Source organism: Monodelphis domestica, chromosome 1, assembly GCF_027887165.1.
Source record: "Monodelphis domestica isolate mMonDom1 chromosome 1, mMonDom1.pri, whole genome shotgun sequence".
Taxonomy (NCBI): Eukaryota; Metazoa; Chordata; class Mammalia; order Didelphimorphia; family Didelphidae; genus Monodelphis; species Monodelphis domestica.
In genome coordinates, this window is record NC_077227.1 from 432,797,005 (window position 1) to 432,869,093 (window position 72,089).

Here is a 72,089-nt window from a genome sequence, read left to right on the forward strand (position 1 = left end):
AGCAGGTGGCTATTTCTTTAGTGTAACTTTCTGTTTCTTCTATCAAAAACAAAGCATGTTCTCCTTTGAGAAGCCTATGTTTGCAGGGAGGCTATTTTTTCTAAACATTTTTTAAGTTATCAGAATGATTTGATAAAGCCCTTTGACCAAGGAGGGAAAAATATATTAGTAGTAGGATAATAATAAACAACTGGTAAATGTTCCGGACATTGTATTAAGTACTTTAAAATTAGTAGCTTATTTAATCCTCACGATAGACTCAGGAGGTAGGGGCTATTACTAGCCCCATATTACAGAAGGGAAAACTGAAGCAAACAGGCTAAGTGACTTGACCAAGGTCATACAGCTAGTAGATTTAAGACTGGAAAGGACATTAGCGATCATCTAATGTCAATGGCATCAAACTCAGATAGAAATCAGGCCATTAAGTCTTACCTAAGGATATTTGTTAGAAAACCACATATTAACATTATCTAGGTTCAATTGTATTTTAAGTTTTTAGTTAAATATTTCCCAATTACATTAAAAAACTCGACATCAGTACTCTAACAATACTAAATGTTGTATCCTCTGACAGAAGAGTGGTAAGGGTTAGACAACTGAGGTTAAGTGACTTGGCCAGGGTCATATAGCTAGTAAGTATCTGAGGTAAGATTTAAGCCCAGGACCTCCAGTCTCCAGGCCTAGCTCTCTATTCACTGAGACACCTAGCTGTGTTCCCCCCGCCCCCAATTACATTATAATCTGGTTCCTTCAGCGTGACAAGTAGCCCTCAGATGGGATATTTGAGAATTCTGATGCAGTCCAATTTCCCAACTGTGATCTGTGTGACTATGGGCAAGTCACTTAACTTCTGTTTGCCTTAATTTACTCAACTTTAAAATGGTCACAATGATGGCACTTACCTCATAAGGTTGTTGTGAGGATCGAATGAGATATTTGTGGGAATTAGTACAATGCTTGACATGTAGTAGGTGCCAAATAAATGCTATTGCTATTGTTATAATTAATCTCTACCTTTTTACTCCCTTCAACTCTGAGATGGAGTAACTGAAGCCCAGAAAAGTAAATTGAGGCCAGGGCCATATAAACAGTGAGTGAAAGATCTGGCATTTGAACCCACGTCCTCTGACTCCCAATTCAAGCCTCTTACTCTGACTGGGTGTTGTTACTGAATAATCTGAGATAGTAGAGAATAATGATGCCTTACATCACTTGTAAAGCATGAGATTGATGAAATATTTTATAAATATTTTTAAAATGTTTAAAAATACCTTTTAAGCTTTTACTTTATGAAACAAAAAGCACCAAGATTTATAAAATTTCCAAAATATTTTCCTCATAACAACCCTGTGAGATTGATGGTGAAAGTATTGCTTTTTTCATTTTGCTGATAAGGACAAGACACCTTATATGACAAGAGGTTAAGTGACAGAGTGATCAGTTTTCAGCCAGAATTTGAACCTAGGTCTTTTGATAACAAATCTGATACATTTTTCCCATTCCACCAAGCAGTCGTCCTGGCCATAGTTATACTATTTCCATTCCCCCAACTCCAATCTCCATTAGTGACAATTTTTTGCTTTATTTCTTTGGTCTGCTGTGATGAACTTAATCGCTTTGACAGTCTGTTGTTTGAGGCATACATTTCAAAAATCCCAGTCTTAATTATGACATTAATATAGCCACGAAATCTCTGAATTACATGAAGCTCATTTAAAATAAGCCCCAGTTCCATCAGAGTTCTGTTACATTTATTTATTTTTATTTCACAATAGGGCCCTGTTGCATGATGGTTAACAAATTAAAATTAAATAATTGCAAATTATAAGCAGAGGCCTTTTTGGTCCTGGAAGCACATGGAAGGTATTAAACATTTGCTTGAATTTCCAGAAAGGATGTGCAACTGGTTTCAATGATTTTGGTTTTTGAAGTTTTTTTTTTTCAAAAGCTGCAATATTTTTTCCCTCCCTGATGTTTTCATATATGTATTTCCTTATTTTCCCTTTAGAAGAGTCTACCAGCACTGAAACAGTTTCTCTTGAACAGCCAGCATTCTGTTCTACAAAGATAGCAGCCACTTGGGCTACTGAAAATCACACCCCATTCTGCCTCTGGGAATGTTCCTTCTGCTGTCATGAGCCAGATTGTGGGTGTAAGGCAGCCCAACAGCTTGTGCCCCCCCATCAGACCAAGTGTAACCCAGCCTCCTTGGACAAAGATGGCACTCCCAACTGGTAAGTACTAGAATACAGAGGAGAAGAAAGAACAGGGCATGTCCAAAATTCTTTCTTTTTTTTCCCCTAACTTTTTCATCATAACTTGGGAAGACAGCTGTCATTCAGAATGCTGTATCTTGTTTTTTCTAGGCTAACAACATGTGTTCGCATATAGGATGTTCTGGCTGGTTATCCTGGGATTAGGAAGTGTCACAGTCATTTAGGATAGCACAAGCTCCTTAATGAGCATAATAGAAGCGACTTTTGAAAACTGGCTGAAAAAAAAGGAAAAATTTGAACTTGATTAAATAGTTTGAGAATAAGAACATTAAATCAAATTACTTGGTTTTAAATTTGACATAGAAAGATCATAGTCTTACTTGAGTTTTACACCCTGTAAAATTTTAATTTGAAAGTCTAAAGTTTCTTATATAATGCAGCAGAACATTTTTGTCAGATGAAAATATAGGACAGTTAAAACCACTTTCATATTTTTGTGATTCCTTCAAAGGTCAAATATAATTTTTATTACTTCAGGATACAGTGAAAAACTTTTGTTTGTATTTAGTTTGCATGCTGTACAAGTAGATCTATTTACTTTAAAGAATGAAACTGTGAGATGGCTAATTGGGAAACCAGGATTCCAAATCTGCTTGTGTGTCACTGATATGTAGGCCTAAACTTGTCAATCACCTTTCTTCAAAAGAGGTTGACTAGGAACAGGGAAGCATAGGTGGGGGGAAATGTACTATTTAAGAAAAAAATATATTTATTTCATTAAATATGTTTTTATTAAATGTAAAAACACATTCAGCACTTAATAGTTTTTTGTCATCCTTTATAAGGTTCATGTTCTCTTTCTACATGCTGCTTTTTGTGGTTACATGTCTATTTATGTAAGAAGAGGGCTAATTGTCTCTTCTGGGTGCTAAGAATTATTTTCAGATTTCACTGTTGTTTGCCACTCTTGACCCAGAGCATCAGATGCCCAGATCTTTGACCTATCTATTAATTTGCTGATGTGTCAGTCAGTCAGCAAGTTTGCTGTGTGCCAGTCATTGTGCTAAGTACTGGGAATATAAAAAACTCTGAAACAATATCTACTCTTAAGGAGCTCACAGTCTCAAGAGGAGAATCAATCTGCAAATAATATGTACAAATTCAGAAGGGGAAAGCATTAACGGGGACCAGGAAAGGTATCTTGCAAAAGTAGATTTTAGCTAGGACTTGAAGGAACTGAGAAGCAAGGAGATGGAGATAAAGGAGGGAATTCCAGGTCATAGAGCAGGTAGAGTGGAGTAATATGTAAGAAGACTAGAAAACTAGGAAGGAGCCAGGTTTCGAAAGGCTTTAAAAGCCAAACAAGATTGTGCACTTGGTCCTGATATGTTGTCTAATTGCTTCTACTGCTATCCTTCTTTAGTGCCCTTTTGTAAATTTGGTGTCACTGAATGGCAGATGTTAGTAAAAGGTAAAAGTGATTACATATATTTTTAAAACTTCACTCATGTAGGCTTATTTCACTCTAGAGCAAAAACTACAGGGAGAACAATGGAATTTTATATATTTTATTATTGGAGAATAGGAATAAACTTTTAAAAAAATAATATTTTATTTTTCCCAATTACATATAAAAACAAATTTTAACAGTTTAAAAAATGTGGGGTTCCAAATTCCCTCCCTTTTTTTTCTCTCTTCCTCCCTGAGATGGTAAGCAATTTGATATAGGTTAGACATGTGCAATCATGCAAAACAAAAGGAATAAACTTTATTGCAATTAAAAAGAGTATGAAAGTTCTGCTTACTCATATCCATCCTTCATTTCTATTCTGTGCATTCTTGGTAGAGTGAAAATCTACTCCCATACATTTTTGCCATGTTTTAAATAAGTTCTTTAATAAAGATTAAGATCTTAGTTTCATTTTTATTGTTTAAAGTAGTTGTAAATTAGACTCTTTCCCTATTTATTTTTGTTTAGAAATAGTTCATCTGGCCTTTATATGTGCAATTTCACATATTTATAACATGGAACACCTTTTTTGAGTGTCATCCTTTGTGAGGTACATGTTCAAATCTAGCCTCAGATTCTTAGTTGCTATTTTACCCTAGGCAAGTCACCTAATTTCTTTCTGCCTCAGGTTCCTCAAGCAAAAAATGAGGATATTGATAGCAACTACCTCCCAGAGTTGTTATGAATATCAAATGAGATACTATTTGTAAAATGTTCAGCAGGGCCCTAGCATATAGTAGGTACTTAATAAATGCCTATTTTTCTTCCTTCCTCTAGGGGACATATTTTGGAAATTAATTTTAGACATAGAAATCTTAGCTTAAATTGGTTCAGTGATGCTGAACATTTTAGGAAATGATTTCTTCATACAACAGGATTCAGTTTAGGCTTTATTTAAATAACATTCTCCACTCCCTTAGTGAATTTAAAATATGATCAGATTTACATAAATTCATTTTACATACATTCAGGAACATATCTAGTTTGTATAATAAGATTCACTTAAATCTCATGATATGCTCAGAGACATAAATTATATAAGATGCTCAATATGAAATATAATTAATGTTGAAATATATGAAGCTTAAATGTCTATTTCCTTTAAATTAACTCATGTTTAAATAGTTGAAATATTGTTTTGTGGGAGGAAAAAATGGAATGAATCTTTATTATGAACATAAACTTTCAACTGTTTAGCTTTTTAGCTTGAAGCTTTTTATATAGTACTATAGGCTATTTTAAGAACATAGTCAAAGTGCCTGTTTGTCACCTTGTTCCATACATAAGACCTTTACTTAACACAGACATAATATGCATCTTTATTAAGCATCATATAGAATGCTTGGAGCTCTATCACTGAGCATAATGCATGAGATTTTTCACAAATAACCTTCCATGTGTGAAACCGAATGTTGCAACCATGACTGTTTTCCCTTCTTCCTTTTTGCTTCTATTCTTTTTTCTTTTCTTTCTTACTTTCTCCATCATTACCATGCTTTCTAGAAGCCAGTGTTCTGTGATATAAATATTTATCCTTCATAGAGCCACTGATTGGCTGTTACTGAATGCCACATGCAAGCCCATGAAATGGATAATTATGACTGAAGTAGAGGCTGCTAATGAGTCCTGATTTCCAAAATAGCAAACTGTATTTTGGGGAAAGTAGCAGACAATAGATTAGGTTATAATGCTTATTTTGAGCCAACTCTCTAAGATCTCTTCCAACTCCCATTCTTGTCCAATTCAGATTCTAGGAAATAATGAACATAGTGGCATATTGTGGGGGAAAAAAACCCCTCTAATTTGTGTCAAAAGGCCTAAATCTGCATCCTGGCTGTTACTACCTGTGTGACCTTGGGTTCTCCTTTCTGGACTCCAGTTTTCTTATCTGTAAAAGCAGAGGCACTACGTCTCTTTTAGTTTAAAATCCTATAAAACTATGGGTATTTTAAAAATTGATTTTTATTTGTTTATGAAACGGAATGGCATAGAAGACAGACCTCCAATGTTGACTTTATGATATCTGACTATAAACTTCAGGCTTTTATTTTGGATCTGGTCTCTGAAACATTAGTTTTTACCTATCAGGAGGACAAAATCAAGGTTCAATTTTTAAATATTGTTTTCAAGGGCCATTATTAGCCTCAGTACTTTTCAACTTATTAACTTAATACTTTTCAAAGGGAACATGATATTGTTGTGGAGGTGATAGTATTGAGTAGCTATACATTCTAGGCCCAGTGCTGATTTATTATCACCAGGGACACTTAGAGGTGAATATTCTTAAGGAATATCATTTTATTACCTGTATGATAGTGCTGCTAAGAACAGGTTGAATGTTAAAGTTAGCAGTTATATTTTTCTCCAAAAATAAGCCTGCTTTGCTTAGGAGTTACATTAGATTAGTTTCCTTTTTATAAACTTCTTATAGCCCAACATATTCCAAAGACTGTATGATAGATACAAATGAATAAGTTTCCAAAATCACTTGTTCCATAAATTATTTTTGGTAAAAACCCTTACCTTCTATATTAGAATTAATACTATGCATTGCATCCAAGACAGAGCAATGGTAAGGGCTAGGCAATTGTGGTTAAACATCTTGCCCAGAGTCACACACGTTGTTAGTGTCTGAGGCCAGATTTGTACCCAGGATTTTCAATCTCCAAACCTAGCAATATATCTATGGAGCTACCTAATTGCCCCTCCATAAGTTATGAATAAAAATCAGCAAGTCATTCAACAAACATTTATTAATTGCTTATTATGTTCTCAGTATAGGGGATGCAAGGAAAAGCAAAAAATAGTTCCTGCTTCAGGAAACTTATAGTCTAATGAGGGAAAAAGTATGTAAACAATGATGAGCATACAAGATATCACATTAATCTCAAAGAAGGTCCTGGGAAGTGTGTGTGTGTGCCTGTGTGTGTGTGGTGGTGATAATGATGTTGGTGGTGAGGTCCCCATATTTACTTCCACCACACATCTTTGGTATTTGTTAAACTATATGAGGCTTATAAAAATAAGACTAATGGAGGTGATGAGGAGGTAGTGAGCAATTTGGGGAAAGGCTTCTTACAGAAAGGGAGATTTAAATTGAGTCTTAGAGGAAGACAGTGAAACCAAGAGAGTTGGGGAGAGAGAGCATTCCAGGATGGGGGACAGCCAGTGACAAGACAGGGAGCTGGAAGGAGTGTTGTGTGAGATTAAAATGCTAATAAATGGAAGCAAAACAAGTCCTTATCGTTAAGGGGAGACTATAAAGAGGGAAAAAAATACAGGATAAGAACCTATGATAAAAAGTACATGGATTGCAGAGAGAAAGAATTGCAAGAGAATAGGATTTAGGGAAATATATGACTAGTGGTCATAACTGTGAATATGAATGAGATGAAGTCACCCATAAAATAGAAGAGGATATTATAATGAATTGGAAAGCAGTATTCATAGTTGTTTATAAGAAGCATACTTGAAATATAAAGACTTGCACAGAATTAAAATAAGAGATTATTGTAAAGTCGATTATGCTTTATCTGAACTCAAAAAAGCTGGGGTAGTCATCATTTTTGACTAGGTGACAGCAAAAATAGACTTAGTTAAGTGAGATAAATAGGGAAAACTTCATTTTGCTGAAAATTATAGTAAGTTAATTAATTGTAATAATGAATATACATATAGTAAATGGTGAAAGTAGCAAAATATTTCAAGGAGAAGCTACAGGAAGAAACAGATAGAAAAACTTTAATTTTTGTAGACATTCCCTTTCATAGGTACAAATCTAAGAAGAACAAAACAAAAGCAAACCATCAAAAAATACAAACAAGAAAGAGATCAAGATCTGAATAAAATTTTAGAAAAGTTAGATGTGATGTTTCTCTGGAGATTACTGGATGGGAATAGAAGAGAATAAACATATATCCCAGTTATACATGCCACGTTTAGTGTTCCAAAACCAGCATAAATACCTCATAAACAAAGGAAGTAAAGCAGTAATATTAAACATATCCTTTACTGACCACAGTGCAATAAATATTATGTTCAATAAAGGGCTATTGAAGAAAGGATTAAAAACCAATTAAGAGATAAAATAATTTGATGATAAAGAATTTATGGGTAAAAGAATAAATCACAAAAATAATTTCATTAAAAATAATAACAAAATGAGACAAGGATGTAAATAAACAAGCATTTATTAAGTACCTATTTTGTGCCAGGTACTATTCTAAATGCTTTACAAATATTATCTCACTTGATCTTCAAATAACCCTGACAGATAGATGCTATTATTATATTATATTATATATTATATATATGTAAAAAGAAGTTAAAATAACTTTCCCAGGGTCACATAGTTGGTAATTGTCTGAGACTGGATCTGAATTCAGTACTCTATCTACTGTATCACTTATCTGCCCAAAATTTTTTGGGATACAGCCAAAGCAATCCTTAAGGGAGAATTTCTATCTCTAAACACTTTCAACAAACAAAAGAAAGAAAAATAGATTAATGTATTGAGAAAGTAACTAAAAGGAACCCAGAAAACCAACAAATTAAAAATTGTCCACTAAATACCAAACTAGAAATTCTCAGTATAAAAGAAGAGAATAACACTTTGAAAGCAAAACATTCATTTAATTAGTAAATAAAACAATGAGAATTTTAACAAAATAATTAAAAGATTAGGTAATTTGATTAAGAGGAAAACCAAATGATTAGTATCAAAAATAAAAAACAATGACCAAAAAAATAAAGAAATAAGGGAGATCATTAGAATTTTTTTTTGCCTAACTATATGCCATTAAAATGGATAACTTTAGTGACATATATGAATATTCACAAAAGTATGTAATTGGGTTAGTAGAACAAGAAATGAATTCTAATAACTCAGGCTCAGTAAAGTAAATTGAAGAAAATTCTTGGGAATTACATACTAACATGCAGAAAGAAACTACAAAAATACACTCACAAAATGCTGTTTCCTGAAATAAAGACAGATCCAAATACTTGAAGAAATACCAATTACTCATAAGAAGCCCAAGTCATATAATAAAATAACAATACTATTTAATCTGCATATTCAGTGCTAAACCACCAAAAGATTACTTTGTAGAACTAGAAAAAATAGAGAAAGAAATTCTAGTCAAGAATCTCAAGGCAAGGGGCAACTAGGTGGCTTAGTGGATTGAGAAGCCAGGCCTAGAGACAGGAAATCCTAGGTTCAGGTCTAGCCTCAGACACTTCCTAGCTATGTGACCTTGGGCAAGTCACTTAATCCCCCATTGCCTAGCCCTTACTATTCTTTTACCTTGGAACAAATTCACAGTATTGATTCTAAGGTAGAAGGTAAGGATTTAAAAAAAAAGAATCTCAAGGGAAATAATGAAAAAAAACGTGGGAAGGAAAGGAGTCTAGCAGTACCAGATCTCAAACTAAACTAAAAAGAAATAATCAAAACAAGTTAAAAAAAATAGAGACATCAGTCAGTGGATTTTCCTTTTCTTGCCTTCTCAAAAGATGAGGGAGAGGGAGACTAAGGAAAAGAGTTCATAACTGTAATTAAAATTGAATAAAAAAGAGAAGAATAGGAAAAAAAAAGGAGTTGCTATAAATATTTTTTGAGCATAAGATATTTCCTTTTTCTTTTATCTCTTTGAAGTATAAGCCTAAGAGTGTTCCATAAATTGAAAGACTCCAGATACAGGAATGAGGATTTACTGTATAGCAAAAACTACTGGAAAAACTGGATAGGAGTTTGACAAAAATTTTAAATTAGGCTTTGACTAACACCTCATACCATATACCAAAATAAACCCTAGATGAATATGTAACATAAATATAAAATAATAACATAATAAACAAAATGAAAGAATAAATAATGTTCAGATCTGTTTACAGGTGGGGGTTCATGATAAAACAAGGGATAGAAAAGATTACAGAAGATAAAATGAAAAATTTTGATTATTTAGAATTAAAAAGTTTCTGTATAAATGTATTCAATACAGCTAAGATTAGAAGAGAAAAACTTTAATTGGGGGGAAAAAAGAAATCTCTGATTAATGCAATGATCAACCCAGATTCCAGAGAACCTATAAACCCATTTCTTGAGACAATGGGGTGATAGATTCCAAATATAGAACGAGACATATATTTTATATGCACATTTGTTAGTTTTTTTTTTTTAATATGGGGGAAGGGGATAAGGAAGGAGAGAAACTAGATTTTTGTTCATTGAAAAAAAAATAAAGAAGGGAAATTTGCAAAATAAAAACCCCTACAATTTCAGAACCTTTTAATGCTGATTTATCTAATTCTGAATGTTTTGATAAATTAATGAGGGATTGAATTTTGTGACTACATAAGCTTAATGACAACTTAATGACAATTTTTTACATCTCTCAGTAGTTCCTTTGAAAGCACTGAATTTAGAGTGTTTTAAGAAATGTGATCTTTCATTAGGCACATTTACTTGTCAAAGCATTATAATTGATGTACTAGAGTAGCATAATTTATACTGCCATCTAGGAGAAGCAACAAGGATAAAACTAGAGAATATTTTATATCTTAAAGATAGGAGGGAGGAACTAATTTTTTGTAAAGATATTTTATTTTACCAATTACATGTTATAACAAATTTCCACATAAGTTTTCTGAAGTTATATGACCCAAATTCTCTTCCTCTCGCCTTTCCCTATCTCCTCCCAGAGCTGGTAAGCAATGTGATCTGGGTTATACATGTATTATCATGCAAAGTATATTTCCATATTGTTCATTTTTGTAAGGGAATACTCATATAAAAACAAAACCCCCAAATAAAATAAAAATCCAAATAAATTAAAGTGAAAAATCATCTGCTTTGATCTGTATTCTGACTCCAGCAGTTCTTTCTCTGGAGGTGAAGAGCATTCTTTGTTATAAGTCCCTCAGAATTGTCCTGGATCATTTTGTTGCTAAGAATGGTAAGTTTATCACAGTTGATTGCTCTACAATATTGCTGTTATTGTGTACAATGCCCTCTGGGTTCTGCTTATTTCACTCTGCATCTGTTCATATAGGTCTTTCCAGTTCTTTCTGAAATCATCCAATTCATCATTTCTTACTGCTCAATAGTATTCCATTACCATCATGTACCACAATTTGTTTCATAGCCCTTTGGGCATAGTTCCAAATTGCCTTCCACAATGGTTAGATCTCTCTCTCTCTCTCTCTCTCTCTCTCTCTCTCTCTCTCTCTCTCTCTCTCTCTCTCTCTCTCTCTCTCTCTCTGTCTCTCTCTGTCTCTCTGTCTCTCTTTCTGGTTCTCTGTCTCTGTCTCTCTCTGTCTCTGTCTCTCTGTCTCTGTCTCTCTGTTTCTCTGTCTCTGTCTCTGTCTCTGTCTCTGTCTCTGTCTCTCTCTCTGTCTCTCTGTCTCTCTCTCTCTCTCTCTCTCTCTCTCTCCCCCTCTTCGATTTCAATGACCAAGTGACATTTAAAAGAGAAATTTATATCCTGATGAGATAATCAGATTTCTAATTAATGTGGGGTATTTTGGTATTATTTATTTTTCCTTCAGTAATGCTTCATTTTTTCCCAATTGCCTGTAAAAACAACTTTTGGCATTTATTTCCTAACATTTTGATTTCCAGTTTCTATACCTCTCTTCCTCTCTTCCCCTCTGCCTGAGATGGTAAACAATTTGATATTAGTTATACATGTGCTTTAATGCAAAATATTTTTAGTTTTATTTTTAGAAAAATGTATTTAAAGAGGTTTTTATATGTTGCCTTATTTGTAGAAGTGATCTTAAAAACACATATTTTGAAGAGTGCAATAGGAGAAAAAAAGGCATTTTGAATAAAGGATCACAGTGATGCTTTGTGGGAGAAGTTTGGTTTGAATTTCCTACCATACATATCAGGATATGTTGTGAGGACTATTGTAAAAGCAAGGTGGAAGCACACAGATTGGGAAGCGTGATATAGAAAGAAAGTTAGTTAACAGCTCACAGTCAGTGAAATGAGGAAAAGTAGAGAATAGGTTTGCCTCTGACTTCCAGTCTTAGACTTCTGGGCTAAACAAGTTTTAAATCTTAAGTCGATCAACAAGTGAATAAAATAGGCATTGATATACTAGAAGAGTTAATCTAAAAAAGATCCTACTTTCTCTCATTCTCATAGTAGTCAGTAACATATCCAAACTATAGCTGAAAATGTTGAGATGACCTGGGTAAATGGATGGATGGGATGATAACTAAAGCACCATAAAAAACTGAGTACCAGGATAGTCAACAAAACAATATATTTTAAGCCCCATTTATATTTAATTATAAGGAACTTTTCAAGTTTTTAAAAAATATTTTTCCCATTGACTATTGTTATCACATATGGAATCAGAGACTTGAAATCTTTTTGTTGCTATTACATACAAATTTTATGGGAACAATATTGGTTTTAAAAGGATTTGACTTAAACTATAGACACATGGTATGCAAGAAGCTCATTTTACATTGGAATCTGAGATACAGAATAATATCCTTTTCAATAGAGAGGTAATGCAGCCAGTAATATGCTAGTTGTTGCCATGACTGTCGATTGCTTTTGCTTCACAATTTTTCTTTGTTATGAGAGGATTCTACAAGAAAGGTTATTGGGAAGTAATGGCTACAGAAGAAGCATTGATAAATATAAAAAGCTTTAAAATTAGAATAGTAGTTAAGATATCCAATTATAAATGGTTCATTTGGCATTTAGAGATTTGGAATTTGAACCTGGGAAGAGATGGCTTAGAGATGTAGATCACTGAATGTGAGAATTAAAAGAGACTGTAAAGACTATATCTAGTCCAACATTACTTTTTCAGATAAAGAAATAGGTTTTTGAGAGTGACCAAAGTCACTGATCACCTAGCTATACAGTGAGAGTCACTTTGTGGTTGTTCAGTTGTTTTTGACTCTTTATGATCCAATTTGGGGTTTTCTTGGCAAAGATAGTGGTTTTTCATTTTCTTTTGCTGCTCACTTTGTAGGTGAGGAAACTGAGGCAAACAGGGTTAAGTAACTTGCCTGGGGTCAGAATTAGTATGTACTTGAGGCCAGATCTGAACTCACACAGAGGAGTCTTCCTGATTCCAAGCCTAGTGCTCTATCCATTGTACCACCTAGCTGCTCCAACAGAGCCAGTATGAGGATATGTCTCCTAGCTCCCAATTCAGCACTCCTTGCACAGTTCTTGCTGTTGGCATAGAAGTAAGTGGTTATTGAAGCCTTAAGAAAGGTTGATTAATTTGAAGGAGTATATATAGAGTGAAGAACAGTGTATATATATGAAGAAGTATATATAGAGTGGGTTTAGGGCAGAGTCTCTGTAGACATCCACGCAGAGGGTGAGAAGATGAAAAAGAGCAATGGAATGAAAAACAAATTAAGAGAGAATGGTGGGAAAATGCAGTGATACAGTGTCATGGAGACACTAAGGGAAATAATTATAGGAAATGATGAGTGACTTACTGTCGTAAACCCTGCAGAATTATCAAAGAAAATAATGATTGAGGAAAAACCTTTGCTGGTCATGAGGAAGCTCATTCATCATGAAGAAAGAAGATGTGAAATAGAAGTTTTACTGAATTTTCAGAACCAAACAGTTAACTCAGTTTTGCAAGGAAAGGTTTTATTTAAAGGCCAGGATTATGTACTATTTTAGGTGGTTGGGAAAATAGTGTACCTTTAGGTCCTTGCTATGACATTGTGTTGCAAAAAAGAAAGGAATGAACTTTCTTCCTCATTCAGACCTCCTCTAGTATGTACTGGCTCTGCTGCACCTAAGGCACTTAAAAAAAGATTTTTGTGGTAGTTATGCTTATGTCCATCCCTCATAACTCCAATTAGACTGTGACCTCCAGAAAGGTAGGGACTTGCCCTATTTGTCTCCTTCCAAGTGCCCTGCATATCATTGACACTACTTGTGCATTAGTAGTCTTCACAGTGCTCCAGACATCATACCCAATACATATTTGCTGAATAAATAAAACCATTACTTCATGACTACTCCTTTCTGCCTGTTTTTGCTTGCTTCTATCCTTAAATATGTACTTCTCAATCTGGGCTCGGAGGAAGCCAGAAAAGCAACAAGTGAATAACTTAACTTTATTTATAAGACTGGCTAAGTGAAATAATCTACTAAAGATGAAACCTTAACCTAGAGAATAAAGATAATGTGAATTTAGGTTTCCATGTTGTGTGCTTGCTGAGCACTGATATAACATTTATCTTCTGGAGTAGGGAAACTGATAAATCACAAGTGGCATTGCCATGAGTAAGCTAGTGAGCTCTTACTCAGGAGTGAAGATAAATATCTTTTCAGGCTGTAGCCTTCATGTACTATGTAATGTAATATAATGCCCACAACTGAAATTCAAGTGTTTTTTTTTCAGGGAGTTTTGACTTTTCTTTGTAAAATTTTAATGGCTTTGCTTATAGATAGGAGAGTATAACAACACTATAAATACAGGCACTAAATCAGAGTAGATCTCTTTGGGAAGTCTTTCTTGGCAGTGGCTTTCTATAAACAGAAATAAATAGAAGGCAAGGGCCTTCTATAAATATAATGACTTGATAGGTATGTCCTGCAAGCCTAATGTCTGAGGCGATGGGTCGTCTAGGATGATCTTTTTCTGCAGTTCTCTTAGCAGCTGTGATGACTGATGGAGAGAAGCAGCCTGCTGGCACATATAAAATGATACCAACACTTTTGGTTGATGTAGAAGCTTGTCGTGATGTGGGGCATTGCTGGGGTGAGCTATGACTTAAATATTCAGAATCTATGATGGAGTAAGAGAGAGGAAACATTATAGTTGGAAGGGTCAGAAGTTTAGAATTACTAGCAGTATGGTGCTTCTGTCAACTTCAATTGAATCAGGTTATCTCATCTCTGGCACTAGTAAGAATGAGGATTTGCTAGAGTTGTGCCATTCTCAATTGGGAACATCCTCTTTCTTATTACTTAAAACATTTACTGTTGAGGGGGAAGCTATAGTATCTTTTCTTGTTCAATTTTTCTTCTTTTTATGCAGTAAATAAACTAAAAAAAAATAAACCAAACCCTTTCCTTCCATTTTAGAATGAATACTGTGTATTGCTTCCATGGCAGAGGAGTGGTAAAGCCTAGACAATGGGGTTAAGTGACTTGCCCAGGGTCACACATATAGGAAGTGTCTAAGGCTAATTTGAACCCAGGACTTTCTGTCTCTAGGCTTGGCTCTCAATCCAACTAGCCACCTACCAGGTCCCCAGTAAATAAACTTTTAAAAAGAAACTGAGAATATGTGGAATTTGATTTAATTAGGATGTCTTCATTTTTAAAAGTCTTATTATCCTGATAATATATAACACAGAGAAGTTTTAGATATCTAATAGTCTATGAGATACAATAATTTGTTTTAGCTTCATTTTCTATGTAGATAACCTAATGAGATAGTAGCATGGACAAAGGATGGTACAGAAGATGTAAAACTGCTGGCATTACATTCTCTCTCTCTCTCCCTCTCCCTCTCTCTCTCTCTCTCTCTCTCTCTCTCTCTCTCTCTCTCTCTCTCTCTGTATATATATATATATATATATATATATATATATATATATAATATATATTTATATATATATATAATATATAATAATATAATATGTATATATATATATTTTAAACCCTTACCTTCTGTCTTAGAACCAATACTGTTTATTGTTTCTAAGACAGAAGAGTGGTATGGGCTAGGCATTGGGGCTTAAGTGACTTTGTCTGAGATCAGATTTGAACCTAGGAACCTCCCGTCTCTAGGCCTGGCTCTCTATCCACTCAGCCACCCAACTGTCCCCATTACATACAATATTGATGGATGAGTAGGAGGTACCCATAGAGGCAAGCAAATTGATACAGGAAACAAAACATAGGATCTGGAGTCAGGAAGACTTGAGTTTAAATCTAGATTCATTTACCTTCTCTGTGATTCTGGGAAAGTCACTTAACCTCTATCTGCTTAATTTGGGTATGGAGGTTTTCTATTTGACTGACATCAAGATTAGAGGACTATATATATTATTGTATTATATGTAAATAATCTCTATAAATAACGTATATACTATAATTAGGTTGGTAACATAGTGATAAAATCTGTAAATATTTAGCATAGCATGTATATATATTATACATAAAATTAGGTTATGGATTAGACTAGGGATTTAGAGAATAGTTATAATAAGTAGGGAATAGATTAGGAGTAAGTTAAATTAGGCATAGCATAGACAGTTAATTATACTTAGAATTAGACTTAAGCTGCATTGGCAGATAGTAAACTTTTAATTTTTTATTGTAAAGCTGATGCTGAAATTGTTTTTAATGGAAATATATATAGTTAATTTAGTTTGCAAATAATTATAGATATATAAAATAGGAAAAATATTTGTATTAGTTTAACTTAGCAAGGGTAAGTAATATTAGCACTAAGATTCAAATTTCTTTGTAATGGTTTTGTTCAAACATTTATTGTACTGAATTTATTATAAAACCCTAAAACAATCCTTACCCAAAACTTTCCTGCAAAGAATTTCTTAGAGTAGATAGAGTTAGCATAGAATAGTGATAGAGTAATTGAGGGAAGTTTATTATTTTGGGGGGAATAGTTAGTAATTAGACTTAGTAAATTGGTAAGTATAATAAAAATAAGTGACCTTGGGAAGGTTATAACAAAAAAAGGGGATGATTGTGGAAAGGAAAACTGAAGCAATTTCTGGACTGTCTGCTACTCAGGTAGAACAAATAGCAGTTGGAATGTCAGAGAGAAGATATTGACAAGAATGACAGTTGGTGGGGGGAAGGGTGGAGTGACAGTTGGTCTCTTGACACTCTCTTTCCTGGCCCTTGGACTGGAAGGAGTACTATCTCCCTGTCTCGGGATAGAAGTTCCTCTATTCCTGGACTTTTCCCAACTGTGTGCTCTATCTGGATTCCTCTGATTGTGTCATCAAACAAATGGATTGAAGGGGAGCCGTTTGAACTGTGAGGCTGGTCTTTAAAGGGATCAGCCTGAAGAGACAGGCCCAACCAGCTCTGAAAGTCAGAACCTTTTCTTCCTCTTGCTGTTTACTGCTAAAGACTTTGAACTTAAGAAAGCTAGCATAGCTTAGCTTAGACAGAAATAAAAGAAACCCTCCACCAGCCTGAGAGGCCTGGCCTCAGCTCAGAAGCTGAGAAAGACTCAAACCCAATCTAGGGAAATCCCAATTCCCTCTTCCCTGATACCTCCCAATCCAAACTTGTTATTAAATTCATCTTTATTTATATAACAACAACCAGATAAGAGGACTATCATTTCAGGGGACCTAGAGGGAGCTGAACCTAAGGACAGTCATTCAACCCTAACCGGTCCTTATTGGACCCCTGATGGGAAACCTTGGTCTGGGAAAGGCTTGTCCCTCAGGGCGGTCCATGTTTACCTGCTCTGGGGTATCTTCAACATCAATCAATAGAGAAGACATCTCCTCAGGCTACCATAGGTGGCCCATTTCCAGGGAACCCAAATTTTCATAGATAGCCTTTCAGCAGGGGCATCTCTTTCCTTTTACCTCACTGGCAGCCATATTCTCTCTCTCCCTTCAACTCCTCCATTCTCTGTTACAAGACCTTCTTTATCCCCTGTATCCTCTACAATTCCCTTTAAATATTACAGAGGTAAAAATGGGGATAATAATAGTATCTATTTCCCATTTGTCATGAGGATCAAATTAATTATTTGTAAAGTTCTTAGTATAGTGCCTGTCACATAGTAAACCCTTAATAAATCATTCCTTCCCACATAGATCAAAGGGTAACCATGTCTCATACCACAGTGTTACTTGCACATTAGCATATTGGTGAAGAATAAAGGCACAAAGTCATTCATTGTAGGAGCATGGGAGATAATAGCTTTAGAATTAAAAGTGACCATGATGAAATAAAAAACTATCAATAAGATGAGGCGGAGTCAAGATGGCAGCTTAGCAAGCAGCAAAAATTCAGACCTCGTGGAAGACCCTTCCTTAACCGAAACAGACTGAATGCTCCTAAGGCACCGAAATTCAATCTGAACAACAGGACAGAAGCGGGGAACCCTTCTTCTGGACTCAAATCAAAAGGTACGCCCCCCCCCAAAAGCCAGAATCCAAGAATACTCAGGGCTAAGGGGAAGGCAGAGGGTAGGTCCCAGGACCCCTCCCCCACAACCCAGAGGCCTGAGACCCCAGCAGCAGCGGGAACCTCTGAGCGGGCAAAGGTGCTCATTTGCAGGGTCTACCTTGTGAGCAGCGGGGCGCTGGGCTCAGAGCATCCAGCTTGGACAGCGGGGAGGAAGCCAGGGAGAAACGGGCTGTGGCTGGGTCCCTCCATCGGGCTCCAGCCTCACCATCACCTCAGGGCACATCCAGACCAATTCAGTTATACCTAATCCCATCAGAACTCCTCAGAGTTTAGGGAGGCGGGCAAAGGCACTTGAGGACAGCGGAGAAGCAGCTGGAGAGAACTGGAAAGAGCCTGGGTGGCCCAGCCTTCCAGGAGTCTTCAGAGCCTCAGAGCTTCATACCACATACAGCCCAACCCAATTGAACTCAATCCAATCAAAAGCCTCCAGAGGACAGGGAAGCTAACATTCCTCCCCTAGAGACTGTACCAAGAGATCTGACAAAGCTCCAAGAGGGGAGACTGACAGTCCCAAAACCAAAACAAAATGAGAGGAGCAAGAGCACAGCCAAATACGGGGAGCAAAGAAGGGGTAAACTCGAGCAAACAACAGAAAAAGAAGAAAGAAATTACAATAGACAGCTTCTGCACAGGTAATGAGCAAAGAGCGAATGAAACAGAGGGGGAGGGATCAGCAAAGGAAAAATCAGAAATCCCAGTGAATTGGATACAGGTTTTGGAAGAACTCAAAATGCAATTCAAAACACAGTTAAGAGAGGCTGAAGACAATTGGGAAAAGAACTTAAAAACTAAGATAAGTCATCTGGAAACAGAAAATAGTGTCTTGAAAGCCAAAATCAACCAACTGGACAATGAGGCAAAGGAGATGAAAGATGAGGCAAAGCAGATGAAAGATGAGGTGAAGAAGATGAAAGATGACCTCCAAAGAAAATCCGACCAAAAGGAAAAGGACGACCAAAAAACTAAGGATGAAATCCAGTCTTTAAGAACCAGAATACAACAACTAGAATCAAGTGACCTCACAAGGCAGCAGGACACTATAAAACAAAACCAAAAGAATGAAAAAATTGAGGAAAATATGAAGCATCTCATTCACAAAACAGAGGATTTAGAAAATCCGTCAAGGAGAGACAATTTAGGAATTATTGGCCTACCAGAAGACCATGACAAAAGAAAAAGCCTGGACATTATATTACAGGAAATTATTAAAGAAAACTGCCCCGAAATCCTTGAACAAGAGGGAAAAGTGGAGATTGATAGAATCCACAGATCACCTCCTGTACTTAATCCCCAACTGACAACACCCAGGAATGTTATAGCCAAATTCAATAACTATCAGACCAAAGAAAAGATATTACAAGCTGCCAAGAAGAAGTCATTCAGATACCAAGGAACCACAGTGAGGATAACTCAGGATCTGCTGCATCCACACTGAAAAAAAGAAAGGCATGGAATACGATATTCCAGAAAGTAAGGGTCTACAACCAAGAATCAACTACCCAGCAAAACTGACTATATTCTTACAGGGGAAAGTATGGTCATTCAACAAAATAGAAGAATTTCAAGAATTCGTAAAGAAAAGACCAGACCTGAACAGAAAATTTGATGTCCAAGCACAGAACTCAAGAGAATCATCAAAAGGTAATTAAAAAAGAGGGAAAAAAGAAAAACAAAAAAATTTTTTTAAGAGACTCAATAAGTTAAAATGATATGTATCACTATAAGAAAAGAGGTCATTGGTAGCTCTTAAAAACTGTTGTTATTACCTTGGCAGCAAAAAAGAAGTATACTTAGAGGTAACAGCGACAAACTGTATAGGATGAAAGGACAAGACATAAATAGGTATATAGATATATGTATGCAAAAATACATATGCATGAGTATGCATATATATATATATAACTAGAACTTAAAAATAGGTTAATATTAAAAGAAATGGGAAAAGAAACAAATGGGGGTAAATTTATATGTCATAAAGAAGCTCATGGTGGGAGGGGGGAGAACATCAATACACTGGAAGGGTAAAGAGGTCAGAGACAGGAAATACTCAACTTTTACGTGCTTTGAAAGTGACTCAAAGATGGGAAAACAATCCAATCCATTGGGTGCAGAGAATAGATTTGCACCCTATAGGGGAGTAGAAGGGTAACAAACGGTCTGGTGGGGAGGGAAGCAGTACAAGAGAGGGAAGGAGCGGGGGGTTAATTTTAGAAAGACTACAGGGAAAATAAGGGGGGGAATAAATAGGGAGGGAGGTAGAAAGGGAAGTAAAATAAGGGTGGGAACAAGGGGGACTGTTCAAAAGCAAACATTGGTGTAGAAGGAAATAGTGAAAGAAGAAAAGGCAGGTAAAGGAGCAGAAATCAAAATGCTGGGAAATACACAGCTAGTAATCATAACTCTGAATGTGAATGGAATGAACTCACCCATAAAAAGCAAGCTAATAGCAGAGTGGATTAGAGTCCAAAACCTTGGATTATATTAAATGTACATTGCCTTGATTCCTCTCAATCATATGAATACTGTATGATCTTCTGCTTTAAGAAAACTAGGCATTCAAAATTGAATCTGACTAAATGGATCAGTTAAGGAGCAATAATTATCTACACTATTAGAGGGATCTTCACTTTACAAAAGTATTGAAAGTGACATTTCTGCTCCTTAATGAATTTAAAATATAATTTTATATGTAAATATATAATAAAACAACTCTTTGCCTTGAAAAAAACTATCAATAAGCATATGCAAAAGAGTTTATTGCAAATAATGCAAATTTAAAAACTCTGAGGTACCACCTTACACCTAGCAGACTGGTCAATATGACAGTAAAGAAAAGTGATAAATGTTGGAGGGGATGTGGCAAAATTGGGACACTAATACACCACTGGTGGAGTTGTGAATTGGTCCAACCATTCTGGAGGGCAATTTGGTACTATGTCCAAAGGGCTTTAAATGACTTACCTGCCCTTTGATTCAGCCATACCACTGCCCAAAGAGATAATAAGGAAAACACCTGTAAAAAAATATTTCTAGCTATGCTCTTTGTGGTGGCAAAAAATTGGAAATGAGGGGGTGTATTGATTGGGGAATGGCTGAACAAATTTTGGCATTTGATGGTGATGGAGTATTATTGTGCTGAAAGAAATAATGAACTGGGGGAATTCCATATGAACTGGAAAGACCTCCAGGAATTGATGCAGAGTGAAAGGAGCAGAACCAGGAGAACATTGTACACAGAGACTGATATATTGTGGCATAATTGAATATAATAGACTTTTCTATTAGCAGCAATGCAATGACCCAGAATAATCTAAAGGAATTTATGATAAAGAGCACAATCCACATCCAGAGAAAGAACTGTGGGAGTAGAAACGCAGAAGGAAAACATATGATTGATCCCGTGGTTCGATGGGGATATGATTAGGGTTTTGATATTAAAAGATCACTCTACTGCAAATATGAATAACATGGAAATAAATTTTGAACAATGATACATGTATAACCTAGTGGAACTGTTTGTCAGCTCCAGGAGTTTAGGGGTGGGGGGAATCATTAATCATGTAACCATGGAAAAATATTCTAAATAAAAAAATGGAAAAAAAAAGAATTAAAAGTTACCTTAGAACTCATCAAGTCCAATCTCTATAGGTGAGAAAACTGAGGCATTGAGAAAGATTGAACAGCTACAGCTATTTAGAAAACCAAAAAAAGCACGATGGGATTCGCTTATAATTCAGATAGTTGGGCAGAGATGGAATTAATGGATATATGATCCTGGATTCTGGTGTTCTGTGGATCCCTATTTGGATCTTGAACAAAATTAGAATATGAATATAAACTGAAGCACATTGGAAGGTTAATGATATCAAATTGAACATTCATTTATGGATATCTATCTATCAATCAATCACCAAGCATTAAGTGTCAGGCATTGTGTATTTGTTATACTATGTAGGAAGAAAAAAACTGTCATCAGAGAAAAGATATGTAAATTGTTTTGATACCATTCAATAAATATTTCTTAAGAGCCTTTATATTTGTTCAAATCACTGTTTCAGGCATTTTTACCAAACTAAAGCAACAGCATCATTGATGTTCCTCATATATAGCAAAGGTAATTATTTGGCAAAAAAAGAATGTGTTTTCATACAAAATATATATTAAAAATAAACTTCTCATTGCTTTAGCAAAGTTAAAATATTGGCAGCAAATATATTTCACTACCTCTTCCCATTTATTGATCTGTTGGAAAATGAACTTGTTTATTTTTCTAATTCTCAAATTTCTAGTTTTGAATGGATTAGTCCAAAGGAAAGAAGCATATATTTTTCTCTGCTAAAGATGATTCTGTTGTTAAGAGAAAATTTGTAATTTAATTGGTTCTTGATGAATGAAGAACTTACTTTAAAATCTCATTAACAGTCATATGTCTTCAATGTCTTACACTTTGGGTATTATCAAGGTCCAGCTTTACACAAAATAGGTTTTTCCTAAGTGTTTGTTGTTTGATGTTTGCTGGATGATGACATCATAGCCATTTCTTTTTTTTTTTTTTAAGCATTTGAGGTCAACCCCAATAAGAGTGCTTAGAGTATTAGAAAGAGAATGAATTGAGAGAAGTTATAGATATTATTCATATGTCTTTGAAATCATTATTCATTGGTTATAAAAACACAACAAATTTTTCTTAAAATAATTTATAAACATTTTTATCAGATCTTGAATTTAAACTATCTTTATATTTTTAAAAATTCAGAGTATTTTAATGTGTTCTGAATTTTTAAAAATCAGTTAAAAATCTAGATTTTTTTCTATTTTAAAAGTGTGTTTTTACTTTCTTATATAAATAATAAAATATATAATAAACCTTCACTTTCATTTTGGCTCCACTTTTCCTTGTACTTCTATTTCATATTTTAGTTATGTATCTGCTTTTCTATTTAATTTTATTTTTATAACATTAAAAAATTGAAGCCATTGATTCCTTTATTAAGTTAAACATTATTCCTCTGCTGAAAAATATGGCACTGTATTAATAGCCTCAATGAAATAAATGATCATTTATATTTATTGGAAAATACCAAAATATCATACATGTATTATAGTATAAGGCTACAAATCAAATGCATATGAACTACAGTAAGAGAATTTGTTATGTAGTACTACAGAGCTGAACCATCAGGATATCTATTATTTTTAAGACATCGGTTTTCAATTTCAACATGTTTCAAATTATATATATCCACTACTTAATTCTAAGTTAACTATAACTGGAACTTTATAGCATTTTATATCATTCTTAAACAGAGCTATCCAAAATACTGCCCTCAGAGTAGAAAAATTTCAATTTCCTTATTGAAATGCAGTTTTAAAGAAAGTCTTATCATTTCTTCATGAAAGTAATATTGCCTGGGTTCCATTGTGCTGTATTTTCTTTTCACTCTGGAAACATTTCCTTTTCCTTAGTAATAACAACAAACAGGACTACTTCTTATAGTTATGCTTTCTTCTGGTGGGAAAAGTCATCATGTGTTTTGTAAGTATATCTTGGAACTAGAGATGGGAGAAAACAACATGGCAATCCTGGGAAATACAATGACAAACTGGCCACAATGAAAGAGGGATTTGAATGATGTTTAGATCTCTATGCTTTGCAAACTTTTGCTTCTTATTTATCATGACTATTGTGACTTCTATGTAGACATCTTATAGCGAGACCTTTATCCTTTTTAGTCTAATTTCTCTATTATGTGATTTCTTTACTAACATTGAAATCTCTTTTGTGTCTCTAAGCATACATTTATTCATTCATTCCTTAATTCAATAAACACTTTTCTGAGTTCCTGCTGCACAAAACTCTGTGCAAGAGTGGACCAAGACAGGAAGAAGTTATTCAGAACACTTTTGTTAAACATTTTCTGTTGTCAGGTCTACCTTTTCTCTTCTTTTAGACCTAGTTCATCAGCATTGACACAAAGTCATTGGCACATGGCTTTTTAGATTTTATTCTCAGAATAAAAATTGGATCATATTTTGCAAGTCTTCAATTCAAATGTGTTTTCAGGATATTGACAACCCTAGATTTTATATGGATGCTCAACAGTTTCCCTTTTTTGCAGATTCCTGTGAATCTTACAGGTTTTGCAGTAACTTAGAAATAAGAATTTTGGAAGTTTTGTCTTTCAGAATTAAAAGTCAGAAGCTTATAAAGCACAAGATAGCACAAAGCTACACTTAACCATGTGAGAAAATAATTTTCTTTCAACATACTTAAAGCCTCCTGATCTCTGATGACTGATATTTTTTATAATTAAGATTATGAATTCTTTGTTTCAAATGAAGCTTTTGGAAACTTATTTATAATATATATGCATACCCACAACCTATGTGTTTCACAGTAAGATCTGTGAATTGGTTTTTCATTGAAAAGCCTACATGATATAAAATATATATTTCTAAACTGATTTTCATATGAATGTGTGTTTAGGAATAAAGAGTATAAGTATACTTAAAAAAAGAATAGCAGATTATCCAGTCAACATCTGCTCAAACTGTGAAATAAAACCTTGCCTCCCAGACTACCCAGATTAGAATGCCTGGGGTAATAACTCAGTCCCTTAGGTCACAAGGTAGGGGTTTAAACATTCTAGTGAGCATATATTACTGTCTTGATGAATTTTATTGTCATTTGGGTGTAAAATACTAGGCCTGGGGAAAAACTTGCAATGGTAGAATTGTCATACTCATATTTGATGTTTTTTGTATTTACTTGCTAGCTATGTTGGGCTCTCTATCTTTTAAAGATTGTTTCAACTGGTAAATAGCCAATTGTTTTATAGTTTTCCTTTAAATAATCCATTTTGCCTTTATTGTGAGAGTGTCTGTTATGTTTCTGACAGTTATCTATGACTCCTGTTTTTTTTTTGTCGTCAGCCTTTTTCATCTTAACAGTTGTAATCACCCCTAGTCCCCTGATTTCTTCTAATTAGTAAGAACTAGCTAAGGAATCTTAAAAAACAATCTTTCTTCTTTGCTTCTTTCTCCAGGGGCGAGATCTGTGTTTCTGTAGTGATTACATCTGCCCTCCTTATAAACTGGTGACTTGGTGACCTTTTCAACTGATAACTTCTACATCTTGGTCTAGATCAGGTATAGTATGAGGAGGACTAGTGAAGAATGGCTAGTAAAAGTAATATGTAATACCATTCCTTTTGATACATCTGGAATGGTTAAGAACACAGAGCTTGTGTCTCTAGGAAAATTTATACTAGAAACTCCTAAAGAAAGCAACTATAAGTTTGGGAATTTGGCTTTACTTAATTCTAAACTTAAGATTGTATATCTAAAAATAGAAAACCTGAGATTTCCAGGCAAATTATTTACCTGATTAATTTTTTTCAAAGGAAAATAATTTTATAATTTTATTTAAAGCAAAACTTTCTCCTCTTCTCAGAACTGAAACAATTTTTGTTTTTATAATTTCTACAACTTGGCATTGAAGTGGCACAGTGGATAGGGTGTCAATCCTGAAGTCAGAGGAACATAAGTTCAGATTGGTTTCAGACACTTAATAGCTGTGTGACCCTGTTCAGTTCACTTAACTCTATTTGTTTAGTTTCCTCATCTGTAAAATGAACTAGAAAAGGAAATGGCAAACCACAATACCTCTTTGAAGAAAACCCCAAATGGGGTGCCAAGGAGCTCTACACAGAGATCAGTTAAACAACAATAACAATGTCTGCAACCAGTCAACATAAATAACTTATTTGGGAAATTCTCCCAATTTTTCAATTCTTTATTAGTCCTCTTATTTCAAACAGTAGGTTGTTTTATTATGTCATGAATAAAATAAAAAGTTGAATTGGCTGAAAGCTCATATTGTTGAACACATTCTTATCCATTTTGTTTATCTCCCTTTAGTCCAGAGCTTAACTTCCTTTTAGGACAGCCAAATTGAGGAATTGTTTAGTGACATTTTTAGTTTGTAGAGGCTGAAAGGTGAAGCTGAGTGATAATTTTACAGTATAGAGGAACTCATATCTGAGTTGAATGCATTAGGATTAAAATACAGACCATACACACTATTCTAACCAGTTTTCTTACCACAAAGAAAAAAAATATTTTCCAAAGAACTTGGTACTTTTTTAACATTAAAGTTAATCTGAAATATTCAATACAAGACCATCAGAAAGGCTAATTGAGAAGGAAGAAAAAATTGGTTGCTTTCTATGTCAAGTGCTATTCAATAAAGTTTCCTTTATTGAAATTTTCTCATAGTTATCTCTATCCTATTAATGTGAAATTGAGAAGTCCAAGGATCTGAATGATGCCTTTTAAGTTCCCCTGTTCATTTCAGAAGGTTGATAGCTTAGAAATCTGAAAGTAGCTCTTTTTAGGGAGGCAAAGATTTGGAAAGTGAAGGGGTGCCCATCAATTGGGAAATGGCTGAATAAGTTAGAGTATATGATTGTAATGGAATATTCTTCTGCTATAAGAAATGACAAGCAGGAGGAGCTCAAAAAGGCCTGAGGAGTCTTACATGAACAGAAGCAGAGTGAAATGAGTAGAACCTGGAGAAGATGTACACACAGTGACAGGTATAGTATGGGGATGAGCAGTGAATAACAGCTATTCTAGGCATTACAATGATTCAAACTATCCCAAAGGACTCATGACAAAAACAAAAACAAAAAATGCCATCTACTTACAGGGAAAAAGAACTGAGTCTGAATCCAGACCAAAGCAAACTTCTTTTGCTTTCTTAATTTTCTTTCAATTTGTATTTCTTTCCACAAAAGGATTAATATAGAAAAATGCTTTGCACAATTGCACATGTAAAATCTATATGAGATTGCTTACTATCTCAAGGAGAGTGGGGGGGGGAGAGGGAGGGAGAGAATTCGAAGCTCAGTATTCTCTGAAAAAATATCGAAAGTTGTTTTTACATATAATTGGGGGGAAATGAAATAAAATTTAATATAAAGAAATAAAAAAAGATATCTTAAATTTCATTTATAGACAGATGATCACTGTATACAATCACTGTATTCCAGTGGTCAGTTGTCCCCATGTATGAATTTATTTATTTTAATTGAAACTGCATTAGAATGCCTTCTTAACTTAGTCATTAAGAGATCTTTGTCCATATAATTTTCCCTATCAATTAATGACTGACTCCTTTCCTTTGGTCAGCTTATAATTTACCTTGGCTTATTTAGAATTCATAGAGAAGTTCTATCTTTGAGTAAAAAAAATTACACAGTTGAAATAAATTGCTTGCGAAGTAACCCTTAAAAAGTTTAATATAATTTCTAATTTAAATTTTGCAATCCTCTGTCTTCTTAAATACATTAGTATATAAATACTTAGAAACTAGAAAACTTAGAACTTGCTTATAATGTTTCTTAAAACTCCAGAGAGATTTTCTGGTAGGCTAGATTAGTATTGGAAAATTTAAGTATTTTCTTTTTTTCATTTAATAATGATGATGATGATGATGATAATGATGATGAAAGAGATGGCAACTTTAGGTAATGTTTTCCATATGTGCTTGGTTTAGTCAGCGTTTTTAAAGTTCCTTAATTGGGCATCAGTGTTTGCTTGTGTAATTTTTAGATGCATGATTTCTCTTGTCCATATTGTTTGTTTTGAAGTAGTTTTGCTCTCCTACTCCAGGGAATGGTGACAAGCCTGTAGATAAATCCTGGTAGATTTGAAAGCTATCCTAAATGCTGATTTTTGTTGTTTTTTTAAATGTTTAAAACGTTGTATAATATAGTTGTATTCTCTGATCTACTGGTCCTCTTTTTCCCCAATAGAAATAACTGTATAAAGCCATCTTTAGTTTATTTTCCAGGAATTGCGTTTTCCCCCCCATCAGTGAAACAAAAAAATAACAATTTGCTTTTGTGTGCAATTTAGAAAAAGTTCAAATTTAGCTCTGAACAGAAGTTTCTTTGATATGAATTGGCTAAGACATGTCATAATAATATAATGTTTTTCAAATGTAGTATGGAAGGCACCAACAATACAAGCCAATAAAGGTCCTGAGGAGTTTGGTGGGTCTCTACAAATAAGAAGCACAAAGGCCGCTCTCAGGTAAAAAAAAAAAATTAACTTTTGGCAGATTTTGTTTTGCCAATAAACATGAAGTAGGCACAACACCAGAGGGCAGTATTTTACAATAATTGTCAGATTTTATAATTTAAATGATTTGTACATTATTTGGCATTAAAAAAAAAAGAAAATTAGGTGTTTCTATGTACATGGATTTCATGTTTTATATTTTGACCACATAGCTATATATAAAAAATAAGTACTTGTATTAATATATAATTGAATTCAGGAATTTCACAAATGTGAAATCCATGTCTTTTCAACTAGTCATATTTTTTTCTTTCTGAGCTCTACCTAACGGGTTGATTTTGATTACTGGGTGTGTTTGCTCCATTTATATATAGTTATATGTGGTCAGCTTATTGGTATCCCTTAGGGTATTCTTTTCCCACAACTGATAAGCCTTCCCCACAAGTGAGCTGAAAAGAACTAGTTCACTTTTGTTCCAGAGAGAAGCCATTTCAATCTGCTCTGGATAGGATTTATGTGGCTTAAGTTGGGGGCATTGTTTGCACTCCAACCTTACTTAGTGATTGCAAGAGATTCATTAGGGCAGCCTTCATTTGTTGAACTGTTGTGCTGTTTCTTAGTTTCCTTCAGAAACTTCAGAATGTGATTTTATAAACTCTTATATTTTTAGCATTTTAAAAGCAGCAGCCAATGGTGAAGATATTAAATTCAATTGCATCCATTTCGTTGCATTTTTTACATAACTATATATCTAAATTTTGAATCCTTTAAAATGATTTCTTACTGTTCTGGTGTCCTTATGAAAGTAGATAATTCAAGTCAATAAATATTTATTAAGCTCATACTTTTATGTAAAGCAACTTCTTCCTCTAGGCCCCTGGAGAAAAGGAAATGAAAAATCATCACAGTGCCCATAGGAAGCTTATAGTCTAATTAAAAAAATATATAAAGTAGGGGAACATGATTCTCTGCAGCTCAGTTGATCACACCAAAGAATGTAGTTACACCAGGTGAGGCTTAATGTGTAAACAAGATGTATGGAAGCCCTATCAAGTGAGAACATTTCTCTGATTCAGTCATGAAAAAGAAAGGCTGGGTTGACTGAGTAAACAAATTAGCTATGTCTCTGGAGCTTTTAAATAGCAAAGTCTTGGAAGAATTTCAGAGTTGGGAGGCAGTTGTGAAGGTGACCCCAACCTCTCAGGACAACACAGCAAGGAAAGAAAGAGGTCGAAGGGAATTTTCTTTTCCTGTATTCCTCCATCCCCATTGATCATATTACTTCGAGTCAGGGTTCCTTGACCAGTACAGGGTAGGTGTGCATTTAATAGGGAACAAATATAGATACAAACAGATAGTCACTTGAGAGAGGAAGCAGCTTCAACCTAGCAATCCAGAATCATGCTGTTGAGAAAAGTAGATTTTGAAAGTCTAGCTGAGCAATCCACCTAGTAGAGAGCTCAGAGCTCTCTGAGAGATAGGACTTCTAGGCTCTGAAGTACCAGAACTCATCAATTGCCTTTGACACACATGTGCCTTAATATAATTGTACTTCAGATTTCAATCCACTCTTCCCATGGACCTTGTGCATTTATAGAAGTGTACCCCATATTTATGGGAGGAATATTTTATAGCTACTGTTTATATTGCATTTTCCAAGAGCTCACTGTGTCTACGTTCTGGTTGTTACTGGGAAGCACAGTGATGGGGGCTTATGGGGTAAAGCATTAGAAATTCAGGCTCACTTTAAACAGATAGTCAATAGCCAGAAAGCATTTTAAGCAATTGCTTTGTGTCAGGGACTGTCCTAAGTGCTATAACCCAGTAAATGGCTGTCTCCCTCTTTTATCAATCTTTAAACCTTCAAATAGGAGTTAGGGAATAGCACAAAGGAGGTGCTAAAGAAACACATATGAATATGAATCTTCTAAAATCTTCTTTTTAGAGTTTGATCTAGTAGAGGTAAATATTTCTGGTATGCAGGCAAGGAGAGCTAACAGATTTTAATCCATTTTAGTGAGCTAGTAATTTTGAAGTAAAAACTAATTGAAATACTTGGGATTTGGCAAGTAAGAAATTTTCTGAATTTTGTGAAATATCTGCTCGGTGGCATGATAGCATCGCAACTAAGAATGGAAGAGTTTAGTATTAAACTAGAAGCAAAATCATTCCTTTAAATTTTTTTTCCCAATGTTCTCGCCTCCCACTGAGTTTTTAAATCTATAAATAGAAGGATATCTGTTAAGTTCAATTATACTGTCCTACAAACTTGGTTGTTTTTTTGATTTGTTTTGTTTTGTTTTTTGTTTAGTACCAAGGCCAGTTTGGGAGCATATAGCATTCAATTTTATATATATCTAAAAAAAAAAAAGGTAATTTTGAAAAAAAAACCCTGGGTTTTGTAAACATTCAGGATTGATTCTTTTATCCACTTTAGTTTATATTATAGAATATATTAGGTTAGTTGGAATTGTTAATTCTCCCTTGGGGAGAAACAAATGCCTAAGGCACTGATTGATAAATCAATAAATCTTTAGTGAGTTTGGTAAATAAGCTGTCACATGTCATTTTTTTCCTCTAGAGAACAAATTTTAACCAGAATAAATGTGTTTGTTTCCTTTCATTGTTTTCTCCCTCAAAATTGTAAGATGCTATGTTATTTAAATAAGTCTATACCATTTCTAGGATTCATTAAACTGCTAAGGAGATAGAGCCTGTTCTTTCCTTCTTAAAGAAAGAATTTCAGTTGTTTGCATATTTGCATTTCAACCTCTAACCTCTCCTGAGGACAAATAGATGTCTGACTATTAAGCCCAAAGGCAGAGAACTGGGAATCTGTATTAATCCTCTGAATGCTGACTAGTTTTCCTCAACAGTCCCAGCGTGTGTGAAGAATGTGTTTGTAGCTTGGAGGCAAACTGGCATCTAAAGCAGAGCAAGAATTTTGAAAAATAGTTGTGTTCTGTATAAATTTATTTTGCTCTTAGTGTTTTATTATTGCATGTTTGTTTCATTATTTCTCATTTCTACTTTCTGTTAAAATAACTTAATTTCATTTTGCAGTCTCATGGGTAAGGTGTTGGTCACTCGTAATAGTACATGGGCTTGATTTTTCCAAGTATTTTTTTCTCATTCATGTAGACCCCAAGTCATTGGTACATTTCACAGTTTTTTTTCCCCCTAGTAGAAAATGTGGAGTGATTTTCACATAAGAAGTGCATATGGACTTCTTCACAAATAATGGCTTAGCTGCAAACATTGGCAGTAACAGCAAGGTGATGCTTAGGTTTGCAACACATAGAATGTATACGACATAGCTATGGGCTGTAGATTTATTCCTTTAACAGGTTAAATTATTATAGTGCCTTATTTTTTAGGGCAAAATAAATGTATTCTTTAAAATGGATGTTTATTCTTTTAACAAAGAAGCCTGCATTGTGTCACTGTCAGGGACTTTTGTGGCAGAACAATAAACATGCTTAACGAACTGATTGAATTGGCACATTTGATTTAAAGTGTTTCCATGGAAAAATGGAATATTTTGTGACCTGTAGATAATTTTATATAAAAAAAATTAAGTCTAAGATTCAGTGGAGACTTCTGAGCTACCATTTACATTTTCTATCCGAATGCAGGATAAATTGGACACTTGGCTGTAGAGTTGCTATTTAAATTTGTTGCAAGTTTAGTGTCTAATGCATTGTTGAATACTTATATAGAGAGAGTACATCTAAATATGTTCCTGAGGCTGATACATAATGAGTAGTATGTCAATGAATTAAAATAGATATATGCGTTGCTTTTTGGAATATAGCTATCCTAATATTGCCCTCTAAGACACTGTTTGATGTAGCCCTATGAGAGTTAATTTCAGGAGGAGGAGTACATTTATATAGTACTTTCAAGTTTGTGAAATGCTTTACATACTCTCAGTTGAACCATGCCAAGGCCCTGTGAAATAATTACCCTAGATATCATACCCACTTTATGGATAACGGAACTGAGACTCAGAGATTAAGCCATGTTCACTTTGCTAGTTTCAGAGGTAGCATTTGAAAACAAGTCTTCTTGACTGTACTTGACTATAATTTGAATATGCTGTCATTTGTCTCTCCTGAGTAGACAGACTGTATCGTTCTTTATCTGAATTTTTAAACATGGAATTAAAGACACCAACCAGACTGGACAATGGAATTAGCATAAATTGCCCAAATTTGTGCCTGCTAACTTCTCTTGACTTTGAATTGGTTGGACAATTTCAGTTCAACTATAATTAAGTGGGACTCACTAGAGAGAGAAGACAATTATATTGACTTTTATGGGGTATGCTGAGGCCTTTATGTGTTTTCTGTAACGGCAGCTCTGTAGTGAATATACATTATTACCATGTGCATTTGCTTAAGAATTGAAAGCATATAACATATACTTTGAGATTTTATACAGGAAACTATAAAGAAGGGTGAAACAAGTTGAAGACATAATTTTGGGGACTGCCTTAAAGAATGAACTTGGTCTGGGTAAGCCAGGGTTTAGGGTTTTGGAATAAAGTTGAATTAATAATCATAGAGGCTATTTGTTATAAGTATTCTCTTTAACAAAAAATATTATTTTGTGGGATTAAAGAATAAATCTACATAGAATTCTCCATATATATGTTTTAAATTCATAAATTTTTAAAGATATTAAGGAATGACTAGGTAAATAAGTATAGGGATAAGAAGAAAGTAAATAGTTTTTTTTTTAAAGAATATGGCCAATAAGCAGTTATAATCCAGAAAACAGCAATTTCTTTTTAAAATTAAGCTTTATTTTTAAAAAATCAGCCAAAATCTACCTTCTTTTTTTCATTTTCCTTCCTAAAAATTGAGAAAGAAAAAAATCCTTATTACAAACATATATAATCAAGCAAACAAATTTCTGCATTAGCCATGTCAAAAAATATCATATTTCCCCCTCTAAGTCCTTTACCTATTTATCAGGAGGTGAATATCTTTTTTATTATGAATCTTCTGGAATCATGGTTGGTCATTTCATCCATCAGAATTTCTAAGATTTTCAAAGTTATATGTATTTACAACTTTGTTGTTATATAATTGTTCTCTTTCTGCACACTTCATATTCATCAGTTCATGTAAATCTTTCAAGGTTTCTCATATACTATCTCATTTATCATTTTTATGGAACAATAATATTAAAAAATTTACATACCATATCTTGTTCAGCCATTCATCAATTGATGGAACTCTCTCAATTTCTAATTCTTTGCCATCATAAAAAGTACTCTAAATATTTTTGTACATTCTTGAAGTTTGTTTTGCTTAGGACTCATCCCTCCCTTAATCTACCTTCCTTTTTATTCCTCCTTCTCTCTTTCCTTTGTTTTGCTGTTGAGTGAAATGCATTTCTATATTCTATTGTATTTGTGTATTCTTCCCTCCTTTGCCTAGTTCAGGAGAAGTTCAACTGTCAGATTTTCTTCCCTTTTTCTCTATTTCCATAGGTTTCTACTTTTACATTCCGATTATGAAATAATTTCCTCTAACCACCTTCTCCCTTTCCCCTCACCCAGTGTTTTCCTCTTTCCCTCCATTTCTACCCTTCATTTAAGATCATCAAGGCATCATAGAATCGCTCCCAAGCCTTCTTTAGTTAGGAACCCTGATGGCAATAGTATTCAAGAAATGTGTATTATTTTACCATATTTGAATATAAACAGTTTCTTTGTTTAGTCTCTTATGATTGTTCATTCACATTTGCCTTTTTACTTTAATTTTGATTCCTGTGTTTATACCTTTACATTTCTACAAAAATGGGGTCTTTTAATCAGACATGTTTGGATGTCCTCTATTTTATGAAAAATCCAATTTTTCCCTCTGTGAGATTATACTTAATTTTGTAGTAAGGCCATGATGGCAAACCTATGGCATGCATGCCAAAAAGGGCACACAGAGCCATCACCCACCACAGTTCTTTATTAGAAAGGCAGAGGGACTTGGGAAAGCTGCTCCCTTCCTCCTCTCCACAGCACTGAGGACATCTTTTCACTTCACCTGCCCCTCTGCCCAGCAGCCCAATGGCTATCTAGGGTAAGGGGGGAAGCTAAGGTGGGGGGGTGCCCATAAGATATGGAACCCCCTACAAGGCATGGCACATAGTTTCTAAAAGGTTCCCCAACCATGGGTTAAGGTATTCTTGGTTACAATCATATTTTTCTTTCTGAAACATTGTATTATAATTTCTCCACTCTTTTGTAGTGGTGGCTACTAAATCTGTATGATTCTATCTGCGGTTTCTTGAATTCTTTCTTTCTGGCCTCCTACAGTTTTATTTTCTTTGACTTGGAAGCTCTAGATTTTGACTACAATGTTCCTGAGAAGTTTTTATTTTTAAATTTTAGGAAGTGATCAATAGATTCTCTCCATTTCTACTCTGTGTCTTGGTTTTAAGAGATCTTGGCATATTTATTTTAGGATTTCTAGAAATATGATGTGTAGGCTCTTTTTTTGGTTATGGATTGTCCAATGATTCTTAAATTACCTTTCCTTAATAGTTTTCCAGTTTACTTGTTTTTCTACAAGATGCACTATATTTTCTTCTATTTTCTTTAGTATTTTGGCTTTCTTTATTCATTCCAATTTTCAGAAAGCCTGTTGTTTGGTACTTTTTGTGCCAAATTGCCAATTCCCTTAATAATTCCTTATTCCGTAGCTCTCATTTCTTTTCCAGTTTTTGCCTCTAGCATTCTCATTTCATTTATAAAGTAATTTTATTTCTTTTTAAATTGAAAACTTTTATTTAATTAATTAATTTAGAATATTTTTCCATGGTTACATGATTCATATTCTCCCCTCCCCCCCATAGCTGACATGCAATTCCACTGGGTTTTACATGTATCATTGATCAAGATCTATTTCCATATTATTGATAATTGAACCAGGGTGATTGTTTAGAGTCTATATCCCCAATCATAGCCCTATCAACCCACGTGATCAAGTAGTTGTTTTTCTTATGTGTTTCTACTCCTACAGTTCTTCCTCTGAATGTGGATAGTATTCTTTCTCATAAGCCCCTCAGAATTGTCCTAGATTGTTGTTAGTAGAGAATTCCATTACATTTGATTGTACCACAGTATATCTGTCTCTATGTATAATGTTCTCTCGGTTTTGCTCCTTTCACTCTGCATCAATTCCTGGAGGTTGTTTCAGTTCATATGGATTTCACTCTGCATCAATTCCTGGAGGTTGTTTCAGTTCATATGGAATTCCTCCAGTTCACTATTTCTTTCAGCACAATTGTATTCCATCACCAACAGATACCACAATTTGTTTAGCCATTCTCCAATTGAAAGGCATCCCCTCATTTTCCATTTTTTTGCCACCACCAAGAGCGCGGCTATAAATAATTTTGTACAAGTCTTTTTCCCTATGATCTTTTTGGAGCATAAACCCAGCAATGGTATGGTTGAATCAAAGGGCAGACAGTCTTTTAAAGCCCTTTGGGCATAGTTCCAAATTGTCATCCAGAATGGTTGGAAATTAGGACAAAGTCAATTTAATAATCTTCTGCATTGAGATGTTGATTGAATTTTTTGGAACTGTTGAGATCACCAAGTAAAATATAGTATAGAAGGAGAAGGGAAGAGAGCTCAGGAGAGGGTCTTGTAGGACACTTGTAGTTAACAAAGGTGATGTGTATGAAGAATCAGCAAAGGATACTGAGGAGTATTCAGACAGATGGGAGAAGAAAGGATCAAGCAGGATCATGAAAACCTAGAGACAAGAAACTATTAAGCTTTAATAGTGCAAAGTATACTAAGTATTTTTTTTATCTTGGTAGTATTCTGTGTAAGGATAATTTAGGGTTGTGACCTAATCTAAATTTGATTTTTGGTCGCCAGGGGATATCTCAAATAAATACCCAAGTCAGTTTGGAAATATATGGTGATTTAATCAATATATAGGGAAGAAATCAAGGAGAAGAGAGAGGGAAAAGTATAGGATTTCTTGGGAAGAAATCAAGGCGAAGAGAGAGGGAAAGGAATAGGATTTATCCCATCCTGCCTGTGCCAGATGAGTTCAAAGTCTTCCAACATGAGGTCCTTGAAGATTAGAGGCTTTCTCTAAGAGGATAGTGTTTGGAAGGTAAAGGAGAGAAAAATCAGCCTAAACTCCAAGAGATCTCAAAGAAGAGCCTCACATGTATCAAGGAAAACTCACTGCTAAACCCGGACAATAGCAGCCGCCACGCCAAGATGTAGACACGCTCAGCAAGCTGCCGCCAGCCACCTCTCCGCCATCAAAGAGAGCCAGAGAGAGGAAGTGATGTGAAATATATAGACGGTTTTACATTACTTTTCTGTGTCTCTCATGTACCAATGATATCTTAGGCTTGACTTAGGACAGCCCAGGGGTCTGTCAGTTGTTTCTGATTTGTCATTTGCTAGCATTTCTGTCATAGGCCATCCTCCTAAATACTTAATTCTTAAGTATGGGTGTAGACATTCCTGATTTTGTTAGACTAAATAGGGTGGAGTAATCTGAAGTTCACATCTGGTATTATGTTTTTATTTCCACAGTAATATTCAGTATTGTTTTCAGTTTTCCTTCTTGCATCTATAGTGTTAAAGTTTTTAAGGAGCTTTCTCCACAACAACAATGTAGGATCTTTTAAAGTCAGTATTCTGATCCTCATTTTATAATTGAAGAAGCTTTCCAAGGATCACCCATTATAGTCAGTCATAGAGTCAACGCTTGAACCTATCTATGTTCTTTTGACTTTATATAGTACTCTTTCCAATATACCACATTATCTCCCAACAACTGTTTTGAAGGGGAAATGAAGAATGTAATTGCAATTTTGATTTAGATAGCCAGGAGTATATTAAAGCCTGTGAACTAGACAAGTTGTATAAGTCAATTGCTTTTCAGTAAAACCAGAGCTACATTCAGGCCAGAATTTTAAATAGACACATTAGGAGTGATACGTTTTTTACATATGTTGTAGAACTTTTGCATTTCTTCTACTTTGCTATGCCTTACATATAATTTATTAAATGACTATTTATGAAGGATCTTCTCTATGAATACCACTGTCATAATCACCAAGAAGGTGACAGAACGACATAGAAGATTCTCAGTCCCATAGGAATTTATAGTCTAGAGTAAACATACAAAACAAGAAACATTGTAGAGAATTACATGATTATGCAATGTGCAATACATTTATTTTAATTTTTGCTCAAAGGAGAAAATGAATTTGAAAGCAGAATGTACTTTACTAAGTCACTGTTATTTTTAAAAAATTTTATTGTCAAGCAAAACACACTTTCATATTGGTCATTATTGGAAGAGCACACTCATATACAACCAAAACCCCAAAATAAAACCATAAATCCACTGATGTGAAAGGCAACTCTAAGAGTTCTTTCTCTGGAGGTGGATGGCATTCTCTGTCATAAATCTTTCAAGATTGTCCCAGATCAGTGCATTGCTGTGAGTAGCCAAATTTTGACAATAATCATTGTCTAACGTTGCTATTATTGTGTGCTATGTTCTCCCAGTTCTGCTTATTTTGTTCTGCATCAGTTCCTGCATATCTTTCCAGCTTTAAAAAAATTTTAATTTATTTAATTAATTATTTTAGAATATTTTTCCCTGGTTACATGATTCATATTCTTTTCCTCCTCTCCTTCCTTCCCCCCTCCCATAGCCAATGAAGCAATTCAGTCCAGCTTTTTCTGACATTATTTTGCTTATCATTTCTTATAGCACAATAGTTTTACATATACCACAATTTATTCAGCCATTTCCTAATTGATAGACAACCCCTCAGTTTCCAATTCTTTGCCACTACAAAAAGAACTGTTACAAATATTTTTTACAAGTAAGATACTGTTCTTTTATGTAGCACCTGTGATCTCCTGAGACTGTATCTCAGTTAACTGATGTAGTCCAATTTTGCCTATCTGATGATAACCTAATAGAAGCATGGTGAGAAATTAGATTTCACAATGCTTTTAGTTTATGTGGAGGTATAGGACGATGCTAGGTGGAGGTATGTGAGAGAATGCTGGGACAATTCAGCGGTGAGATAGTCATAAGTTTAAATGATTAGGAGATAATTGGAAGTTTTCATAGCCACTTATGTCTGACCTTGGCTTTGGCTTACATGGTTTCTGTCTTCAGCCTAAAGGAGAGTGAATACTTCAGAAAAGGATTAGTGATCTTTGTCTCTAAAGAGTTCCTAGAGCTCTCGTGAGGTGAAAATACCACAGGGAATATCTGGTTTGAAGACCCTCTGATTGATATTTGCCCAGTTTAGTTTTCTAAGGGCATAGACATCTCACAGTTGCTTAAGTCTATTTTCTGTAATAGCTCACTTAGAGATAGGATAAAATCTCAGTTCAATCCAGCAAACATTTATCAACTAATTATTTATGAATAAGACAATGTGCTAGAAGTTGGAACTACTCACAGAAACAACACAATCCCTTCCCTTAAGGAACTTATGTTTTTCTCTTGTGTGCATATTCATAAATAACCATAGTACTAGGAAAATTGAGTACTAAAAAATAGATGTGAATAGGGAAAGCTTCATGGAATAGGTGCCACCTGAATGGAATCTTGAAAGAAGATAAGGGTTCTTTGTTATAGAATGGAGGAGGGAGTTCATTACAGCAGTGGGAGACAGACAGCCTGATCAAGCATGGTGAGCCTAGAGTCAGAGTGTAGATTTTGAGCAGTGGCTTGTACTCATTTTGACTGAAGTTTTGAATTCCATACAAATTATGAAGTTGGGTTGCAAATGTTGGTTGGATACTGATTTTAGAGTCTTTAGCCCAGTGCCTCACTCACAACCCATACTTAGAAAATACTTGTTGGATTAGATTGGCTTAACTCTGACAACTGTAAAGGGTGAAATTATGGTTGAGACTAAAAAAAATCTAAATTTAAGTGGTCGCCAAGGGAAATCCCAAATAATAAAATACCCAAGTCAGCTGCCAAATTTTATGGTGATTTAATTACAACAGGAGGAAGAAAATATTAGAGGGGGAGAGAGAGAGGGAGAGAAGGAAAGGAGTTTAACTCTAAAGCTTCCTCAGAGGGGGAGAGAGAAGCTTTAAGGTAGGAAGATAGAGAAAGGATAGAAGTATTAGATACCACGAGGGGTATTTTCTCTTGCAAAACCTTAGACCTGGATCACTTTGCCTCATTTAAAATCTAATTCATGCAGAAGTCAAAATATCACCTCATGATGTCAATGGTTCTCTTCAAAATTCAGAATAACAGTGAGAGAGGGGAGTGGATCCCCATATGTAGCTAAGCCCATGTGTAGCAAGGGTTGTCCCCACCCTTATCAACATGGCGGTTGTCATCCTGTGGCTCAAAGGGAGGCAGAACAGATTCAGTCTTAAAGCTTCCTCAGAGGGGAGAGAGAAGCTTTAAGGTAGGAAGATAGAGAAAGGATAGAAGTATTAGATACCACGAGGGGGACGTTTTCCCTTTATAAAAGTCTTAGATTGCCTCTTTGCAATGTGCACCCATTTATTCCCTCTCTATTCCATTCTCAGCATAGCTATAAAGTGAATTATTCATTAAACATTTTTTAAATCACTTCACTCCTCTGCTCAGGATGTTTCAATAGCTCCCTCTTATTTCTGGGGTAAAATACAAATTTCTCTGTTCATAGCTCCTTACAATCTGCCTTCACCCTATAGTACTAGGCTTATTACACATTATTCTCCTCACAGTTTATGTTCCAGCTAAGCCATCTCCGTTGTTCCTTGTACATTCTTTTCTTCATCTCCTTCTCTTAGGACACAATAGAACAGAATAGAATAGAATAGTCCTAGTTCTGCCCTTCAGGAATAAACAAAACAAGTCAAATCCCCCTTCCACATGACAGACAGTCCTTTAAACTTGAAGAGTGGAGGGTAAAAGAACTATCACCTATTTATTTCTGAAAGCTATGCCTTAAAAATGCAGCCAAAGATGACATTAGTTCTTTTGCCTTTTATGCCATACCACTGACTCATTTTGAGCTTATAATACACTAAACCCCCAATATCTTACAGACAAAGTACTATATAACCATGTCTCTTCTCTCTTGCACTTTTTTAAATGGATTATTTTTGGAAATAAATGTAAATTAGACTTTACATTTATTCTTACTCAATTTCATTTTTTTTTGGATTTGACTCAATGCTCTTGCCAGTCAAGATCTTTTTAGATTATTGTGGTTTTGTTATCTGGCATTTTAGCTATACCTTCCAGCTTTCTGCTATCTGCAGTTTTCTTAAGTATGCCATCTATCCCTTTATTGAGATCATTGATAAAAATGTTAAATAGCACAGGGCCATGCACAGATTCCTGGGGCTTTCCACTGGAAACCTCTTGCCAAGTTAACACTGAACCACTTAATCAGTTCCAAATCTATCTATGGGTATTATCACCTAGCCCACATCCAACATCTTTTCCCCCCTTCACAATAATATCATATAACAAGAAGCTTTATCAAATGCTTTGACAAAATCTAAGTCAACCATATCTCTAGTATTTTTGATGTTACAGCTTAGTAACTCTCTGGGGGGAAAAGGGGAATAAGATTACTTTAACATGACTTATTCTTGATGAAGTCATGGCCATGCTGGCTCTGTTATCACCATCTTTTCTAGCCAACCATTTCTTCAATGATCTGTTCTAGAGTTTTATCAGGAATTGAAGTCAGGCTCATTAGTCTATAGTTGGTAGGCTCTATTCTCTTTCATTTTTTGAAAATCAGGACATTTGTCCAATCTCATTTCACCTCTCCTATTCTCCATAGTCTTTCAGATATCCCTAACAGTGACTCAGCCATCACATATGCTAATTCTTTCGTTACTCAGGGTTATGGTTTGCTTGGACCAGATGATAATTCACCAAGGCTCCTCCTTACTTATTTTAAATATGAACTCCGTATTAGTAGTTTCTGTTTTATAATTTCTAAGACCAAATACTTGGTTATATGATTTAACAAATAAGCATCATTTTACACAAATCTCATGTATTCCTTGTCTTGGTGTTTTTGGCAGAGAAAACAAAAGCAAAATGAGAATTGAGCAGCTCTTTCTTATCTCTGTAGTTAATTATCATCATTTCATCTACCCAAAGCAGTGGTCCTACCTTCTTTGATCCCCCTTCTTTCCTAACACAGCTAAAAAGAAAAAGAGAGAAAACATTTGGGTGTCCTTAGAGTGTTCTTTAGTTGTCTGTGGTAGGGTGTACATTATTGAACTTACCTAACCTAGCTGGAGGTGAGCACTTCAGATATACTTTTTTTACTTTATGGCTACTCTGATTCCTCCTGCTTTGACTATCAGGCAAGATTAGAGTCTATACATCTTCTCTTTGGCCATGTGCATTCCTTCCTCATTCTATGACTAACTTGGGGACTGATAATCAAGTCAACATTACTTTTGCTACTTTGAAAGGGATAACAATCTACTTCTCTGAGTCCATTCAGTAGCCCCATACCACAGCTGAAGAATGACTAGACCAAAGTGCCTTTTCTTGATCTTCCTTATAGGTTCCTTGATATCTATCAGTGTTAGCCCCATTTTCTAATGTTCTTATCTCATTTTCCCCTACCTGTCTATTATGTCTTCTGGAATTCATGTTCTATCATTTAAGGAACTACTCTTCATAGACTCTCTTTTTCCAGCCGGCAAATTACTTTATATATGTAGCAACTTTTATCTAAATTATGCCTTCTACCCCTCACTAGTAAAGAGGCACACACACTAGTAGAGAGAATGTTCTTCTTGGCATTAAAAAAAAAAAAGAAATGGCCTATGTAACTCATACCTTTCACACTGTAAAGCCTTGATTTGATATCCTTTATTTTCTTTACAGTGTTATCATGATGCTCCACCTGGGTATAGTCTGTGCTAGAGAGTTTACTGATCTGGGCTTTTGTGGTCAGTTCTTCTCTGTAGCTCCTTCCCCACCCCCCCCCTTTTTTTTTTAAACTACTGGGTTGCTTCTCCATTGGTATGATATCTCCAACTGACTGCTTTGGTTATTTTATTTCAAGATGCACTGCCAGTGTTGGGGGAGTGAAATCTCCAAATCCCTTTACTCTGGAAGAGGCACAAGGGAAAGGTTGAAAAGTGATTCTCTTTTTTAGTTAAATTTTTTTAAATTGATGTTGTTTTTTTTCTACATCCTCATAATTTCTACTAGTTTTCTTTCCCTTTTCAGAGAGCTATCTCATATACAAATAGTATTTTTGAAAGATAAAGAGAAAAAGAAGAGGAACAAAGTAGCCTAACTAATTAGAACATTGAAAAAATCTGAAAATATGTGCAGTACATGTGGGTTTACCATCTCTTCAAAGAGATTAGATAGGAATTTTTTTTTATATCTCTCCTTTTAAGTTATGCTTGCTCTTTAAAGTTTTTCAGTATTCGCTTTTGATTTGTGTGTACATGTGTGTTCTTTCCATTTATGTTGTTGTAGTCATTATGTATATTGTTTTCTTGGCTCTGTTTACTTAACTTTACATCAGTCCATGTAGATTTTTCCATGCTTCTTTGAATCATCACATTTATAATTTCTTATAGGAATATTTCTTTATTTTTACATAGCACCATTTTTAAAATCATTTTCCAATTGGTGGGAATTTACTTTGTTTCCAGTTCCTTTCTATCACAGAAAAGGGCTGCTATAAATAATTTATCATGTATTGGTTCTTTCTTCTTATCTGGCCTCCTTGGGGTAAAAGCCTAGTAATGGAATCTCTGGGTCAAAGGACAGAGACATTTTAGTCATTTTATTTGCATAATTCCAAATTGCTTTCCAAAATTGTTTTACCTATTCACAATCCACCAATAAAACAACAATGTGCCTATCTTTCCATAACTCTTTCAGTAATGGCCATACCATCTTTTGTCATCAGCCAATTTGCAGGGCATGAGGTGAAACTTTGGGGTTGTTTTGATTTGCATTTCTCTTATTATTAGTGATTTGGAGCATTCTTTCATAGGATTGTTAAGAGTTTGCAATTCTTCTTTTGAACACTATTGATATCCTTTAACCACCTATTTATTAGGGAATATTTATTGGTTTGTTGGTATGTGTACATTGTATGTGTATCAGATTCATGCACAACATACACATATACATATGTATATAAATTATATATGTATATATACACAAACCCTTTTTTACCAGATTCCTCTGAATATATGTGTGTATATATGTATATATTAACTCTATTAAGTATTCCTTTCTTGAATATCAAACTCTTATCAGGGCAATATAATATAAAGATCTCATTTGATAATTTCCTTTTTTATTCTAGGTAATTTTGTTAATTTTGACAATAATTTTATCTGCCAAGAAGCTTTTCAGTTTCATGTAATGTGATTCCCTCTTGAAGGCTGAATTTTTTCTCCAGAGCTGACTCTCTTCTTAACTGCCAGATTGCACTTTAGAGAATGTATATGCAGTGCTAAGTAGCATATTTTTTAAAGCTCACCAAGGATGTGGTTGGACCTTTAGCTAGCCAATTACTAGATGCCCTATAATTCCTTTATGTTCATTAAGGAACTTCTTCAGACTCCTAAGGGAGTAAAAAAAGTAAATAGTTTCTATCTCTTTTACATTCTCCCTCTAGTTAAATATTTGTTGTTCACAGCAAATCAGCTGATGTGCTTTTGACACATTTGTCCATATCCCAAATTCTGGATAGCTCTTTGGTGACTTTGGGAAGATCTAAGAATTATACTTTCTAGTGCTGCCCAAGTAACTTGTACTAAAGTATCTTAGTAAAAGTCTATGTTCATGGTAAAGTTCAAAAGTTCATGGACAATCTGAAAATAAATAGTCTTCCATGAGGGTCCACTCCTATTGTAACTGGTAGGTTTGTATATTTTACCTACTGCCAAGGACACAGTTATAGAATTTAATAAATATTTTTAATACAAATTTCCCAAGTTCCTTTCTTGATATTTCTAAAGGTCTAATTCCACCTAAAGAATTTTTAAAAGAAAAAAAAAAGTTAAAATAAAAAAATAAATAAAAGGGGAGAAAAGTAATGAGTTCCCCCTCTCAGAGGGAAAGTAAGGGACCAATGGACCAAAATACACAGGACTTTTCCAATGTAGACTGGAGAACAAAGGTTGACTGAAAGTCACCTCTTCTCCTATAGATGAGAAATTATGCTGTCCTGAGTGTAAATTCCCCTAATGGGTCCCTGGTATAGATAAGGAACCCAAAATTTTTTCACTGGATCCTTGAAGTGAATGAGAAATTCATACTTAAGGTCTAAATTTATTCCTCAAGAGGAAAAGAATGATTAGCTTTTAAAAAAATCAAACAGAAACCACAAAGAGGATTGTAGGGTTCTGGAAAGTCATTAAGTACTTGGAATTCAGTAAGTCAGGTTTCTAGGGCATCGTTTATAAATAAACACATATGCACTCACACATATCTTGGGAGATCAGGAAAGACTGTCTATAGAAAGTGCTTATTAAGTAAGAGTTTTTAAGGTAATAACTAAAGCAGAAGTGCATTCCAGGAATGGGGCATAGCTAGTGCAAAGGAACAGAGATGGACGCTTAAAATAAGATCACACAAGTTCATTTTAGTCCTGAAATTTCCAAGTTGACTAATTTTGTTGAGATCAAGATCTGGGATGGGGCCAACTCTGTACACTGTTAGACGTCCTTTTGGATATCAGTTGCAAATCTCTTTATAATCTATGACCTTTGGCAGGCGTCTTCCAGTTAACTGATACCATTCTATTTTTATTTGCATTGATTTTGTTTGTCCAGAGACTTTTAGTTTTATGTAGTAAAAACTGTTCATTTTAATCTTTTGTGATCCTCTCTATCCTTTATATGGTTGACAATTCTTTCCTTCTCTATTAGCTATGAAATTTGCTTCCTTGCTCTTCTAATTTTTTTAGTGTGATCTTTTATATCTGTCATGTATCCATTTAGAGTTTATTGTAGTATATATTGTGAGATGTTGATCTAAATCTAATTTCTGCCAGACTGCTTTCTAGTTTTCCCAACATTTTTTGTATGCAAGAATCTTTTGCAACACTATTAAATTACTCAGATTGCCAGAGAGCAACTGTCCTGGAAATGGAGTTATTTGAACTCTTGTAGAAAACTAGGTGGGGCCAGACTGGCTCCTCTGCTATTTCCATTCCTGCTAAGTAGAACAAAGAGCTAATTATTTTAAACCTCAGAGGGGCCAGATTTTCCTTCTTTACTAGTGAGCTCCTTTAGTACATAGATTTCCTTCAAAAAATTAGAATTTTGAAACAAATCTTAGACACTCTGGTAGTTAAGCCACCTTTGACCATATGACCACGAAGGCAGATTGGTTGTCAATTTTAGCCAAATTATCTCTCTTCTTGACGATAGTGTTATATTCTTTTTTAAACTTAAAATATTTAATATTTTTGAATTTTAAAGATGTAATACCATTTTTATATTTACATTTTTACCATAAGGACCTCAGAGGACATCTTTTCCATATGCTACCTGACCAAGAATCTATCCTACAACGTATCCAATTAGCATTTACTTGAAACCCTCCAGTAATGGGAAGGCAATCAATACCACTTCTTGGCAACTCATCATTAATAGTTTTTTTTCCTTACATGATACCAGAATATACTTCTTTCCAACATTTATCTCATGGTTACCAGTTGAATTCTTTTGGGAAATGTAGAACAAGTCTAGATTCCATTCCATTGCAGTCTTTCAAATACACACTGTGCTCCACTTTCCTATCAGCTTTTCTCCATCCCTATTTCTTTTGGTCTGCCTTTGTATGCTTTGGTCTCCAGCCTCCTTTGTTCAGATTTGTTCCAGTTTGCCATTGTCCTTTCTTTTTTTTCAAGAGAATTTATTGGTTATATTTTGTGGCGTGGCATGGTAAAGTAAAAATGTAGTATGGTAGCATTTCACCTTAGGAACCTGATTACAGTATAAAATTAGGTTCTAATATGTGACAGACATATTATGATCAGATGCTTTTTGGGTACAGAAAACTATATTGAAAGATAAGGCTCTATTACAACTGAAGATAATTTTGAACAACTACAGTACATTGATTTGTTCAGAATTTGTTAACATAATCTCATTTTATTTTATTTCACAAATAAGTCAAAATACTGACATTTAGAGGGTGTGTTTTACAACAGCTGGAATTGAACACAACAGACGAGAGCATGGGTAGTTTGTTCAGTTAAATATTTTCTGCTCTCTGTGTTCCAGATATGCCCTTCCAGTGATACCTCCCAATATGTACCTTTTAATAAAATGCAAATGTTATTTCATAATGACTCTGTGAATTATAGTGTGACCAGAAGCCTTGGGAGACATTGTCTTTTATTTTCCTTGAGGAAAAACCCCCGATAGAATTAAAAACAAGTAAATTATAATATTTGTTTGTTAGAACTTGGAATCAGTACCAGCTTATCTGAATTTCACCTTTCTCCTCCTTTACCATTTAGGAACTGAGCCTTCAGAATTGGCAGAGCATCTTGGCTAGGAAAGAGAAGCTATACTGATTTTCACCTGTCCCACCCTAGTCGTTGAGAACCACTTGTAGAAAAGCAGTTTTCAAGCTTTCCTACAGACCTTATAGTTTAAGGTAAATAATCTTTACAGATTATTTTTTGTTAACATTTTCCAACTTTTCAAAGGTGGAGATCAATGCAGTCACACTTCCATGATAGGTGATGGGTGAGAGCATTAATAGTCAAGGAGGAAGGAGGAATCTGAATGATCCAATGTTGCTTCTCCAAATTGCTTTTTTTTGAAAACTTTGCTTGACCTTTTCTACTGTGGGGTGTGGTAGGGAGTGGGAGTGTCTGAAAAGGACCGGGTGTGGAAAATGGGGACAGAGTGAGAGAACTAAACAAGTCTGTTCATTTTGTGCATGGGAATTCTGACAAAAAAATACGATCAAAGCAACTCATTTAGGGGTGTGCTTATGGGCCTATATTTACTTTAAGGCAAGGATTCTTAACTTTTGTGTCTCATGTTTCTCTTTGGCAGTCTACTACAGCCTCTGAACCCTTTAGAATAAATTTTTGATGCATAAAATAACATTCATAGAATTTTTAAGGAATTATAAAGTACAGTTATCAAAATATTAAAAGTTCCCAGTTCTTAGACTTCTTGAAATCTGTTCATGGGCCCAGGTTAAGAAACCTGCCTTGGGGTTTTAAACAGGTTTATCCTTTGTTGTATTACCTGTGTAGACAGACTTGGTCTCTTGACTTCAGAACATAAGAAATGATACTGTGAGTCAGACTAATGGTTCATCCAACATAGTAAATCAAACTTTGATCAATTGGATAGAGAAGAGAGGCTTCTGCCTAATTTAATTTTCTAGATAACTTGAGGGTTAACTCCAAGTCCCCTTTTGTTACAATCTTTCTGGAAAATCTTTTTAATAGTACAAGTCCACATTTCTTTCTTTCTTTCTTTCTTGATGGAAGATCCTTCAGACTCCCATGATTTTGACCACTTGTGATTCTTTGGGATAGTGGATGAAGATAAAAGAGATATGAGAGCTTAAGGTTAATTCATATGCCAAATATAGGATAGAATGCAGAAATCGAAAAAAAAATGAATCCCTAATATAAATGTTTTATGCATGCAGTTTGCTATCCAAAGTAGAAAACTACCAAAATTACTTTTATTTGAAGAATTTGAGTTTTGCTTAAGTGAGATTTTAGTGTATTTTTTATATCTTGTTCATTTTTTAGAAAATATTAAATATAGGTGATTAATTCTTTTTTTTCTAGTCAAATGTTTGTTAAACATCTACTATGTGCAAAACCCTATGTTAGGTCAGTAAAAGCTTTAGCGTTTACTCTTTAGAAGAAAAACCCTACATTATGCTTCTTGTAATTTAATAATGTCACAGTTTTATCATTAATTTATTTCTAGGTTATGATTAAAAGCACATTAACTAAAAATGCCTCATTGGAGGTCCAATTCCATTATTCCAAGGGATATCTAATAATCAATTTATTTTGAAGCCAAGTAGTATATATAAAGCAACAATGAAAAAGTACTGAAATCATGGGGTAAGAAAAAGATAAATACCTTTATGATGTGAGTGGAAATAATAGGAGTGATCAATCAAACTTGCCACTGGATGGCATCTTTGTTCTATAATAGTGCCATTAAGGATCATTGATCTGTTTTTTTAAATTATCTTCCAATAGAAAAAATTTGGTAAATATGTTTCTAAGTTTTTTTGGTATATTTTTCATTACTACATTTTATAACAAAACTAAGGAAAATAGTTTCTGCAATGTGTAAACATAAAGGCATTTTAGTAAGTAATTTTACCAAAATCTTTGGTCTCTAAATCCAACTTATTCATCATTTTTATTAGTATGTGGTAAAGAATAAAACTTCCAAAAATAAGAATACTTTTAACACTATCGACATTTTGACACTCATTAATGTGTGAATAATGAATGGAAAGAGTCAGTGATTTTTCACTGTTGAAGACTTATCACAACCCATTTACTACTCAGTCATTAAGTCTGGGAAGTTGCTTGAGATGTGGAGAGGTTTAGGTGGGACTTTACCCCAAACCTACTTGCCATTATGCCATTTTACTTCTGTTTCTGCATAAATACTATAAACACATATTAATATTCTTATTTTCTTCTAGATTTCAAATTCAACATAGACATTATACTTACTTATCTGGTTTAAAAAATTGATTGGGTTAAGGAGATTTTGGTATTACTTATATTCCTAAAGGAATTTACTTTTTTTCCCTTTTTTAACTAAACTTGTGAATTTCTGGCCAGTTAAGTGTAGGGAAGAAACAGTGTTGACTTGTGCTCTTCATGGAAGCAGTTCTGAGGTATCATTGACCAAGGCTTCACCTTTATTTTTTGTGTAGGTGAAATATATCTTAATAATCCAACTGCATGGGAAGCTCGTTAGATAGAACTCATTCTCTTTTAATAAAGCATGATTTTTGTGACTGGAAGTATCAATGGACTTAGATGAATTGGCTGAAGATTTGGGAAGTGTTTTTTTCTTTTCTTTTTTCTTTTTCCTCATCTTCCTTCCTTCCTTCCTTCCTTCCTTCCTTCCTTCCTTCCTTCCTTCCTTCCTTCCTTCCTTCCTTCCTTCCTTCCTTCCTTCCTTCCTTCCTTCCTTCCTTCCTTCCTTCCTTCCTTCCTTCCTTCCTTCCTTCCTTCCTTCCTTCCTTCCTTCCTTCCTTCCTTCCTTCCTTCCTTCCTTCCTTCCTTCCTTCCTTCCTTCCTTCCTTCCTTCCTTCCTTCCTTCCTTCCTTCCTTCCTTCCTTCCTTCTCTCTTCTTCCCTCCCTCTCTCCCTCCTAGCCTTCTGTCTTAGAATTGGTACTATTGGTTCAAAGGCAAAAGAGTGATAAGGACTAGGTGCCTGGAGTTAAGTGACTTGCCCAAGGTCATGCAGCTAGAAAGTATCTTAGACCAAATTTGAACAAGGGACTATTTGTCTCCAGGACAATGCTCTATCCACTGAACCACCTAACTGCCCTGGAAGTGTTTCTTAAAAGATAATGATAGAACAGGGAAAAAAATGTGGAGGGTTATATTTTTCTTAATTTAAAATATAATTTCTTTCCTTTTGTTCCTTTTATTGGTGAAGTCAGTCCTTATTTCTCAGTTGGATAATACAATAGTTTGATGTAGAAGCTATGTTTTGTAAATCCACCTAAAATACAACATATAAGCATGACAATATCTGGTAATTCCTCTGGGAAAAAAAGAGTAATTCCGGAGTATATAAAGAACAGAGAAACAGCAAAACAACTTCTGTCTTTTTAAATATTCTCAAGATAAATGACAGTATTATGAAGAAGGAAAATTTTTAACAATTAAAATTTTCTCTTATTCTGAACTTGATAAAGCATAGTAAATACATTATCATGTAAAAAGAACAGAAAAAGTATTGTATATTAATGATTATTATGAACTCATTCTCCTAGAGCAAGGCCAGCTACATCTTCCTCTTGGAGCATTATGGGTATCCTTGAGGGTCTAGGTGATGACTTGCTCTTGTTCTGACCTTCCATTCTGGTATATTTCTTGAACTGTTAACTTACCAGTGATTAATACCCCAATTACATGAAATAAGTGTGACAGCGAAAATGTGGGTTCAAGACTGTGAACTGCCAAAACTCTAAAGATAATTTTAGTGTCTTGATTTTTATCAAAAATAAGTGGTCGCCATGGGAAAAATCCCCAAATATGAAATACCCAAGTCAGCTGGGTTTTATGGAGATTTTAATTAATACGAATGAAGTAATTAAGGGAAGGGAGAGAGACAGAGTAAGAGGAAATAGTAGGAAAAGGCTAGGGCCTAGGCCAAATGGCCTAGGCCTTTCTCTTTAAGAGAGAAAACTAAGTCAATCTTTTATCCACTCACCACAAGATTTTGTCCCAAGCAAAACTCCAACTAAGTTCAGAGGCCCAGCTACTCCAACTAGTCCGAGATCCAACTTACTCTAAGTTGAGAGAGCCAGTTCCTTTTAAAGAGAAATTTCTCTTATGTCACCTCCCCTAAATTTTCACATCTACCAATCACAGTAGATGTTTTCCACAGGACTGACCATTCTTAATTCACATCTTCTTTTGTTAATCACCTTCCCTGAGTAGACTAAAACTTCACACCTCTTGCTAAGCTTGCCCTTTGTAAGTTTCTTGACCTTTTAGTGATTAATTTAAACTTTATAGGTACTTAGCACCCTTTTGTATTAGATCTAAAAATAGACCTAGCTTAAGGTTCTAGCTTTACTATAAGTATGAGTTGGGGACTTTTCATTGTTCAATAAGGAGTTTACAACTTTATCTTCCCCTAAAGTATGGGTGGAGTAATGTTAAAATTCCCAATACATTCCTGATTAAGTACCTCCATTGTTTAAAATGGTAGAGTCTGAGAAATTTTAAGATTCACATAAATTAATTAGCTTTTACAAAAGATGTATTTATTTTGAAGATACAGAAAAAATGGAAGTAGTTTCTTTTTCTTTTTAAACCCTTACCTGGGGGCAGCTGGGTGGCTCAGTGGGTTGAGAGCCAGGCCCAGAGATGGGAGGTCCTGGGTTCAAATCTGGCCTCAGACACTTCCCATCTGTGTGACCCTGGGGAAGTCACTTGATCCCCATTGCCTTGCCCTTACCATTCTTCTGCCTTGGAGTCAATACATAGTATTGGGTAAGGGTTTATTGGTTCCAAGGCAGAAGGGTGGTAAGGGTTAGGCAATGGCTGTCAAGTGACCTGCCCAGGGTCACACAGATGGGAAGTGTCTGAGGCCAGATTTGAACCTAGGACCTCTGGGGAAGTAGTTTCTAAACAGCATCCTTCCTACAAAGTTCATTTTTCAAACACTGCCTACCTATGGTGTAAAGATTAAAATTTGGGGGAAGCTGAGGCAGGTATAAATTAGTTTCTCTCTGCAAGGACTATTATATTTTTAGAGGTTTATTAAAGGTTAAGGATTAAAGAAAATACAGAGTAAGAAAGCACGTGCCTAGGCCCAGAGAGGCCTAGACAACCTCACCTACATTATGAAAAGAGACGCGTCTGCTTGGAAGCGGCAATAGGAAAGAGAAGAGACCCTGCCGTAGGCGGAGACCCTTTAAATAATAATTTGCTCTTGGCCCAGGTGAGAATTCAGTGAGATTATAAAGCATTCTGGGGAGGTGGAGCAAGGACTTCTGGGGATTGAAGTCCTGGATTCAAGTCTCCATTTTTACAATGGGATGAATCCAGATCTCAATGACTGCTGCCAGGATCCTCTGGGTCCTTCTTGAGGCAGTGATGCTAGACTGGCTGGCCATTAAATCTGACCTGGACTCTACACTCATACTTCTTGGTAGCCATGCTTCTGCCCTTTGGAAGTTTACAAAAAAGCATCACCAGTCTCTTTCATCCAAAAGAGGAAGGAACCAACATAGAGGGAGAGAACAGAACCAAATTCATAAGTCACATGTTGGTCTTAGATGGGAAGGATCTAAGACATCTCCCCTTCTCTCTTTTCTCCTCATCAGAAGGAATCTGCCCAAGAGATTAGCCTTAGTTGACAAATATCTTTTCAGTGGACCCCAGATCTAGCTACATATCAATGAATAATCAACACTTCTTAAGTATCTCTGATGTACAAGGTAGTGCACTAGGCTATCAGAGGCATAGAAATGAATATGATTCTGTCCCGTTAGCTTGCAATCTTTCAAAGGAACAAAAGCATGAACACAGATAGGAATTAGAAACACACAAAAATTGGAATATGATAGTGTATAGGAGTTATACAAATCAAGTACCATGGGAGAGTCCCCAAGAGGAAGAAATTATTTCGAGCTGTAAGAATCAGGGAATACTCCTTAGATGTGGTAATACCTGAACCAAGCTTTGAAGGATGGAAAAAATTTTGTCAAGCGTATGGTAGTGTGGTGGTGGTGGGCGTGCATTACAGGTGTAGGAGATAGTGTTAACAAAGGCATGGAGGCCAGAAAAGTTGAGATACCTTTCAGGAAAAATATTTTTTGCTTTGGCTGGAGCACATAATACTTTATTCCCTTTACTTATTTATTTATTTATGGCTAGAGAGAATTTATTATGACTTGGGAAATTTGGGGGGAAAATCACAATCATCATCTTAGAAAAGACAACAGCAAAAATAAACATATAAAAGAGAAACTACATTATTTTTCAAGGCATCAAAGAAAATGAAGTTCTATAAAAAATAACGTGCCAAATGGCACAAAATCCAAATAGCCAAAGGAGAGAAAATTTAGGAAGCAAAACTACTTGAGTTAGGAAAGCCATTGTATCCCTTTCAGACTTACACATATCCAACCAAAGTATAAAATAGAAAGAAGTCAATAAGCACATAGTATTTTAAAAAGTTAAGTAGTATAAAGGAAAGTTAGAAAGGCAAAATGAAATTAGATTGTGGCAAGCTTTGAATACCAAATTTTAAAGCAACTGATGTTATTGTATCAATATTTGTGGTATAAATTTATATTCAAGATATAAAAAAATTCTATCATACATAATATTTACAATTTCAAAACAGATTCTCTTTCTTATCCCTTTTGATCTTTACAGTAACCCTGTGAATAGGTATTGCAATTATCATCTTTTCCTACCCCTAGCCTCATTTTTTTTTAATAGATGGGGAAGCTAATGCTCAGAAAGTTTAAGTATCCCCTAGCTAATATGTATAAGCAACAGGGGATTAACACTTTGGCCTTCTGATTCCTTATCTTTCGCTTTTTTATGTCTCATTGCACATTCCCAAATATTTTCCCTCTGTAAAATGGGAGTGGGGGGACACCATCAAACAGCAGCCTCAGCAACCAAGGAGGCCAAATCAGATTAAAACGTAATTGGGAAGTATTTAACAAAATAAACAAAAACCAATAGAATACAGATAATGCGAATATATGGTTTTCCGAGTCAAAATATGATTTACAGGGATCCTTACCTAGTGTTTAATGGCTTCCCTCTCTCCCCACATGATGCTGTTAAAGGCCTGACTGCTCCCAGTTTGTGGGAAGTCATGTGCATGTGTGGGAATGAAAAGATAGATGAAGCCAGTTCTCATGTTCCCCCTACATGTGCACAAACACAATGGATGCCCCTTGGTCTGTAGCATTAATCACCATTTCTCAGTTCCTCTTTGTTCTCATTAGAAGATATCTTAGTATGACAGCCTTTGCTCCTTCTTCCTCCTCTATTTTCTTCCTTATCCTTTTTCTTCCTCCTCTTTCTTCTCTTCCTCATCTTCCTCTCTTCTTCTCTCACTTGCTATTACTTTTTACAGTCTACAATTCTATCAATTTGTTTCCAAGTTGTGCTTCATTGAATTTTACCCAGTCTGTTGCTTTGAGTATCTTATTTGATTATCATCTAATGTTGGTGTACATGGCCCAGCTCCAGGGATCAAGCACTATACCTACCAGTACCAATGTCTGTGCCTGCCATTTTCTTCTGAGGCATGAACATTAAGTTTTATTATTAAGCCTTTGTCTTTAAAAAACTATAGTAGGACTTGAATGTTTTTTAAGCAGATTAAACCTTAATTTTCAAACATCAGCATTGATAATTTGAAATACTGCTTCCTCTAGGAACTGCATGCATAGGCAATAAGTTTGCCTCATCAAAAGAATTTTGTATTGCTGTTACCCAATTAATATTATAGTTTAAAAGAGGCTTGCATTTGGAAAAGATTTGTCCATGTAGAAAAGTTGTTTCCCTTACTGACCATCCTATATTTATTTACTCTTCCATTTTTATTATCATTATGATGCAATGATCCTTCCCTCCTGAATATTTTTGTGCTGATATGAACCTTACATCCTGAATTTCTTAACATTTTAAGCCTCTTTTTTTACATGATTTTTTCTTGTATCGTGATTATTCTTCTGAAATAAAAGCTTCTTGAAGTCAGAGTGACTCATTTTTACATACCCTGAGAGTCATCTAGCATATCCAAAGTGCCCAGTAACCTGTTTTGCACTTGAAATTGAGTCAATCTGCACCCATTATTTCCCTGTGCTTCCTAACATTTTTGTTTAATCAGTCATAGAGAAAAAGAACATCTATAAATACTCTCAGTTGTAGGATGTTGGTGACATCTCCAGTTACCCTATGCTTTTCCCCCCTTTCTGCCACCAGTTATTATAAACATAGGCAAACCCTTTTCACTGTCCTCTACTAGGTAAATAAGCCTACCATATAGTCATACACAGCTCTTTGGTTCAGGACCTAACCTGTAATTATTCAGCCTATTTTCCCCTCCTTTTCTCCCCACTCAGGCATACTCCCTTTCCCTCATTGGAAGTTATAATAAGATCTAGGGGAATCTGGACATTAGCAGGAGTAAGTATGAAGCTTTTAGGCAGACTCTATCTTTGATTCTACCTAAGCTATAACTAGTGAGAAAAATGGGGTTGTCTAATAGCTGTCTTTAAGTATTTGAATGCTTATCATTTGGAAGAGGAACCAGACTTCTTCAGTTTGGTTTTAGAAGATAGAAAAAGCAATGTGTGGAAAAGAGTTCAAAGAAGATTAGGGTTCGAGTAAAGAAAAGCATGCTAACAATTTGAACTACGTAGGAAGAAATAGGCTACCTATAGAAATAGTGGGTTCTACTTTGCTAAAGTCTTCAGACAAAAATCAGCTGACCACTCATTGGCTGTAATGTAGAAATGATTCTTCTTTAGGTCTGAATTGGACTAAATGACTTCTGAGATCTCATCTAACCCAGATTCGATGCTATCATTAAGACTGCTGCTTTAGCAAATAGTTAGATCTCGTCTTTGCCCCAGTTTACATGGAACAAAGATTCAATGAAAAACCAGGTGAGATACATAGCAGAAGAATGATGAAAAATGTTGAAATCTGTTTCTTTTGGACATACTGTCTTACAAAATATGGAATAAATAAATCTCCAAGTTTGACATTAAAATAGCAACTTAATTTTTTATTAGGGAAATGATAATATTATTTTAACAAAATAACATAATCTATTTGCTTTACCCTATTTGAAAGCCATTTGTATGCTTATAAAGTTTTTTTTTTAATTTCAATTATATTCAACTCAGGAAATATTAATAATCTACTATGTGCCAAGCACCATGCTAGGTTCCAAAACTCCAGAGGAAAAAAAAATAACCCTTTTCTAGCCTAACTAAGTGTCAACTATGACCCAGGTGCTGTCCCACTAAGTACTTTGAGCTCACTTAGGCCTGAATCTGATTCTGGGGGTATTAGCTCCAAGAGAGTTAGTTTCATTCCGTTTCTTGTTCCTTTCCCTTTACGTTTTTACCGTGGGAAAAAAATCATGCTTAGCTGTTTAGGTTTTCTTAAATGTGAGTAATGGGGTCTCCAATCCTACCAAGGTATTTACTATACATTATGAGTATCAGATATGAGACAAACTTCTTCTCCAATACAGAAAATAAGATTCAAAGATCTTAAAGGAGCCCAGAAACAAATATAGAAAAATAAAATACTCAAATATCCCATTAGTCTCATTAGAATTACCCTGGAAGGTAGACATATTTTGAGAATCTGCTGAACAAATATTTTCTATTCTCATCAGACCTGTACCCTCTAAGCAAGTGAGCAATATTACAGTTGGCAAGGTTTGGCTCTCTTGCTGACCATTGGCATAGCTTCAGCTATGGAAGAGGATCTCTTTTTAGGATCGTCTTCCTTCTCCAAAGGAGTAAGCTACTGAGGAATCTTCTCCCCCAGACAGCCGATTCCTCACATAAGAACTCACAAAGTTTATGTATTATGACCAAACAGGATTTGTACTAGGCATGCAGGGATGGTTTAATGTAAGGAAAACTATTAACATAATCATTTAGATCTACAACTAAAGTAACAAAAATCATATGATTATACCTATAGAGGCAGAAAAAAACTTTTGACAAAATACAATACTCACTTATATTGGAAAATGTTTGAAAGCATAGTTTATAAATGGATTTTTACTTAGAATGATAAGAAGTATATACCAGGGGGCAGCTGGGTGGCTCAGTGGATTGAGAGTCAGACCTAGAGATGGGTGGTCCTAGGTTCAAATTTGACTTCAGACACTTCCTAGCTGTGTAACCCTGGGCAAGTCACTTGACCCCCATTGCCTAGCCCTTACCACTCTTCTGCCTTGGAACCAATACACAGTATTGACTCCAAGACGGAAGATAAGGGTTTAAAAAAAAAAGGAGTATATACCAAAAGCCATAAGCAAATGTTATTTGTAATGGGGATAAAATAGAAGTCTTCTGTATAAAATCAGGAGTGAAACAAGGATGCCTATTATGATCAATATTATTTAGTATTGTATTAGAAATGAAAGTGGTAGCAAAAAAGAGAAGAAAAAGAAATTGAAGGAATTAGAATGGGTTACAAAACTATCTCTTTTGCAGATGTTATGATGGTATAGATGGAATAGATTCAACTAAAAAATTAATTGAGTGGGTTGTGAGGTGGCTCAGTGGATTGAGAGCCAGGCCTGAAGATGGGAGATCCTGGGTCAAATCTGGCCTCAGAGTCTTCCTAGCTATATAACCCTAGGCAAGACACTTAATCCCTATTGGCTAGTCCTTACCATTCTTCTTCCTTGGAGCCAATACACAGTATTGATTCTAAGATGGAAGGTAAGAGTTTTTTTTTTTTAATTAGTTGAAACTATCAATACTTTCAGCAAAGTAGCAGGATATAAAATAAACCCACATAAATCATCAGCATTTCTATATATCACTAACAAATAGATAACCCAATTAAAATAACCAAAGTAGAATAAAATACCCCGGAGTATACCTGCCAAAACAAATAATTATAAAACACTTTTTGTCCAGATAAAGTCAGATTAAAATAATTGGAGAAATATTCACTGTTCATGAGTTGCCAGAGCCAATGTAATCAAAATGACAATCCTTCCTAAACTAATCTACTTATTCAATGACATCCCAATTAATTTACCCAAAATTAATTTATTGATCTAGAAAAAAACATCAAAATTTATTTGGAAGAGCAAAAAGGTAAAGAAAATCAAATGAATTAATGAAAAAATGGAAAGGAAATTTTTAAACTGTATTATAAAGCAATAATTATCAAAACTATCTGGTACTGGCTAAGAAATACAAAAATAGATCAGTCAGTGGAACAGAATAGATATATAACACTAGTAGTAAAAGATTATAATAAATTTATATTTGTCAAAACTAAAGATCCAAGCTTTTGGGATAAGAATTCACTGTTTGATAAAAATTGTTGAGAAAAACCTAGAAAGCGGTCTAGCAGAAACCAGGTATAGACCAATATCTTACACCATTTACCAAGAGAAGATAATCAATACATGACATAGGCATAAAGGGAGATATCATAAGCAAATTAGAAGAACAGGGAACATATTAACTATAAGAATTATGGGTTGGAGAAGAATTTTTGAATAAACAAGAGATAGAAAGTACTATTAGATGTAAAATGTATAATTTTGAATATGTTAAATTTTAAAAGGTTTTAAAGAAAAAAACAAATGTTGTCAAGATTAGAAGGAAAGAAGAAAATTGAGGAAAATTTTAGTGACAATTTCTTAAATAGATGTCTCTTTTCCAAAATATGAGAGAATTTTTTTCAGATTTATAAGAGTATGAGCCATTCCCCAATTGATAAATGGTCAAAAGATATAAACAACTTTGGGATGAAGACATCAAAGCTAAATATAACTATATGAAAAAATGCCCTAAATTATTATTGATTGGAGAAATGCAAATCAAAACAGCTGAGGTAACTAACCACTCATACCTATCAGAGTGACTAAAATGACAAATGTTGGAATGGATGTGGGAAAATGGGGACACTAATACACTAATTGGTGAAACTGGGAACTGATCCAGCTACTCTGGAGACCAATCTGGAATTATACCCCCCAAAATGTTATAAAATTGGGTATACATTTTGACTGTAACACCACTATTAGGTTTATTTCTTAATGTGATGAGGGAAAAATTAAAACAAACTGTATGTTCTAAACTATAACTGCTCTCTTTGCAGTGTTTTAGAACTGGAAATTGAGGGAATGCCCAATAATAGGGGAATGGCTAAACAAGTTGTAGCATATGATTATGATGGAATACTACTGTGTGAAGAGAAATGACAAGCAGGGTAATTTTTAAAAAAACTTGGAAAGACCTACATGAAATAATGAATAGTGAAATAAGTAGAACCGTATATACATCTATAGAATTAATATTTGAAGAATAACTTGAGAATATCCACTTTCAGAGGATGAACTAACGAACAGAAACATGAAAGACATTTTTTTGCATATCATTTTGTCAGGTGATACCTTTTATGGGTAGAGAGAGAAGGGATGTGCTAAGATACTTGGGGTTAAATTCTTTTTTTTTTTAATCCCCAAATAGAATATATTTATTTTCACAAATCAGGAATGATTTTAAATATTCAATTCATTTATATCAAATGAACAGGCATGTTTAAAATGAGGGCACCAGATTCTATTCTGAGTTATTAAATTACCATTTAGATATGAGATAAGATGGCAGGTCCATTCAATGGAAGATACAAGTCATAAACCAAAGGAGTTATTTACATTGAACAAAGAGAGAAGAAAGTTTATTTGTCTTTCATGGCCATATGCTTATGTGTACAAAAGATGATAGCAATTTTCTACAAACAGACCATAAATGCAATGGACTTAGATTTAAACCTGATGAAATTAGAAAATGGATCTATAAACTCAAGATTTTTAAAAAATGAATAAAATAATCATCAGTAAATACAAATATTTCAATATCCAAATAACAGTATTATATAAGATACTCTGAACTTCTTTTACACATTTACACATAGTTTTTAAAAAAACATGATAAATTTATCAGGATATTGGTCTTCTCTTTTGCTCTTCTTTTTGGCTTTCTTCTGGGTATTTAAAAATGTCTATTGATTTTTTTGGCGTTGATTTCTATTACTATCCACTATCTTTCTTACTGTATCCCCAACTGAAGTCTTCCCTTATATCCAAATGGGCAGTCAAGAGAGATAAATCCACATTTTGGCCATGCCTGGAGATGTATCTTATTCTACAAGACTGGTACATCACTTCTCTATCAGGAGATGGGTGGAAAACTTCTGAAATTTGGGGTTAAATAAAAAAAAACCAACAAATAAAAAAAACATAGAAAGACCTATATGAAATTATGAGATATGAAGGAGCAAAACCAATAAAACATGATATATATATATATACATATTACTAGAAATACTGTTTGAAGAATGACTTGTTTATGCCCATGTCCAGAAAAAGATCTAATAAATAGAAACTAGCAAGACATACATATACATATATCTTTTTTGTCAAATAATGCCTTCCCTAATGTGAGGAAGAGAGGGAGAGAGATAGCTGTAAATTTTAATGTAACAAATTAGTTAAAAAATAAACAACATTAGCTTAAAAAGAAAAGAACTTGGGAACTCTGAACTCAAGATCATCTATATATAATCTTCAATGTTTATCTGGCTCACTAGTCTTTGAAAAGAAATGAGAAAAGTAAATAAAAAGGCAAAAAAATGCAGCCAGGAAATGGAGGCCTAGGAATTCCCTCACCTAAGCAAACTGGCTAGATGTGGGCTACTTACCATATTTTCTTGCAAATTACTGTTTTCTGGGCCAGGGTTTGGGAGTGGGAGAAATCTTCTTCTCCCTCTACTTTTCCTGAATTCCAGTTTGGAATTCCAAAGGAAAGAGAATATGGAACACAGCCATTTGAGTGCTCACTTTTTTAGACCCCAGAGAGGGCAGACTCCTCCAAAGAGAGGCCATTCTCCTGTCAACTAATGATTACCAGGAGACATCCCCAGCCTCTGAAGTCCATATAATCTGTGCCTAAATCCACCTTTGTGAGATAATCTTCAGAAGTATTAAAGAAGGTCCACACTCTGTAATCTCTTAGTTGATTTCAGGGAACTGAGCAGGAACTCCAATCTCATTACATATATAAATAAAGAAGAAAGGAAACACATTTATAAGCACCAAGTATTGGGCTAAGCACTTTATAATTTTTATCCATTTAATGCTAATAGCAACCCTAGGAGGTAGGTGCTTTTATTATTTCCATTCTACATTTGAGGAACCTGAGGCAGACAGGTCAAGTGATTTGCTCAGGGTCACACTGCTAATAAGTGTCTGATGGTAGATTTGCCAGACCCAGCACCACCTAGGGGCCAAAATAAGTTCAAAGTAGTTTTTTTGGGGGGAAGGAGAGAGTACTAACAATTGGAGTCCTGAAAAGTGCCTTTTAGGCAATGACATTTGATCTGAGCCTTGACGGGAGATAGGATTCCTGTTCTAGGAATAACAGACAATTTAGGCAAAGACAGGAAAGATAAAAATATAATTTTGAGATCATAATTTGTTGTAGTATATTATATTGATCATATTATGTTGTATTTGTTATTTGTGTTGTCTTCTGGAGATTTTACTTTGCTTTACTTCATATGTCTTACCAATGATCTTGAATCATTTATGCTGTTTCCATTTTTCTCATGTTAATTCCTAAGTTTCCTAAGCATATATGAATGGTTTTGAACAGGTAAGTCTTTTTTTTTCCTTTGAACAATAACATTCCCATAGGACTTTAAATTTTACAAAGTAGTTTCCTCACAATAAGCTTGTGGAGTAGGTATAAATATAATAAAAGATTGGACAGAGATTCTGGGGGCTGGCCTTCTCCCAGTAAAGGATTCTGGTTCTGAGCTCACATGTGGACCAAAGACCAAAGACTAAAAGGGCCAGGTTTATTCTCAGTCTCTTTGGCTCTTAGCTCTTGAAGTCTCCATTGGTACTGGGAAGTGGACATAAGGAAGCAATCATCTCCCTTCCACTGGAAATTGCAGAGAGAAAGAGTTCTATGCCACATATCCCAGAGAAAGGAAGAAGAGAGTGAGAGCATAAATCGTCTCTCTTTAACTTCTACTATATAGGCAGCTCTCACTGGCTCTCGGTCCAGTTCTCTTCGTGTATTTCCCTCCTCTTGCTCTCATCACAGGGATCACAGAACTGTTGCGGCATCAAAAAATATCAAGCCCTTCAGCACCCAAAGTGGTTCAGGGTCTTAGACTTGTGTGGAGGGTTATTCACATGGATGGGGGTCCTTGATTATCTTCATGACATTAGTTTTGCTATTCTTATTTTACATATGAGTGAATTTGCCCCAAACATTTGCCCAGAGTCATACTTGATAAGTATAATAAAAAATATTCTCCTTAACATATAATCCTTCTAGTGGATAGTAGGACTATATGTTAAGGAGAAGTCAAAGGGTGTGCTTGGTTTTTTGGCTCTCTTTAATTTGTCTAAGTTCTCTCCAGAAAGCTTATACCCATTTATAGTCCCACCAGCAATGTAATGTGAACATCAATTTCTCTTCTGCCCTACTAACATTGACTTCTATAAATTTTAATAAATAGGGATAAATTCCTCAAAACATAGATGCTCTTGTTTATATATGTATGGATCTATACATACATATGTATATTTTGCAGCAATTGTCTACTTGCTGTCTCATGTTTTGAAACTTCCGTGATCTGGGGCAGCGAGGTGTGTCAGTGGTTAGAGAGCTAAGCCTAGGATTGGGAGGTCCTGGGTTCAAGTATGGCCTTAGAAATTTCCTAGCTGTGTGACGTTGGGCAGGTCACTTAACCCATATCACCTAGCCTGTATTGTTCTTCTGCCTTGGTCCAATGCACAAAACAGTATTGATTCTAAGATGGAAGGTAAGGATTTAAAAAAAGAAAGAAAGAAATTGCAGAGTGAATTGGTAATCAGTCAGCCAATATATAATCAAACAATCAGTAAAGCTGGATTGCATATAGGCATATGTAGCAGTCACTAAAAACTGAATCAGAAATCTGGCCTTAAATAACACCTGTGTTGTTGATAGATAACGTTGCATTGTGGATGGTAATAATAATAATAGTAATGATAGCTCATATTGTGCTGTAAGGTATGCAAAGTGCTTCATATATGTTATCTCACTGGATCCTCACAATGACTTTGTGTGGGAAGTGCCCACTTAACAAATAATAAGCAAACAGGCTGAGAGCAGTTTTGCCTAGAATCTTACTAGACATAGCTAGTAAGTGTAAAAGTTATGATTTGAACTCATGTGTTTCTGACTTTAAGTTACATGCTAGATCTAGTGCCACAGAAAATAAGAGTCCTGGACCTAGAATCAGGAAGACCTGGGTTCAAATTCTGTGATGGGCACTTACTAGCTGTGCGATTTGGGTCAGGGCAGGGCAGTTAGTTTCTTCATCTTTAAAATGGGGATAATAGCATCTACCTTGCAGGGTTATTGTGAGAGTCGAATAAGATACTATATAAGAAGAGCTTTGAAATCCTTTAAATACAAATGTTTCATCATTCTTGTTGCATCCATATTACAATAAATACAAAGATGATTTTTTACCAAATGTGTAGAAAATTGTTCCTGATACCAAGTATCAGGAACCAACTGCAGTTGCTAACCTTTGGTGTTGAATTCAAAGCTTTTAAAGGAAAAACTTGGAAAAAGCTACAACTCCTGAAGTTGTAGATCCTAGTCAAAATTAATATTTTAAAAAATGACTTTCAAAGGACTCAATTTCAGAATTCAGAAGGGACATTTTATCTTGTGTATGGATTTTAAATCTAGTTATTAAAGATTGTCAATACTGTTCAAAAGGATGCAGAATTAGTAGGAAGAGAAGAGTAGAGACATTTTATCTGTTCATTCAGAACTAAGAAGATCTTTTGATTATGGACTGCTGGTCTAGTCAATACAAATGACTGTTCTGTCATTTTGGGGTAGTTTTCTTGAAGAACATTTATTTTGTTGTTGCTGTGCCTCCCAGTTGTGCACGTATAAACTTATCACAATAAACATACTTATAAAGAAAGTTCTTTTGTGTAGCAAAATATTTTTCCTATCTAGATAGCTGGCCTGTAGTACTGTTTTAAAAAAATTCTACTGACTATTAAATTCTGTACAAAAATGAATTTCACTGTCAACCTGATGAATGCAGATAATTGCTACTTTTTATAATTCTGTTTTCCTTCTCTCTCTCTCTTTCTCTCTCTCTCTCTCTCTCTCTCTCTCTCTCTCTCTCTCTCTCTCTCTCTCTCTCTCTCTCTCTCTCTCTCTCTCTCTCTCTCTCTCTCTCTCTCTCTCTCTCTTTCTCTCTCTCTCTCATGCAACTAGTCCCCCCAGAGTCTGCCTTCACTCAGAAACCACTTACCAAAAACACTATATAAAAGGATGTCAAAACTAGTAGAAAGAGAAGGGTGCAGATAGGACAATCATTTTACTTGCTAATTCAGAACCAAGAGGCTGGTTGTTAACTTTTATCAGTCTTTTTTTAGAAAAATAAATCTTTATTGATGCCTTTTATTTACTTACACAGTTTTTTCCTGTTTTGGTCCTCTTATTTATACCAGAGAGCCATCACTTTAAACTGAAAAAAGAAGAAAAAAGTTCTAAACAACATAACAATAACAATGATATTATATACAATATCTCACACCCGGGGTTCTCCCTTCTGCAAAGTAATTTGGGTGGGGGGAGATATCTTGTCTTATTTCTTCTTTGGGGCCAGCCTTGGTTATTTTAATTTAATGGAAATCAGTTTCCATTTTGCTGTTATTTTTTCTGTTTACATTGTGTGGTCACTGTGTATATTATTTTCCTGGGTCCCCTTACTTTATTTTTTCCCAGTTCATATTATTCTTCTCATGCTTCTTTGAATGCTTTGGAGTCATCATTTCTTATAGTGCAGTAAATATTCCATTAATTGAATATACCACAATGTATATTTGGGGTATTTATCCATCCCTCAAACAATGGGCATCTACTTTATTTCCAGTTTATTGCTACTACAAAAAGTTCTGCTATAAATATTTTGGTGTATACAGGGCCTTTATTTTTGTTCATTTCAAGTTCTTGAAACTTCAGTCTAATTTCTACTACCAAAGCAAAAAAGGATGTTTATTTTAGTTCTTTAGAAAACATTGTGGCTGAAGATGGAGTCTTTTGCTAATCTAATGAAATAATCACTGTCCTACCATATTATTTCATGACATCTTGGTCATAGGAGATTTCCTATATAAAATTGAATTTGCTACTTTTCTTATCAGAGAATATTATATGTGGTTAATAAGACAAAAATGAAGAAACTGAAAAATTTGCTAAATAGTTGTCTTCTAAGGTTATTCCACCAGTCTAGACTTTATTAATAAATAGAATTACTAGATATTTTACTGTAGCCTACTCTTGAGTTGCAAAGTTAATATTTTCTTATAAAATGTATTTGTTATTGGTATTATTATTTATACTTGCAGAAATGAAGATGAAATCAATGATATTACCTTTATAATTTAAGGGAAGAAAATGCCCAAATTTTGGCAACAGACTATGGCTTGATTGGAACCCAGTTCTTTCTTGTTGCTGTCCCTTTACATAAATGCATTATTAGAAATGAGTGAGAAGCATTATGATTATCATCAGTTTAGGTTTTTTGGGGGGTAGCTAGTTAATTTAGTTGACCATAGATTTACCAAAAGAATTTTGTTATATGATAAAATGAAGTTCAGGCAGCATTCTCTTCTTTTTTAGTCTTATTTTCAGGAAATTATTTCTTGGTTGTTTTAAACTTAAATCAACTCAAAAGTTGGTAAGTTGTCTTCAGAGATGAATATTTTTTAAAAATCATAAGTGATTAAAATCTGCTAAACAGTCTAATTGCATATTTGTTCTCTTCCCTTCTAAAAAGTCATAATGAATTTTCTATGATTTAGGCTATTATTTCTTAGCTTAGAAATTCTTATAAAAATAATGATGTGAATTTAATGGCTAACCTTCACATTAACAAAGTTTACTTGAGAAAATAAAATGCTCTTTTTTTCCCAATAAAATTTACTAAGTTGAATTATTAAGTACCCAGTACTAATATAATGGAAATATACCAGTACTAATGTGCTGCTGGTGGAGTTGTGAATTGATCCAACTATTCTGGAGGGCAATTTGGAACTATGCCCAAAGGGCGATAAAAGACTGTCTGCTCTTTGATCCAGCCATAGCCCTGCTGGGTTTGTACCCCAAAGAGATAATAAGGAAAAAGACTTGTACAAGAATATTCATAGCTGCGCTCTTTGTGGTGGCCAAAAATTGGAAATTGAGGGGATGCCCTTTAATTGGGGAATGGCTGAACAAATTATGGTATATGTTGGTGATGGAATACTATTGTGCTAAAAGGAATAATGAAGTGGAGGAATTCCATGGAGACTGGAACAACCTCCAGGAAGTGATGCAGAGTGAAAGGAGCAGAACCAGGAGAACATTGTACACTGAGACTGACACACTGTGGTACAATCGAATGTAATGGACTTCCCCATTAGTGGCAATGCAGTGACCCTGAACAACTTGGGGGGAACTATGAGAAATAACTCTATCCACATCCAGAGGAAAAACTGTGGGAGTAAAAACATGGAAGAAAAACAACTGCTTGATTCCTTGGGCCGAGGAGGACATGATTGGGGATATAGACCCTAAATGATCATCCTAGTGCAAACATCAACAACATGGAAATAGGTTCTGCTCAAGGACACATGTAATACCCAGTGAAATTGTACATCAGCTACAGGAACGGGGGGGGAGGGAAGGGAGGGAAGAAATATGATTTTTGTAACCAAGGAATAATGTTCTAAATTGACTAAATAAAATAAAAAAAGAATTCAATACTTTATGCCAAAGAATCTATGCTAATTGTAATTTCTTAAAAATAATAATTAATTCATATAATAGCTATTTTTTTATTTTGAAGACAGTACATAGTTGAATGAAGTTGTGACTAAATTTTTCAGTATTTTAAAAATACTATATAAATCTTTTTTGCTAAAATCTTCCATTAGATTTTTTGTCATTCTTATTTACAGATACATTTATTGTTGTTACTCTTCACATTGGTTCTTAAATGATATTGAAATGTGAAAACATTCTATGAAATGATGAATAGGGTTAAAATCTCTAATTCTGATGTCAGAAAGATTACTATGAAAAATTATGGAGACTCCATTATTATTTCTAAATAATAACAGTGCAATTCACATGCCATTGAAATAGAAAGCTGAAATGTTGGTCAAAATAGAGGGAGGAAAACCCTGTACTACATCAACTTGAGTTTTTATGTGAATAGCTGTTGTACTCATATAAAGCTGCTACATATGTAGTATACCCACCTGATTCAGAAGGAGGCCACCCTCAAGCAATGACCCCTTTGGAAGTAGGTGAATTAGTTTGTTAGAAATTACAAAAGTCTTTTTGAGCTCAGGTAGTTTTCAGACACCTTTGTTTTCACTGGAGAAAAACCATTTCAACATCTGTGCTCACATGGGCTTTGTAATGGAAAATGAAGCTTTGATAACTGCCACAGGGACTTACTCTTTAAAAAGTGAATCCAAGATGGCAGCCATGAGCAGGTCCCCATGGTTGCTTTTGTTTTTCCATGAAAACTCTTTATAAAGCTTTGAAAACATCTGTGGAGACTTGCTAGTGGCCGCTGTCTTCGATTTTCTGTTATTGGGGTTTGAGTCCCTGTGGCTGCTTATGAATACTTAAAAAGCTTCATTTGCTCTTGCAAAAACCTATTTTAGTGTATGGCTTTATGGGTCCCACAAGACCTTGCAAAATCTCACAGTTTTCCCATGAGGTGCTTCCATACTTTTAAAATGATGATGTTTTGTGATTGGGGGTCTCACTGTTACTGAATGTGGAATAGTTACCCTGCTTATCAAGGCATGTAATGTAAATAGGGCTATTTTTTCAGTTCTATGTCCTTTTATTGAAGGATTAAATCAGTAATGTGATATTTAGCATTTCTTATTATGCTAACAGATAGAACCAGATAAAATATATTAATTGAGGGAAAACATTTAAATTAGAGCTAAAGTTATTTTTTTTTCATTTTAAAATGTGTTCATGTTTAATAATCACTTTGGTTGTAAGCATCTTTTAATATTTTAGAGAAATTGTACTTATAATATTGGGGAAGTGATTTATTCATTTCTCAACTGTTAGTTCTTTCAAGATTTTGTATTAATTCTTTTCTTTTCTAGTATTCCTTTTTTCTTCCTTTTTTCTCTTTTTCTGAGAACATACTGTATAGAGAAATTCTGTACTGTTCCCCCAAAGTTTGCTTTAGATATAATGCTTCCAATCACCAGTTGGGATAGAAACTATGAAGCATAGACAGGGAGAGAGAGAGAGAGAGAGAGAGAGAGAGAGAGAGAGAGAGAGAGAGAGAGAGAGAGAGAGAGAGAGAGAGAGAGAGAGAGAGAACAAACATTTAGATGCTAGGCAATCTTTGGCACACACCACCAGTGAAAATACTTCAGAATTATAGTAAAAGAGGTTACTTGTTAATAGACTGTGCATTCTTATCTCTACAGTAACTTGGCAACAATATGGTCCATTGGGTTCTTAAAAATATTTTTGAGAAAAAAATGTAAGATAGCATACTATATTGAGTCTGTTTAAATAGGAAGTATAACCTCATAAATTAAAACTATCAATTTATGTTGTAAAACTATCAGACTGGATTGGTTGACTTTGAACTATCTTATACAGAAAAAGTTTGCTAAAGAAATGAGTAATCAATTCCCTGGACATGCTTGCAAGAGAGGAATAGGTAATAATGGACTCAGAGGCTCTAGAGGTAAAAGGACACCTTCCCAATTAGTTCAGGAGAGAGGACAAAAGTTTCAGCTAAAAAAAAATAAAGAATTTCAAAAGTCATTTAAATCAAATTGAATTCAATAAACTTTAATTAACTCACTGCTATATGCAAAGCACTGCATTATGTTCTAAGGTGATTCAACGATGAAAAACAATATAGTTTCGGCCCTCAAGGAGCTTACTCTCTAAAAACTGTTGGTGTGTTGGAGCCATCTCACTTGGGAGAGTTGATTCATAAGTTTTCATTGTGACCATATAGACTTGTGGAAATCAGTAAACACTATCAGTTAGGATCTGATTTGTTGTTGATTGCTTACACTTAAGAAAGTTTTGGAGAAAATATTAATGCTGCTGCTTAACCTTCAAAGTGTGTTGTACATACAGTTGTCCCCTCAGAAAGGCAATTGTTAAACACCACTACATCCCTGGGTATAACTTTGTGTCAGAGGCTTCTTCCTGACATAAAAGGTTGAGTGTGCTTTAGGGAACATCCATTTATCAGGCTTGTTACCCCCAACCATATAGGACTTGGGAACTTTAATATTAGCTCCCTTTATAAATAGCACTTCAGTTCAAAGGCTTCAAAACACAGAACTACTTCATTTAGGTCACAGAATGGATGTGCATCCAAGCAATGAGAGTGAAGAGACTCTCACACCCCTATTAGGGGACCACCCTTTTACCAAGACATATAGAGCTCCTTCTAAGAACTATTTTGTGTAGGGTTCCAATAAGGGTGAAAGCTCAAATTTGCTAATGTGTGGTGCTATATTGTTCTTTTGCTTGGCCTTTCCTTTACTCCAGTTTACTGCTTGTTTCTGTTTTGTTAGAGTTGATGCCTTGTGGTTCAATTACATGGAAATTTCAACTGACAAGTTTACTATCTGAGGCATTGAGTGATTCCAGTCAATTTAAGACTTCTTTTTTTACATCAGGATCCTACAAATCCACCTGCCATATAGGGCCTTGCCTGGTGGCTATGGGAACACCTCTTTATTGGATTATTCAAGTAGGTCTCAGTTTCTCTTTCTGGGTTGGCTCATGGAAGATCATTTTTCATTCTTTGGACCTTAGCACCAGGATGCTGTGTCTCTTGCTCATTCCTCACCTTCCTGCTGAGTCTTTTGGGGTTTGTAGAGGCATTATATCTTTCCATTTGTTTTTCCATTTGCTGTCATTGTCAGGGTCAGCTGGACCAGGTTATGGAAACATCCTCCAACTATTTCTCTGTAAAGGAGAAGGAAAAGGCAGAGAGGGAGCCTTCCAGTGGCTGTTCCCAGTGGGTATGCTTGTGAGTTGGAGGGAGAAGAGACAGTCCTTTGGTGTAAACTGTAATATATACAAATGTACTAAGTAAATGTTAGTAGCAAAAGAGAGATCCAAACAAGTATCTTTAGTAACATTTCAGAAGGGAGAGTTAACTTTAGACAGGGGATCAGGGAAGCTTCAGGAGGAGATGGCTAAGCCTTGAAGGAAGAGAATTGACCAGAGGGAATGCATTCTAGGCAGGAAAGATAGCCAGTGTGAACTCAAAGAGTCAGTAGAAAGCTACTCAGCCAGCCAGTCTGTCTGGAATCTAGAATGTATAAAGTGGTATGAAATAAGGCTGGAGTGATAAGTTGGAGATTAATTGTGAAGGGCCTCTAATGACAGACTAAGAGACTTGTATTTTATCCTATGGGCAACAGGGACCATGGAAGGTTTTTAAAGAAAGGAATGACATGGCAAGACGGTGTGGTGCAATGTGAAGTCTCTGGGTTTTATGTCTGAGGGCCTGGATTTGTTATTTATTGCCTATGTGACCTTAGGTTGAGTCATTTAACCCTATGGGCCTCAAATTTCCTCATATGCAAAATGAGGGAGTTGAAATAATTGATGTATAATATCTTTTCCCACACAGGTCATTTCCTCTAACCTATGTATTAAGAAGATGCTTTTGACAGCTGTTTGAAGGATAAATCAGAGAGGGGAGAGACTGGAGGCACAAAGACCAGTTGGTAAACAATTTTATTGTTTTAGGGAAGACATGAAAAGATCCTGAACCAGGATGGAGGCAGTAGAAGTAGAGAAGAAGGGATGACTCTATCTATGAGATAGAGAATGCAAAAGGAGAATCCTTAGGACTGGAGAGCTGTTTGAGCAAGAAGTGATAGAGAGGGAAGAGTTGAAGACAATTAAGATTTTGAATCATAGTAATTAAGGAAAGGTGCCGGTCCCTTTAACAGAAATAGGGATGTTGGGGGAAGGGACAGGCTAATGAGGAAGATAATTGGTCTAATTAAAATTTTTTTTCATCCTGTCTTTATCAAACACCAAATCAAATGAGCATTTTTTATATAAAGTAGACCTGGAAAATGGATTGTATAGAAAACTGTAAACCTCTTATATACAACTTGCTTTTCCTTTATGTTATAATTGAATTTATAATAAATTCAATATGTAACTTTCAAAGCTGTCTTGCTTGTCTGTGTGTTTACTTCAGTTCCCTTTTGTGCATTCTTTAAAAATGCTTCAATGACCCCCTTTCATTTTCTTTTCTTTCTTTCTTTGTACATGTGTGAAGGGTAGCAGCAACCTTATTCCTAACCTTCCTTTTCTCAGACCTCTTCTCTTCATTAGAAAAAGAAAAAAGAACCCCCCCCCCCCCATTTAAAAACAAATATACCTAATTAAACAAACTAAATTCCTGCAATGGCTGTATAATTGGTTTGATTTTGACCACATTGAGATTAAAGTGACTTTGGACTATCAATAGAAATGTTTTCTTATCCGGTAGCTTTATTGCTTTATTCCATTCAGTCACCTTTAATTCTTCACATTTACATGATCACTTTTGAGTTTGCAAAGTACTTTTAAATCTATTATCTCATATGATCTTTACTGAAACTTTGTGAAGTAAACATGTATAATTATCATTCCTATTTCTGAACTAATTCAAAAAGATTCTGATTCTATAATTCCAATATCCTTTCTAATATATCATTCTTCCTGAGAAATCCATAGAATCACAGAATATCAAAGAATATCAAAGTTACAAGGACCTCAGAGATCATCTACTCCAGTACATAACTGAATGGAATTTTTAAAATTTTGTTTATTGATGGAGAAATTACTATTTCATTAGACAACATATACCTTTTCTGGGAATCTCATTCTATTAAGAAGTTCTCCCTTCCTGATAGATTCACAAGTGAATTCTATCAAACATTCAAAGAACAGCTAATCCTAATACTATACAAACTATTTGACATAATAAGCAAAGAGGGAGTTCTAAATTAATTTTATGACACAAATATGGTACTGATCCCAAAGCCAGGCAGGTCAAAAACAGAGAAAGAAAACTACAGACCTTAATTAACATAGATGCAAAAATCTTAAATAGGATACTAGCAAAAAGACTCTAGCCAGCGATCTCAAGAATTATTCATTATGATCAGGTGGGATTTATACCAGGAATGCAAGGATGGTTCAATATTAGGAAAACCATCCACATAATTGACCATATCAACAAGCAAACCAACAAAAATCACATGATTATCTCAATAGATGCAGAAAAAGTCTTTGATAAAATACAACATTTATTCTTATTGAAAACACTAGAAAGTATAGGAAAAGAAAGGCCTTTCCTAAAAATAATAAACAGTATCTACCTAAAACCATCAGCAAACATCATCTGCAATGGGGATAAACTAGAAGCATTCCCAATAAGATCAGAAGTGAAACAAGGATGCCCATTATCACCTCTATTATTTAA

The 72,089-nt window shown here is 34.8% G+C and overlaps 1 long non-coding RNA gene across 1 annotated transcript; it reads left to right on the forward strand.

Moving 5' to 3' along the window:
- Positions 1 to 1,906: 1,906 nt before the first annotated feature.
- Positions 1,907 to 47,066, forward strand: LOC103104387 (uncharacterized). Its single transcript, XR_458173.3, has 5 exons — positions 1,907 to 2,237; positions 24,970 to 25,072; positions 26,419 to 26,520; positions 27,934 to 28,021; positions 46,520 to 47,066. It is a non-coding gene; the product is annotated as an uncharacterized LOC103104387 (long non-coding RNA).
- The last annotated feature ends 25,023 nt before the right edge of the window (positions 47,067 to 72,089 follow it).